The sequence below is a fragment of the Pelmatolapia mariae genome, linkage group LG10_11 (assembly GCF_036321145.2).
Source record: "Pelmatolapia mariae isolate MD_Pm_ZW linkage group LG10_11, Pm_UMD_F_2, whole genome shotgun sequence".
Taxonomy (NCBI): Eukaryota; Metazoa; Chordata; class Actinopteri; order Cichliformes; family Cichlidae; genus Pelmatolapia; species Pelmatolapia mariae.
The window spans coordinates 74,928,292-74,989,239 of record NC_086236.1 but is presented as its reverse complement, the minus strand read 5'-3'; the positions used below and the strand labels follow the sequence as shown (position 1 = coordinate 74,989,239).

Sequence of the window (60,948 nt, the reverse complement as noted above, 5' to 3'; positions counted from 1 at the left end):
GCATCAATGTGATGTAATCGGCCAACAAATGCGGCCTCAGGAGGATGCAGCCCATGAACTTGGACACTCCTAATGTCATAGTATTTCCAATACTGACACCTTTATGAACGCATCAGTGTGCCACTGTGATTTTTACTTTTCACAATAATGATTTAACACAACACCTTTGAGCTTTTATTTTGAAATTGTGCGTTTTGGAGAGCTGAACATAGAGCACTTGGAGACGAGCACAGGCTGTAAAAAACAGACGTGAGAGTGACCACGGAAGGGTTTGGACGTGTGAGAGAAAAGAAGTAAATCACAGTCACAGCAGGGCGCTCTGACACAGTTCAGTGGGCTGAACTCACATTGGTGTCGATACTGTCGATGTTTGGATCGAGCTGTTCCCTGCAGGCCATTCAGAAAGAAGAATACAGGTCACCTGACAGTCATTTCAGCCAGTAAGCACTCGCGTTTACACTGTGAGGAAAATGAATAATTCTGTGAACTCAAAACTAAAAAGAAAAACTAAATAATCGTCCTGTCCACAGCTGTCAACATTACCTCGTCACGCCTAAGAGCCCGCTGCTGACCCTGAAACAGCGGTGAGGCCGCAAACCATGAGGCAGCGTCACGCGTTTTCAGGTAGACGCGACCTCACGAAACAAACAGGATGCGTCAGGCTGTTTGATCCATGCTTTATTACAGGAAGTGAAACACTGTCAGCAACCAATCACCAACTTTCCGCAGTGAAGCTCCGCTCACGTGTTTCACCTGGACATGAAAACCAAAACAGATTCAATCACCTGGATTACAGAGCCCGATTAGCCCTACCCCCCACACGTCCATAGATCTGAGGCTCAGACAGAAACGTGACGGCGCGATGTGCCGGGTGTCTCGCTCTGACCGCCGTCTTAAATACGCCAATAAATAAACAGTAAGTTAGCATTTGTTCAAGTTTAGAGGAAAGAAGCAGCAGAGTTCCCGTTAGCATGTTCGTCCTCTCTGAGTCCGAACGCCACCAGCACACAGACATACAGCAGTCTGCTCATATGTACACGCCACAGGTCAAAGGTCAGCAGGCTTCCTGACCCTGCGGCCTCCTGGGTCCCTCCGGTGTGACGTGTGAGAGGGTCATCTGTTCAGCTTCTCATCAAACCTGCAGAGAGACAGGAAGTGGATTCATGAACCGCGCCAACATCAGCAGGCCTTAACCTCTCTGTGAGCGTCTTCATCTTCTCGTCCTCACGTCACAGATCACGTGACATTTCTGCAATCGTTTCACAATAAAAGCCTCAATGCAAACTGACGGAGGGCTTTTAATTTGGAAATGATACAGGAAGTATGACTCAGTAAAATAGGAGTTAGTCAAACAGAAGGAATAAGAAAAGGCTGTTATCACCAGCTGTTAAGGTGAATAGCGGTCAAAGGTCAGTATGGGTTAGGTCTAAAACATACAGAAGTAGCAGCTAACTCAGCTGCCACTGTTAGCCTTTTTGTTAGGTGTTATAAGCATTTTCTTGCATGTTGTATTTAATCTGTGTTCAATCGATCATCAAAGTTATATTAGAGCCAGATTAGAGTTACAATGGAGTCCGAGCAGGAGTGGAGTCAGAGTCAGAACGGAGTCAGACTGGAGTCAGAGCAGAGTCAGACTGGAGTCAGAGCGGAGTCAGACTGGAGTCAGAGCGGAGTCAGACTGGAGTCAGAGCGGAGTCAGACTGGAGTCGGAGTCAGACTGGAGTCAGACTGGAGTCAGAGCGGAGTCAGACTGGAGTCAGAGCGGAGTCAGACTGGAGTCAGAGCGGAGTCAGACTGGAGTCGGAGTCAGACTGGAGTCAGACTGGAGTCAGAGCGGAGTCAGAGCGGAGTCAGACTGGAGTCAGAGCGGAGTCAGACTGGAGTCAGAGCGGAGTCAGACTGGAGTCAGAGTCAGACTGGAGTCAGAGCGGAGTCAGACTGGAGTCAGAGCGGAGTCAGACTGGAGTCAGACTGGAGTCAGAGCGGAGTCAGACTGGAGTCAGAGCGGAGTCAGACTGGAGTGAGAGCGGAGTCAGAGCGGAGTCAGACTGGAGTCAGAGCGGAGTCAGACTGGAGTCAGAGCGGAGTCAGACTGGAGTCAGAGCGGAGTCAGAGCGGAGTCAGACTGGAGTCAGAGCGGAGTCAGACTGGAGTCAGAGCGGAGTCAGACTGGAGTCAGAGTCAGACTGGAGTCAGACTGGAGTCAGAGTGGAGTCAGACTGGAGTCAGAGCGGAGTCAGACTGGAGTCAGAGCGGAGTCAGACTGGAGTCAAACTGGAGTCAGAGCGGAGTCAGACTGGAGTCAGAGCGGAGTCAGACTGGAGTCAGACTGGAGTCAGAGCGGAGTCAGAGCGGAGTCAGAGCGGAGTCAGAGCGGAGTCAGACTGGAGTCAGAGCGGAGTCAGACTGGAGTCAGAGCGGAGTCAGACTGGAGTCAGAGCGGAGTCAGACTGGAGTCAGACTGGAGTCAGACTGGAGTCAGACTGGAGTCAGAGCGGAGTCAGACTGGAGTCAGACTGGAGTCAGACTGGAGTCAGAGTCAGACTGGAGTCAGAGCGGAGTCAGACTGGAGTCAGACTGGAGTCAGACTGGAGTCAGAGTCAGACTGGAGTCAGAGCGGAGTCAGAGCGGAGTCAGAGCGGAGTCAGACTGGAGTCAGAGTCAGACTGGAGTCAGAGCGGAGTCAGACTAGAGTCAGAGTCAGACTGGAGTCAGAGCGGAGTCAGAGCGGAGTCAGACTGGAGTCAGAGCGGAGTCAGACTGGAGTCAGAGCGGAGTCAGAGCGGAGTCAGACTGGAGTCAGACTGGAGCCAGAGCGGAGTCAGACTGGAGTCAGAGTCAGACTGGAGTCAGAGCAGAGTCAGACTGGAGTCAGAGCGGAGTCAGACTGGAGTCAGAGCGGAGTCAGACTGGAGTCAGAGCGGAGTCAGACTGGAGTCGGAGTCAGACTGGAGTCAGAGCGGAGTCAGACTGGAGTCAGAGCGGAGTCAGACTGGAGTCAGACTGGAGTCAGAGCGGAGTCAGACTGGAGTCAGAGTCAGACTGGAGTCAGAGCGGAGTCAGAGCGGAGTCAGACTGGAGTCAGAGCGGAGTCAGAGCGGAGTCAGACTGGAGTCAGAGCGGAGTCAGACTGGAGTCAGAGCGGAGTCAGAGCGGAGTCAGACTGGAGTCAGAGTCAGACTGGAGTCAGAGCGGAGTCAGAGTCAGACTGGAGTCAGAGTCAGACTGGAGTCAGAGCGGAGTCAGAGTCAGACTGGAGTCAGAGGGCCTTACTGGCGGATGGCGTCGGGGATCTGCAGCCGGTCTGTGGGGATGAGCTCGGACAGCTGCTGCAGACTCTGAATGAAGCGGATCTTCCTGCTGAACTTATCGCTGTGGAGAACAGGGTCAAAGGTGACAGGTGAGACAGACCAACTACATCAAGCTAACACAACACATCAGGACCTGGGATAGTTTAACCTGTAAGAGTTATCACTGAGATTTATCTGTGTAATGACCAGATCCACCACAGGAGGCCGCTCTAACCGAGGGGGAAGACTTGGGGTCCTGTTCTAAAGCTCAGGTCTGAGCTTTAGAAGAAGGTGTTTCTGCTGCAACATCCAACATCTGCATAACATCAAACACTCTTTAAGACACTGAGACGGCGCCTTGTGCTGACAGATGTTTCCATCAGGCGGTGCTAACAGTTCTGTGAGGTTCTGGTTTCACCAGCGTGCTCCACAGACTCTTGGAAGAATTCTTCAAGATTGAAAGAATTACGAAGATTAGCGATGCGCTAATCGTCGGTGCCAGACATGACAGCCGTTTAATCTAATGCCAGTAAATTATTGGGTCTTAAATGTTATGCAGACATCTGCCACCACATGGCGCATCGTCGTTGGGAAAACCTGCTCATCTCCGTCTATTATTACTTTATTATTACATTAATATAACAGGAGGTTCAGTAAAAACGTCCTTCAAGGAGCTGCTCTTTACTTTCTTACTCTGAGTAACTGTCAGAGCCTGTACGTTTTCACTTAAGTTTAAATCCATACTTGAACTTTTACTGCAGTATTTTTTAACACTAGTATATGTACTTCATATTGATGTGGTCAAAGAACACAGCATCGTGATCCGTAAAGCCCAACAGTGACTCTACTTCCTCCTCAAACTGAGGAGAGCGAGAGCAGAGAAAGGATCGTGGGTGCTTCTCTGCCTTCACTCCAGGACATCTACTGCACCCACCTCACCCAAAAAGCCCTCTGCATCACAAGTGACTCCACCCATCCGTCCATCAGGAAGGAGACTGAAGAGCCTCCGGGCCAGAAGACAGCTTCATCCATCAGGCTGTCAGGATGCTGAACTCTCTCCCTGCTCTGTCGACCCGCCCCAAATACAAAACTCTGAACCATCACCCTTCACTGACTCCCCCACTCCCACTTTCCCACAAACACTCAGACTGTGTTGGACACTGTTGTGTGTATAAGACTTTTATGTTGTTTAGTGTAACACTGACGACTGTGGGAGCCCTGCAGTTTCAAATTCCTGTGTATGATCTGTACATGTGGTTTTGACAATAACTCTGACTTTGACTTCTCTACTTAAACACTGAATGTCTGGACTTTTGCCACCTCTGATCATGAATGTGGTAAATAGTTTAAAATGCCTTTGTTCTTAGTTTTTGACATTTTCCATGACATTGAACTAAACTTCTGAACATTTCTTACTTTTAGACTAGTCTGTTAGTCTAATTTCTTTCCCCCATCCCAAGTAAAGACTCATTAGATTCTGCCCCGTGAACGTTCATACTGTGATTTATCCAGTGAGCTGCACTTTGACTCCATACAGAGGTTTACTGACAGAGGCCCTGCTAGATTTCAGCTTCTTGGTACTTCACTGCCACCTTCTGGTGGTAGGAATGCACTGCAGCCAACCAGGGTCCAGAAAAAACAAATGTACAGTGTGTGTGTGTGTGTGTGTGTGTGTGTGTGTGTGCGTGCGCTGACCTGATAAAAGGTTTGACCAGCGTGATGAGAGCTTTGATGTACCAGGCGGGATGGACGACCAGCAGCCCCTTCAGGTCCTTCTTCAGCCTGCAGAGACATGAGGACAGTGAACCCCCATGGCCCCATTCGCTAAACACACTTCAAAGGCCACCGTGACCGTCAGCTGGTCGCGGTGACACTGTTACATATGACAGACGAGTTAAAGAGCTGCACGGTGCTGCTGTGGTTGTAAGCGATGTCAGCGTGCACAGCTGTGATGAGGAGGAGGAAGAAGATGACCTCCAAAGAGCTGCAAACATGGCTGAATCCCCGACATCATCTCCCGCGTCGAAACTGGTCACAACGCAACAGCAAAGACAACGGATGATTACGTCATGACCACACAGAGCAGCGGTCCAATCAGAGCATCTCTTACACAGCGAGCGTGATCGATCAGATTAAAGACGTCATGACGGAGTCTGACCCGACGTCAGCACCATCACCTGCTGCCGTTGAGCCACAGCCAGCTATTAGCCTTTATTAGCAGAAGGTGACATGGCGAGAGGCGGGGGGTGTTGAACCACTACTGCTGCCATCTTGGATTGCAGAGTTGGTGGGTTGGTTGTTTCCAAACAGGAAGTCTGACTCAAGTGGATGCTCCAAATAGGATCTCGGCATTTCCAACTTCAGATGGAACGCATCATACAAAGCGACTAAATCGAAGCCGCGTCACGGAGCGTGTGAAAATCAGGTCGTGACCCTGACACTGCAAATGGATGAATAGAGGGGTCATTTTTGTTGTGGCTGTGATGGGGGCGGAGCTCTCCGTTGGCGCTCTTGCCTATGGTTAGCGTAACGTGCCTTGTTTTCACCTTAGCTCGTCTCACATTCAGAATATCCCGTCTTCCTCCTCTCACCCACACCGGTCGCGGCTGATGGCCGCCCCTGAGCCTGCTTCTGCTGGAGGTTACTTCCTGTCGCCAAAGTGCCTTCTCATAGGGGGTCACATGATTGTTAGGCTTTCTTTGTACAACATAAAGCGCCCCGAGGCGACTGTTCATGCTATATAAATAAAGCAAAATTGCACGTAGTTGAACTGAAAGATCATCTCGCCGTATGGTCCACAGGTCGGAGCAGACACCGTGAGCAGTTATGAGAAGCTCTACTCGTCTACGGGGTCACAGTTCCTGAAGGAACAGGAAGTAAAGAAGCTCCACCCCTCAGGGCGGTGCTGAGAGGGGATGCTGTACCTCCTGTCGATGGACGTGTAGCACTGGTGAAGCCATTTGATGGAGGGCAGCTTGTTTCTGGGAGCCATGGCGCACAGGTAGACTAGCAGGTAGTTCTCTGAGACCATCAGGTCCAGCGTCCCCACAATGTACCTGCAGGGGAAGACAGGTGATAAAGGAGGTGTGGCTCACACCTGCTAGCATCTGACCACAATTTCTGGGCCCAAACTCACCTGAACAGGTTTTCCATGACATACTCGTAGTTTTCCACTGTGTTCTCCGGCAAGTAACAGGAAGTGAAGAGGATGATGGCGTTCATCCCGTCTCCAAAGTAGCCTGTCAACCAACCACAGGCAGAGCTGTCACGGTGCAACTTCAAATACAACACAGTGTTAGCTCCATGGCACCTGCAGGTGTGTTACAGGTGAGTGTGTGTGGCGCTTGACGTCCTGCAGGTGTAATATCAGTGTATCATCTTATTTGTGTTACAGGTGTTTTTCAGGTGTGTGTATTACAGGTAGTTTGGTGGGTGTGTGACCTCTGACCTCCATGCGACAGGACCTGCAGGTACGGCTCCAGGACGCTCATGTTGACATGACATTCGTGTCCTGAGATGCAGAACCGCCTCCAGCGCCGCCCTCTGCTGTCCACCTGATCCAGCTCCATCAGACCTTCAGACTGCTCCACCGGACTTCTGGCAACACCCACAGCTCCACCTCTGCCCATCCGAGGAAGGTCGTCTGTGAGACAGAGGTCAGAGGTCAGCTGCTTTTCTCTCAGTTACATCTTTTCTCTCACTTCCCATCTGCGTGCACGTCTCACCGTCCCACTCGAGGTCGTGCATGCTGTCCGGCAGTGTTCCTGTCTCGCTGTCCGATGGCGTCTCCAGAGCTTCCAGGTTGATGTCAAGCGACGGTGTGTCATCTGGCGTCCCTGACAGCGCGGCTGCGGAGAAGCTGTTCCGATCGTTCGAGTCACGGCGGTTCAGAGTGAGACTCAGAGACGGTGCCACCAGACGCTTCTTAGCTCCGCCTCCACCCGATAGAGTAAGGCTGGTGACCGGAGCTAAAGAACAGAGGACAGAGTGAACACTGATTGATTTTTGGAAGATTGTTCTCATTGATTTGATGACTGAACGTGCTCCTGTGGCTAGGCAGCATGTCATGGTGTGGGTGGGAGGAATTATCCAACACTGTCTTTATCCTCTCCATCACAACCTTAAGAGAGTCCAGCTACATCCCCACAACATTGCTGGCCTTGCAGATCAGTTCATTGAGTCTGTTAGCATCAGCAACCCTCAATCTGCTCCCCCAGCATGCAACAGTGTAGAGGATAGCACTGGCCACAACAGACTCGTAGCTTTAACTTTAGCTTACAAAAATTGGTTTTCACCTGATTCTCCTGCTGGACTTTCTGTGTCATCCTCTGGAAGTGGTCTGAAGCAGCAAGTCCAGCAACGCCAGCCAGGTAAAACCAGGTAAACATGTGAAACAAAGAGGTGTTAGCAACATCGGCATTGCTCTGTGAGAAGATATTCCTCACACACATTAGCTTTAGTTTGCATTTATTCACAGCTATTAGCTTCTGTTGGCACATGTTAGCATTAGCCTTTATTAAGCTACATTCGCCTCTTACCATATGTTACTATTAGCCTCTGTTATCGTTTATTACTGTTAGGCTCTGTTAGCACAAATTAACATCCTCCATAAGGATCTATTCATCTTTATTAGCCTCTGTTAGCATCTCCTGTGTATCTGTGTGTCAGGTTACAGGTGACCTCTGACCTGGGGAAGCCATCATCCTGCCACTCCTCCCTCAGCTCCATGTCCTGGATGTTGGCGGGGCTTGAGGGCCCTGGAGCAGACCTGGAAGAGCAAAGAAAAACCGAAACTGGGACCCAATTCAGATTCTCTTCTCTGATTGGCTGATTGTTCTTCTGCAGGTATTTTGACATTTTTGGGGGTTTTTTGTGGTTCTGTTATTTAAAGTTAAATAAAGATCATTAAATAAGTTTGACATTCATGACTCACTCACTCACACACACACACACGTTTGTCTGACCACCTGTGACGTTCGTTTGGAGGTTTGTAAACTATTTATAGCTCCAGGGTTTCCGTCCAATCACAGATCTGACCTGTAGGCAGTTAAGCCTCCTGGTGATTAAAATCAGATCAAACCCGTCTGACTGCTCCGACAATCTCACACACACCTGAACAGGTGAACAAGGGAGGGGCTTCATTGTTCCTCTGTTTGCTGTGAAGCTGACACACCTGATCTCCAGCTACAGTAACTGAACAGGTGTGTGCAGTGGGTGGTCCTCTGCAGGTGAGGAGTGTTTTCACTGCGGTACCTTCAGGGTCAGCTCGGAAAAATATCAGAACTCTGATGAGTCTCCACAAAAACAAAGAGGAGAGATGAAGGAGTCTGTAAAGCTTTCTCGGAGTCACTCCTGGTGAGGAACAGCTGTGAATGGATTTGCCCTGAAAGTTCAGATGAAATCCTGGTAAAGATTAAAACTCTTCACAAAGGATCTCAGCCAATCAGAGAGCTCCTCAGGTGAGAACATGTGAGAAGGAGGAGGAGGAGTTTAAGAGGATGAAGACTGTGATGTTTGCAGATCGTATAATCTGCTCAATTATTCGTCTCCAGCCTTAAAGATTCGTAAAGTGTTGGCGGCTGCCCCCTGGTGGTGCGTGCAGATACTGCAGGTGAACTGCATGGGGTGGAGCCAATCATTATTACATCATCACCTTTGATTCTGAGCTCGTCCCAGCAGATGGCACTCTTGGCTCAGGCTGTTGATTTACAGCCAGATTTTCTAAAGAAAAAAGCCAAAATGGTGTGAGCGCAGTCCTCAGGTGTGTTGTTAAGGTGCAGTCCTCAGGTGTGTTATCAGACGCACCTCCGTGGGCAGTAAGGTTAGGCCAGGAACATAAGATGCTTTGTTTCGGCGCGCGTTAGTAAACTACGTGTTGTGAACGTTAAATATTCTCCTCGGCTCTGTGTGCGTTACAACGGCCTCACCTGCGTAAGTGAAGCTGCAGGTGCAGAGTGCGAGGCGTGAAGCTCAGTTCAGTCCGTTTCTTCGTCAGATCAAACACGGTTCAGATTACTGGCAGTTTATTTGGTGATGTTCACTCAGCACCTGCTCCACAGATCAGCTGTTTGCAGGAGCATGATGGGAAATCGCAAAAACTCAACGTGTGACACAAACTAGCGCATGACACGCAGGCGTGACCGGACGCCTCACCTGCAGAGCTTCACGGACTGAGTCAGGAGCTCAGAGAACAGCTGCGCCTGGTTTTCCGAGTGTTTTCAGGGATTCGGGAGGATCAGAGGCCTCCTCTGGTCTTTGACTCTGAACTCAGATCCAGGAAAAGGCGTCAGCTTCCTGTCCGAGGACCAGAACCCAATCAGGACCCGACCAGGAGCCAATCAGAAACTGCAGACTAATCAGTGAAGTCATCAGCAAGGAAGAGATCAGCGATGAAGCTCAGGACCTGGACCGGGAGACCCCATAGCAAGCAGGAAGTCAACTGACATCACTTCCTGCTGATCAAAACAGCCCAGATCATCAGGCAGTGAACATATCACAGAGACCCCTTCACTGACCGTCAGGAAGAATGAGCGTCAGCAGCAGAAGCAGTTTGAATTGAACTTCCTCTTTTTACTGAGCAGGAAATACACGCGCACACACGCACAAATACACACACTCTCACACAGCGTTTGAGCTGTAAATATTTACCTGTCCTCACCGTGTCCATCTGTGTGCTCAGTGGGGGAGCTCATGATGTCACTCTGATGTCACGGCGTGCTCTGACCAGTGTGTAGGACCCGCTGGATGTCTGAGTGTGGTGTCCTCTTTCCTCTCCTTTCCCTCGCTCAGAGGGAGTTCCCACTCTGACTCTATGGGGCTCGCTCGCTCTCTCTCTCTCTGCTTGACAGGTTTGTCTGCATTTCACCGCAGAGCCGCCACCTGATTGGCCACGCTCACCTGCTCCTTGCACACAGGTGAGGTGGCAGATCAGCTTCAGCCTGCTTCATTAAAAATCCACCAATCAGATGCTGAAGCTATTTAAAGCAGGAGGAAGTGCAGAGTGTTCGCAGGGTCCTAGTGCCTGTGAGAGCAGCTTAAATTCAGTTAAATGCTTTAAAATGACTTTTATTTTGGAAGTCAGGAAACATGAAGGACAAATTATAAATATTTAGGAATCAACATAAGAAATCCAGAGAAAGGGGAGAAAATTTTAAAACCATAATTAGAAATAACATTTCCACTTAAAACACCCAAGTTAATAAATCGACTCACTACAATAAATACATCGAGTCCAACGGCGGGAAGGTCTGAAGGAGGGCGAGTGTTTCAGAGAGGAAACCACAAGTCTGAGCAGATGTTCCAGATGTTTACAGAGTTATACCCCAAACTTTATCCTGATGACTTTTTATTTCAATAAAGTCTCACGATGACACATTGTAAATAAAAAACCCAAAAACCTTTCTTCTGCAAACTTCCTGTTGCTACAAGCTTCTTCCCTCTGTTTCACAATAAAAGCCTTTCCCTTCTCAGTGCAATTATTGTGAAACAGGATTTATTCACAGCTGGTTTCCTGACAGTCGGCTGCAGTTCATTTTCTCTTTTTAACACACCCAAAACCAACAATCAGCCTACGGAGGCCCAACAGTGCCAAATCTGTCAGAAATACACATCCTCAGAAATAAAACAAAAAACAAAACAAACAGATTCAAACAAGCATGAAGGTCCGTTATGACTGCACGCCTCACCTGGATGCAACATGTGATCACAACTTAAGTAAAGCTCAGGTACGAGCCAGTGCTGTGTCTGCACACACTGTCAGCAGCAAAGTCTGTGAGAAACAGATAACAGTCGGACATAAAACTGTAAGTTTGCACCAAAGAGCTGAAACGGCACAAGTGTGAGGCCTGAAAACTCTGCAGCAGGTCTGAGAGACAATCAGCCGATCGTCTGCTGCTCAGCCTCACAGGAGGAAACGCTGATGAAGGTCAGAGGAACAGGATGGAGCCACATCGTGGTCGGCGTGTGCGAGGAGCTCCAACACAGAGTCTGCAGCCCCCTGTGAGACACGGCGGAGGCTGTCACGGCTGCAGGTCAGTCTGTGATGTTGCAGATCTTTGATAAATGTTTGAATTCTGAACCATCACATGTGTTTGTATGTTTTAATAAACACACTCATAGAGAATATAAAGAAATGAGGGTGGCTCATGACTTTTGCACAGTGTGCTTTCATCCACGCAGGACTGCAGAGAACTTTATTGTGTCAGACCGAGCCAACAGCACCACCTGATGGCTGGAGGCCTCAGTCACAGCTGCGCCCCTGCAGTGTTTTCTGAGCGCGAGGCGTGCAGCGGGGGCAGACCTTCATGCCTGCTGTTGGCGGTTTTCCAGACTCGGATTCAGGGACTCTTTTGATCATTTTGGATTTTATTAGTGAAACAGGAACACGGATTCATGCTAAAAAAAAAAAAAACATCAAACGTCCTCATCACGGTGCTTCATCGCCGTCTTCTTCCAACAGGTCAGAGGTCAGTCCTGTTGACCATCTGGCTGAACTTCTCCTCCAGGGCCTGGGAGGTGATGCGAGGCAGACCGTTGTCCAGAGGGGAGCCCTCCACCAGGCTGTTCATCGGGGTGGGCGGGACCTGAGACAGCTCCTCCCTGTCTCCCGGGCAACCGTACCCATCCCACGTCGTCAGGAAGTCTTTCACGATGGGGAGGAGCTTCTTCCGAGACGCCAGTGAGTTTCCTGGAGACATAGGGTTATGAAGTCACCATCAGTTTTGAGGCCACGCCTCTGCTCGCACCCCCCCCCAGAGACACACTCTACAGAGCATAGCTAACGAGGCAGCAGAACATCAAGCATCACCTGTGCACACCTGCAAGATGTGTCTGATTACAGGAGTGTTACCTTGGTGATAGGCTGAGATGTGAGAGTGGGGGCTGCTGAGTGGACTCAGGTTGAGGGCGGGGCTTTGGGCTTGTTCCAGGTACTGGCTCACCTGAGGAGGGAGGACACCTGAGCCGTCACGCAGAAGTAACAGCAGACTAAAGAAGGGGGAGGAGAGTGTACCTGTTCCCTGCAGGTGGGGCTGTGGCTGAACACAGCAAGTTCTCTGATTGGCTCTTTGCTCTCAGTGAAGAAGATTGTCATCAGCAGCAGCAAATCATATCCATACTTCTGACAGAAACATGAAAGCTCCGCCTCCAAGTCCTCCCTCTGCAGGAACTCCTGACACACACACACACACACACACACACACACACACACACACAAAACTCAGCAGCTCGTCTCCTCGGGTGTAGTGCGGCTCTGATGCCACCTGGTGGCAGACTGGTGTCACTGCAGCTTATTAGTATGACTGTAGTACAGTGTGCAGTACTGACCTGCAGTGAGATGTAGAGAACAGAAACGGAGAGATTCAAAGTTCCTGAAACAGCTTTCATGTCCTTCAACAACATCTCCTCTGTGTTCAGACCTGCGGACAAAGTACTGCATCAAATACAAAATATTACACTAAATACAGTAAAACTGCAATACTAAAACAATGCTCCATTGAATTCTTTAATAAAAACTATAAAGGAAAAAGTACAAATCTGCGGTGCATCCACACCTGAGGAGTAACAAACACAGGCGAGTCCAGACTTTGTTCCACCTGTGCAGGTGTGTTCTCAGTTATGACTGAGTTCTCAGAAACTGACCTGAGACATCCAACTTGGCTCTGTGCAGCTCCTGGAAGAGAGCGCCCCTCTGTGGCAGAGCAGGGAATCGGTTCTCCAGCGCTGCAGCATACTGACTGTCTTTGGGAGTGACTTTACCTGCAGCAGGTGACATGTCCACGCAGTCCACCACAATGGCAGCTGCAGGCCAACACAGACAACCCACCAATCAGTCAACGGCACACTTCAGACACGAGATTCATTCAACTGAGGTTTATTTATACAGGCAGACCCTGCAATAATACATACAGAGAAAACTCAACAAGCAAGCACTTTGGCGACAGTTCGAAGGAAAAACTCCCTTTTAACAGGAAGAATCCTCCAGCAGAAGGAAGCTCTGCCTCCCATTCTACTTTTAAATACTCTAAGAACAACAAGTAAGCCTGCAGTGTGAGAGCGAAGTGCTCTAATAGGGTGATATGGTACTACAAGGTCATTAAGATAAGACGGGGCCTGATTATTTAAGACCTTGTATGTGAGGAGCAGGATTTTGAATTCTGGATTTAACAGGAAGCCAATGAAGGGAAGCCAATACAGGAGAAATCTGCTCTCTCTTTCTAGTCCCTGTCAGGACTCTTGCTGCAGCATTTTGGATTAACTGAAGGCTTTTCAGGGAGTTTTTAGGACATCCTGATAATAAAGAATTACAGTAGTCCAGCCTGGAAGTAATAAATGCATGAACTAGTTTTTCAGCATCACTCTGAGACAGGATATTTCTAACTTTAGAGATGTTGCACAAATGGAAGAAAGCAGTCTTACATATTTGTTTAATATGTGCGTTGAAGGACATGTCCTGGTCAAAAATGACTCCAAGGTTCCTCACAGCATTACTGGAGGCCAAGGTAATGCCATCCAGAGTAAGAATCTGGTTAGATACCATATTTCTAAGATTTTCAGGGCCGAGTACAATAACCTCAGTTTGATCTGAATTAAGAAGCAGAAAGTTAGCGGTCATCCAGGTCTTTATGTCTTTAAGACATTCCTGCAGTTTAACTCATTGGTGTGTGTTACCTGGCTTCATGGATAGATAGAGCTGCGTGTCATCAGCATAGCAGTGTAAATGTATGCTATGTCTTCTAATGATGCTGCCTAAGGGAAGCATGTATAATGTAAACAGAATTGGTCCTAGCACTGAACCCTGTGGAACTCCATAATTAACCTCAGTGTGTGAAGAGGACTCTCCATTTACATGCACAAATTGGAGTCTATTAGATAGATATGATACAAACCACTGCAGTGCAGTACCTGTAATACCTACAGCGTGCTCTAATCGCTCTAATAGGATATTATGGTCGACAGTATGGAACGCTGCACTGAGGTCTAGCAGGACAAGCACAGAGATGAGTCCACTGTCAGAGGCCATAAGAAGATCATTTGTAACCTTCACTAAAGCTGTTTCTGTGCTGTGATGAGCTCTGAAACCTGACTGAAACTCTTCAAATAAAACATTCATGTATTCAATAAACTTCAAACTCTCAGTAACGCCAGGTGTGTCTGGCAGGTGTATACCGTAAAGCAGGTGAGCAAGCTGCAGGTCCAGGATCTCTGGAGCTTTTTGAATGATGCGCTCTGTCACCAAGGTAGCACAGGATCCCACTGTTTCCACAGTAACAGGACAGGTGGGGGAGGGGTCCCTCTCTAGCTGGTGGTGGTCGATCACCTCTGCAACCGCCTCCTCTAGGTCGCTGTCTGAACTGCAGCAAAGACAGGATGTTAAGACAGGTGTGATCACCACTCAGGTGTGAAAGGTCATCTGTGAGGTGTTACCTGGGCAGCACGTTGTGGTCGACCAACGTGAGCCGCAGGCGGCCGGCCCGCTGCAGCGCTCGCAGGTCCAGCTGGTCCCTGAAGACGAGGAGGTCCAGAGACAGAGCGGCACGGCGCAGCAGGAAGACGCTGTCCGAGCGCAGCCGCAGCTCCGATTGACGGGTGTTCAGCAGCGGCAGAATGAGCATCTCGCCGGGTGCAGTCTGACAGCGAGAGAGACTTCAGGTAACCAAGTTCATTACCTGTACTGGCAGCTGATTGGACTGTGGCTTACCTTAGACAGGAAGTAGGCATAGGCCAGGGCAGATACCATGGAGTCAATGTCACAAGCTTCATTTCCTAGGACAACGTGGAACCCTGGGCCGACCTGGTCCGAGCTCAACTGGGGAACAAAGAACAGAGCTCCTAACATACCGATAAAACCCGGCACCACCAGAATCCCCTGAAAGCATCTGGTATAACCTGAAACCACCAAAAATCATTTGAAACCACCTGGGACTACTATCCCTAAACGCAGACATATTTAACGTCCACAGTCTTGTAACGTCTGCTCAGAGACTGCAGGACACCTGTGGGTTAATGCTGGCTTTAACATGGAGAGGCTTCTTGTTTCTGCTGTAGTAAAAACATTTACTGTTAAACTGCAGTAATGTGTTGAAATGGCCCCGCCCCTCCCTGTGCCTGGGTCTGCTGTAGGTTTCTTCCTGTTAAAAGGGTGTTTTTCCTCTCCTCTGTCGCCAAAGCGCTTGCTCATAGAGGGTCACATGATTGTTGAGGTTTCCTCCATTTTCTTTGTATTATTGTGGCGTCTTTACCTTACAGTACATCAGTGTATTAATAAAACTGCATTCAATTTGGACGAGAACAGGTGAGTTATAGAAACATGCCCCTCCTTACTGCTGCCTCTGCTGGACACCGGAAGAACTGCAGCAGTGGTGATCCTGACCTCAGGTGTGTCTCACCTGACCTCACGGCTGACTGTCTCACTCACACCCACAGCTGCGTTTCCGGTCGTTGACGTGTGCAGCTCCGCAGACTCGTGCAATCTATCTATTAGTGCTCGGACCTTGTCACATGATGTAAACAGTGCCAGTCATTCTGCAGCAGCGCGAGCTAACAGGCTAACCCGTGTGTGTGTGTGTGTGTGTGTGTGTGTTACCTTCACGGCCCGCTGGCAGCTCGTCAGAAACTCCTCCATCTGCTCCGTTAGCTGTTAGCTGCTAACAAACGGTCGGCTGTCTGTGACTCGCAGCTTTCAGCTGATAAATGTACGCGAGACAGAAACGTGCGGTGGGCGTGGCTCGTCAGGACCCGTGTACGGATCGCCTTTCAACCAAAACACTAAAACTTCGCGTCCCGTTTGCAGGGACCACGTGACCAGTTTCTTACTGATGATTACGTGAGCAGTCTCAGTGTGATGTAATCTGATTACTTTTGCCTTGTAATAGGCCTTTTTTCTTAACTAGGTGTGTCCAGAAATCATGGTAACAGTCTCAGTGACCCTCACCTGCAGCAGGTGTTTGTGACGTATTTGATGTATGAAGCTAGAATTTCACAGTAATCGTGATGAAGGTTCAAACTGTGGAGGCGTGGGGCAGAGCGTGCGCTGAAGCTCGTTGGTCCCTGTGCTGGGAAATCTACGGCCCGCGGCCCTGAAGCGGGCCAGGAAGCATCCGATGATGCTTCCTGTATTTCCACCTACAGCGATGAAACCAACGCATCATCGGCTGCCGTCCTTCATCTGCGTCTTTAACCAATCGCAGCATGATGGTTCATTCAGGAAGTGAAAGAGTGAACCCGAAGTGCGAGGTCTCCACAGAAAAGTGTTAGAAACCCCGATTATTTCAAACCTGTGTGACATCCACTTTACTCTGTCTTCTAATTATTCCGCTTCCTGTTTCTTCCACCACTCCATGCCTCCAGCAATGATGACGCGCTCTCCTGCCGGAGCCTCAGCCTCAGCATCGTCCTACGGACGCTTCATGAAACAAACACGTCCCCATAAAAGTCATCGATTGTGTTATTTACGTAAACAGAAATGGTAAAATGGTAAATGGCCTGTATTTGTATAGCGCTTTTACTAGTCCCTAAGGACCCTAAAGCGCTTTACACATTCAGTCATCCACCCATTCACACACTGGTGATGGCAAGCTACATTGTAGCCACAGCTGCCCTGGGGGCACTGACAGCTGTGATAATCCAGTCATGTGTTCTTGTTTATCTATTGTTTGTTTAGTTGTTGGTTTTTCATGGTCACTAAATATTTATTAACAAAACTAAAAAATAAACAAAAACACGTGACAACCGGAAACAAACTTCCTGTTTGAAACAGGCAGCTCTGCAGACACCTACGGCCGCCTCACGCACGCGCATAACCCTTCTGTAAACATGGGCGCGTGACGGTCGGTATGCCGAAAGGTTATGAGCCCTTCAATGACCTGATTAAAGCTGGGAAATATCATCTCGCGCTGCCTCAGCCTGCTGTGTTTGTATCCTGACAGGACAAACGACTCAAAGACGCGGTGAAACGGCGCCAACATGCCGGAAACAGCCGGACTCACGTTTCATTTTTCTCACTGCAGCCTTCAACGCCGGCCTGTCAAACTTAACTGTGAGCCACTGCTGCACAGCAAAAGTGTTAAATGTGTTGGTGTTAGTACTTTAATATGACTCACAGTCACAGTCTTTAGATGTAAGTCTGAGGTGTAAAATAATACTGTTAAAATCGAGTGTTTCTATATCAAATCTGGAGGCGTTACAATGAAAACATGAACTCTTGACCTCTGAACTCTGAACTCCTAAACGGGCTATGACACTAATAAAATAAATTCACAGATTTCGCCCCTCATTTAAAAAAAATTATTACTATTACTGTTGTTGTGATTTGGCGCTATATAAATAAAATTGAATTGAATTGTTTTTTTTTGAGTTGAGACAAAGCGGTGTGAAAGGCGCCTCGCTGATCGGTGAAATCTGTTGTTTGCAGGCAAACACTATAGCCTTGGAAAACAGCTTGTATCTGAATATTCAGTCAGGTTTTGACTCAAATACACCTAAAACAATGTTTAGATTGTTGACATAATGATGCTACTTGAAGCCTGAAAACCACCAAACCAACGTAGCAAACAGCAGAAGCGCTGACTGTGGGTCGACATCCCTGCAGAGTTTCGTGCACACGCTTTAGGTCAAAATGAAACAGACTGTTTTAAATTTAGTTCGGCATTAACTGTTGTCTGTGTTCTTCAGTTGTTTGAGAGAGCACCATTTTAACAAACGTGTTCTGATATTGGCTTTAAATATGGGCAACGGATTCGTATCTGGAACTGTCTTTTGGGAAAATACAAACCACATGTTACTCAAAAATGATTCTTTTTTTTTTTTACTGTGCTGCAATTAATTACCAGATTATTTGTGCAATTAATTAGTGCACAATTAATTTTTATTGACTCTGCACACAGGATATGCTTGGGAAGGTGGGATATGGGGGGAAGTTAGAGTTCCACAAAGTGATGAAGGGAGGACGTTCATATTGTACTGAAGAAAAGAGTAATGAGCGTGCTGTTTGCACTGAGCAGCTCACCTATGTCAGACCCTTATATTAAACAATATTCTAATGAAAGTCAGAACATGCACAGTTCAAAACAAAGGTTTTTCAGAAAAACATCGCCTCTTTTTAATAAACGTTTATTTCCAAAGGAATTTGTAAAATTTCAGAACAGTTTCACAATGAATTAGAAGATAACTCCAATGTAGTTAAAATAAAACACTCTGTGAGAGTTAATATATAAACTCTTAACACCTAGTTAGCATTAACAAGTGTTAAATTATCAGCTCCAGACAGATTTGGTTTTAAATCAGAGTTAACATACCGGCTCTCCAAAAACATTCAGCTCTGTGGTGTGGATCCACGTAGACACTTTGTGTTGAAATTGTTGTGGAGTTTTCTGTCAAAAAAAAAGTGGCCTGCAACACGGTCACTGTGATCAAGCTGTGTTGTTACTGCAGGCAGGCAGGAGAGCCAACACACATCAAACATCACAGTTCAGTCATGCCAGCTCTGAAACAGGAGTGGTGCTCCCACTCCTTTATGCATTTCAAGGAAGAGGGAGGAAGTTACAAACTGATCGTACCACACATCACGCGCTTCGCTATGAAAGGGAACAGTGGGCGCGCAGTTTTGTGCCTTTGGCATTATCAGCACCTGTAAAGGGAGTTGTCTTCTCCACCTGCTGAGGCTGAAATAAGTTCATCTAGTTTTAGAAACTTAACTGAACACTGAACAGTCTATCACAGCGTCACAGCTCAGCATAAGCACATAAATACTCTAAATGAGAATAATAGAAATTTTCTATTACAAAATCTGACTGTGTTAATCTGGGCACGCTGGATTTGTTGTGTGTCGTCTCATTGGAGGGCCACTTTAGTGTTCAAGTAGTGCAAAACAAACAAACAAACAATCACCAAAAATTTTTCCTAAAACATTTTGTTTTTTTAAAATTTCAAATATTTTATAACAAGACAAATGTTTGTTCTGCCCTCTTAACTAACTGAAGCCTTTCATTGATCTACCAAATAAACACACTGGTCCTGTCTGTCTGTGCACACATGTGGCAGCACTGCTGCTGTCACTGTGTTCGTATTTAATACATAAGTGTGCACATGAGTGTCTGACTCTGTCGCTGAGCTAACGCAGCTGATCCCTCAGCATGTTTGTAAGTAGGGGTGACGTGAGCCGCACGTGGCCCCCGGGCCCCGAGTTTGAGACCCCTGCTTTGACCTGAGGTCACAGCTGAGAGAATATATCCAGCATCACAGAAAAATGTGTTTTCATCATCAAACAAAACAAAAATGTCCTCTGCCAATCAACATCCCAAACACCTTTGAATTGGCGCAGATTCTCAGTGTTCACCGAGTCTGTGCATTCGTCACAAACAAGGCTCTCATCACTGTTCATTACACACCAACAAAGAAACTGTTAACAACCAACAAACAGCTGCTGGAACAGAGCTCACTGACAGATGTTCTTTGCTGTCGAGAAGCAAATATCGTCTGCTTTCATTTAAACAGAGATACTAGGCTTTACCACTAGGTGGCAGTAAAGGCATTAGTAGATCATTCAATCCACATGAACCTGTCTTCTCACAGCAGTCGATCGTTCCTTCTCTCCTTTAAATGTGTTTTTAATCTCCACACAGCCATTTCTGCAAGAGTGAACTGGCTGTTCGATCAGTCTGAGTGAATCAGCACCTTTAGCTCGCAGCGGTGTTGCTGCAGCAGGAGCATAACATTAAAAAGCTCATTAAAGAAACGTCCCCGACTCAGTCTGACAGCAGGTGAACCCTGATTTCTTTTAAGGAGGGGATGGTGGTTATTAGTAACCCATGCTTACACTGTGATGTATTATGAAGAAGAGGGATAACTGTATGTGTGAAGAAGTTCATGAAGTCATTACTAGTTAACGTTAAAGGGATGGTTGGCTCAACAGAGCTCTGACTGTTTGTCAGCCTGGCTACAGTGCTGAAGAGAAACCTGGGGTTGTTCTTATTTTCTTCAATCAGTGATGAATAGTAAGATGTTCTGGCTTTGCGGAGGGCTTTCTTATAAAGCAGCAAACTATTTCTCCAGGCTAAATGATGATCCTCTAAATTTGTGACACGCCATTTCCTCTCCAGCTTACGAGTTATCTGCTTTAGGCTACGTGTTTGAGAATTATACCACGAAGTCAGGTACTTCTGATTTGAGGCCTTAGTTTTCATCCTGTCTTCCTTCTCTCACCCCAACCAATCACAGCAGATGGCCCCGCCCCTCCCTGAGCCTGGTTCTGCCGGAGGTTTCTTCCTGTTAAAAGGGAGTTTTTCCTTCCCACTGTTGCCAAAGTGCTTGCTCATAGGGGGTCATATGATTGTTGGGTTTTTCTCTGTACCTATGAAGCGCCTTGAGGCGACTTTAGTTGTGATTTGGCGCTATATAAATAAAATTGAATTGAACCGGAGCTACAGTATCCAGAGTCGTACGTAGTGAGGAGGTAAAATTACTAACAAGATGATCGACCTCTGTTGGAGTAGCGTTCAGATAGCTGCTCTGCTCTGTGTTGGTACAGGGCATTGAAGATGATAACAGTGGGTGGATTATATTCTTAAACTTAGTTACAGTGCTTTCAGAGCAGCACCAACTGCAGGCCAACATGGTGGAGGTGGAAGAAGAAATTGATGATGATCACAGTAGGGGGGATTATATTCTTAAAGTAAAACTGTGATGAGATGTTCAGTTTCTATGTCAGAGTGAGATCAAAAACAGTGCAGCAGGTTAATCAGAATGAGCACAGGGTAATCTTCGAAAACATATTTGTACAATGAACACTGCTTTAGTTGCAAAACCAATTTTAAAAGTGTGTTTACCTCCACTCTGACATGACAGGAAGACAAAGTTGTGCAATTTGAGATTCACATAAATACCTGAAATGTTGCATTGAACCACTTTATGGTCACATTTAAAATTTAAAGTCATTTTTAATAAACATGCAAAACAGTAGCATTAACCTGCACAAGCTGCAAGATTTATTCATTTATTACAACTCATCCTACTGTGTGACGTTCCAGTCTCAGAGTTATTCTGAACAGAGACACTACAGGATGGATGAGCCAATCTTTTCCAACTGTACCTAAAACCAGCACAACCCACTTGGTCAAAAGGACTCTGGGTAATGTAGTGTCCTGCTGTTTTTGTGTGATTTAAAAAAAAAAAAAAAAAAACAATCGACAGATTTTTTTTAATGAATTAAAGTTTTACATTAAGAAAAAAAAAAATGATAAAAATCAGAAAAAGTAAAGAAAAAAGTTAAAATGAAAGAAAACAGGTGTTCCAGGTGTGCTGATCAGCTCAGGTAAGCTGCTGATTCAGGACAGGCTGCAGCTGAAACATTCATCCCGACAGAAACCACAGCTGAACATTCATCATCTACATCTGTTTATTTCAGGTAAAAATATTTCAGTTTTAATGATGAGACAAATAAAATACCTTTATTTGTATATCAAAGCTCCTGTGTGACGTTCAGGGTCTGTTCATCTGCTCTGTTAATGTCAAATACTGTACAGGGCTAAAAATCTGCCACTGTGTTCACTTTGTTTTATTTCAGGGCTGTAATAAACACTGCAGGCTGCAGGGGGCACTGGAGGGACATGAACAAACCTTGCTGTCCTCACTGACCGGCCTCATAAATACTACCTGGCTAAACTAGTTATTCACATTTTTGTACAACACTGGTTAACCATCAACTCTAAGCTGTAATGCAGCCTCCTGCCACTAGCAGGCGTTGCTGCCCTCCTCTCGCTCCATCTCTTGTAGACCAGAAAGGTGGATAATCTTTGAACTGGAATTTAAAAATCTAGCATATGCAGTCTGTCAGAATGAGGACACCAATAAACTGTCAGATATACGGGGCTCCACCTGAGATGATCAGAGACTGAAGTCACACGAGGACACTGTGAAAACGAAGCTTTGTGGGGACGTGTAACCTGTATACAGCGTTAACGGGACATCGGGAGTCCAGGAGTCAGTATGTTGGCACACCACACCCTGACCTTTCACCTCTGGGTACAGTGCAGCTGTTTGTTAGCACGCCATCTTCAGCAGTCAGCCTCCTTTTAGCTCTCAACCAATGTGTTGAAAGCTCCTATGACCTATGACCCCAGCTGCAGCAGCAGGTTGGTACCTCTGACCCCTGGAGTCGAGGTCTAGATCTTCTCCACATAGTTTCCAGGGAACATCCCCTCTCTGCCCCGCAAGCGACCAAACCACCAACCAGATGGATCTGTGGAAATGGAAAAACAATGCGTAGGACAAACATTCAGGTAAGCAAGGGAACCATGCGACGGCGCGCGGTCCTTGTGGGAACCGCAGGACCGTGCGCGGTCCTTGTGGGAACTACGATTCTGGATGAAAAAAAAAAAATCCCTCTTTGTACTACAGTGTAACTACATTTACTCTTGCTTAACAAGGTGTGTGATATCTAGTAACATCAATACGAGGTGGGGTGTGGGTACTACCTTCAGTGACTATCTCAATAACGTCCTCAGCATTGAAGCTAAGCTCATCGGTGTCCTGGGCATCGTAGGCGTACAGAGCTCTGCAGTGAGGAGTTCGGGGCTTCGGTTTGGGTCGACCCGCTCCAGGAGGAGGCTTCACCTCCTTTGAACGGCGCCGGTGTACCCTACAGGTGAGAAGCAGGGATTACTAGTCATTTACGGATGGTCCATTTACTGGTCATACTGGTGACCATAGTTATTTCATAACACTGGGTCACTCCAAGCGGTCTCACCCTGCGGCACCCTGATCGGGAACATCCATAAAGCCCATATCCTGGTTTTGATGGGGACGACTGTCATGGCGACGCTGGTTCTGGAGGCGGGGCAGGGTAGGTTGCTCCATGCTAGACTGCTGTCTCAGCAACGAGCCTCTGGAGTAGGCACTGCCCTCCTTCAGGGCTCCACCCCTTCTGGAGCGAGATGCTGATGAGAATAAGAAACGTCAAAAAAAGTCTTCTAAGAAGTCATGAAAACACCTGAAACTTGGTTTTTGCTGATACCCGAGTGTTGCTGGTTACTGGGTGGAGCACGGTTTCCCATGTAGCGGCTCTTGCGGTTGTCTTTCCGGGTGGGACCTAGACGGCAAACAGACAGGAAGTAATGCCGAGTGGACAAGAGGCTACATTGGTGACTAAGTCAAGTCGCAACTTACGGGAGTTTTTAGGCAGACCCGGTCCGATGGAGACCTGCAGGGCCTTTCCGCTGGGCTTCAGGACTGCCTCGTCACCCTGACCCACCTGGAACTGTATCTGTCTGGATCCCGAGGAGCTGAACGGACCCCAGCCACCTTTCTTCACCTTAAACTCCAGGCTGAATGGGGAGAGAAGGGTAGAGGTAGAGGGAGTGTTCGGTTAGTACCCGTCAGATCTGATGACTCGTTTTTAAACCCGGGTTTAAGTGTTGGTTTCTCAGTGCATTTCCTGTAATAGAAACTACGTTCATTGGTTGTGCAGTTTGACTCCTTGCTTGTCTCATCTAGTTTCAAAACACCAAAATGGCAACAGTGAAAATGCTCATCAGGAGACTTTAAACCAAGGGTGGCCAAAGGGTGAGGCCATGGCGGCTAGCTTCATTTTTAAATACAGTGCATGAGGTATGCTGGAGAACGACAGATCGTGTTTAAAACTTACAGGTTATTGAATTTTAGTGGCAACTTCCTCTGCGTTTTGTCCTCATAACGTTTGACCAGCAGACTCAGAAACTCAGTTTTAAAGACACTCTGAAGAACGCTGTCGTACTCCTCTTCGTGGATGATGAAGAAGTCATCCTGAAGAGTGCTAACAAACAGAAAGGTAGGTCAGAGAAAGGCAGCAATATTTTGAATGCTATACAACAGTTGCTATCTTCTAATAGCTTCATGTTTTAAGTTCTATTTCCAGTTCTACTTTTTTACCCAGTGGAAAGCACTAATCTGGCTCTGCTGCCATTTTCTTGGTTCTAATTGTAGTTTTTCCCAGTTCTGATGGTATACCTCAGAGAAACAGACTGGATTTTGTTGATCTCAATCTTCCTCTTGAGAACTTCCTGGATTTGACCTTTATCTGGACCATGTTTCACCTTCTCCCGACCAATCATGTAAAGGAACTTTGGTGTCAGGATAAGGTCTCTCTTCACGGACTGTGGAACAACAGAAAAGGGAACATTTCAGAGAGGAAAGAAATATTCAGGGACTCTCTATCAGACATGATGGTAAACACTCTCCAGCCGAGGACGTGTTCAAACAGGAGAACAGAACCATTAGATCTGCCGTAGGCCTGTGGTTTTGCTTTCAGGTTGGGTTCCTACCCTGAATCTACGGTCATATTTCCCCACGACGTCAGCAAAATCAATTCTCTCTCTGCGGCCGACAAACTGTCTGATCTCAGGATGGTTATCAGTCCCGATATAATCACCCACAAAGTTCCTATTGATGCTGTTTCTGCGGCGCTCTTTTTTGTTCAGCACAACATCAGAGGCTAGAGGAAACACAAATTAAAAGTTATTGAAAACAAACTCAAATTCAGAGTTTTTTTAACCCATCTATCAAAAACAATCTTACCTTCCTCCCTCATCTTGACGTATTTGCGAACAGCAATGTGTTTGCGCCACGCCTTCTGGATGACGCGAGCATACCCGTTATATTTCCTCTCCCTCATCTCCTCCAACAGAAAGAGCTGGAGAGAGGAAACGACACCATTATGACAACCTAAAGACGGAGCCAGGCCCTGACAGGCCAAGATGACCGTGGGTCACAGCGGACCACAGCGCCGACATCCTGTACCAGCTTCTACCTCAGGCGCGCTGAATCTCAGCATTCCCAGTTGCAGTTAAACCACTTGCTGAGCTTTTCTTACCGACTCTGGAGCTTTGATGAAGACTTTGGTCTTCCCCAGCTGGAACTGATCCTGGTCCATATTGACCGAGTTGAGGAGGTGCAGCACTCCCTGACGCTCGTCACCTCTCCACTGAGGCCAGGACTCCTTCGTCAGGATGGCGTACCTGCAGCACAGCAGTCTGAGTTAGAACCTTAACTCCGTCCCATTAGCTTAAACATCCTAACCATGTTTGACCTCCGACCTCTGCAGGAACTTATTGAAGACTCGTCTGTAAGCATATCCAGCTCGACGGACTCTGATGTTCTCTCGCAGGCCCAGGTACTCCACCTGGTGTCTGACCCGGTTCTCCTCCCAGTCCCGGGAGCGTTTGGTTTCATTGGGCTTGATGCAGCGGATGTAGTGGGGGGTGCACTTCATCAGGGTCTGCACTAGACTATTAGCTTGTTTCTAGAGGGCAGGGAACACACACCTGAGAACCACACCTGGCAAAGCTGCTTATTTTACTGTCATTTTAATTCTTAGTGGAGGTTTAACCTCCAGCTTTCTCACCTTGATCTTACTGCTAGCGGTGGTCGGTCGCCCTCGCTTCTCTGCCTCCAGGTTCTCAGGGAACAGAGCTCTGATGAACGGACTGCCCACAAACACACCACAGAGAAGGCATTGTGTCACACACACACACACACAAATTATTTTTTATCACTGATGAATAAAAAATGAAAAAAATAAAAATCAATCCTGAAATGGTCGACAGCAAAAACAATCAAATCCAAAACCGACTTTCACTTTGAGCACTCGCCATCAGCTGTAGACGACAGCACCAGCGACACCGGACGCTTCAGCTTTTAATGAAGTCACTAAGCATCTTGTTTCAGAGTAAAAACTGTCGTTAAGTAAATTAAAGACAAATGAACGGAACGCAGAATGTCAGGATTATAAAATCCCAGGATCACTGACAATCAGTGTTGGTAAAGTTACTTGAAAAAAGTAATTAGTTACTAATTACTTCTCCAAGAGGGTAATCCTGTTACTTTATTGATTAATTATTTTCAAAAGTAATTAGTTACTTTATTACTTTTCAAAAACATGAATACGTAATAAAACAATAGGCCTTTCAGCCCAATTCTATTTCTTCTGCATAATTTAATTGCATCATACAAAAATTAAATTATTTCAAGTCTCTGACTGGAAGAAATGTGTTTAACATTTAAACCCATGTTCTGCATGTTCCAGCATATAAAATAAAATCATGTTTTGTGTTTACACTCTTTCAAATCGATGCAAGTAAAACACAGCAGGAAATAAATAAAATCAAAGACTCAGCAGCTCTTAAATCTACTGTCAGCTGTTTAGCAGGAGTGGGGCGGGTGGAGGTTTGCCCACAGCGGTCATGTCAGTGGGCGGATCCGGGGGTTTGTCTGTGTGCTCGCTTCTCGCTCAGATTTAGAAAGAACTTTTCTTCCCGTGCAGAGTGCACAGCGGACGCTAATGTTTGTGTCACTTTTTACAGAATCAAACTCAAAGTAATGTGATTACTTCCACGCTTAAAACGCTGCATGGTTGTACTCTCTCCATCACTCCATGTTATCCATTGTTGATCTGCACACGTCTGTTACCATGGACGCCACACGCGCTTACGTCACTGTCATGAGACACTCTCACAAACAAAATCATGGTTTAGTAACGCAGTGACACAGCGTGCTAACGGGAAAGTAACAGTAATCTAATTACTTTTTTGCAATGTCAAACCCTTACTTCACTCGTTACTTAAAAAAAGTAATCAGATTACAGTAACACTGCCCATCTCTGCTGACAACAGGATTCCTGACAAAGATGACGCATTTATTCACCGCAGTTTTTCCTCAGAGAGGAACCGACACGCTCCTAAAACATCCCACATCCACGCACAGAGTACTTACAACTCGCTGCTCTGCATCAGCTCGATGATGTCATTGAACAACACATCTCTGTTCCTCTCACAGAACCCACTGACATCATACGACACCTGCCCACAGACACAGGTGCGGTCAGTAAACACAGACAGATGTGGTCATTAAAAACTCTGACAGGTATACAGGTGAGGTGAGGACCTTTCCAGCATAGTGGTGGACAATGAATCCTTTGTTCCAGCTGCTGAAGTGTTCGTGAGATCCAATCTGTCCCTGTAATTTCTGCAGCAGGGTCTGATCCGCCCCCTCACCTTTAGCGTGCATCGTGGCGCACACGTCGTCCAGGATGCTCATGATCCCAGGAGGATTCTGCAAAACAGAGAGTGTTCACTGAAAATACAGCTGTTTGAATTTGGTTTTATATAGTCTGACTTATAGTTTGTTCAAAACTGAGAGTTCAGCTCCTACAAGGAGCAGAAATCTCACCTGTACTCAAGTAATATCATAGCTGCATCAAGAGACCAAAAGAGCCAAACGAGCCATACACTGTTTCTAAGCTTGTAAAGTTCAGATGTCTTTATCTTTTAATTAAAACTCAACGCCCACGAATGCTCAATTAAAAACACCCGATTTTCACCATAAATACAAAAGTGAGAGTAATATTTGAGGACCAATTCTGTTTACATTATACATGCTTCCCTTAGGCAGCATCATTAGAAGACATAGCATACATTTACACTGCTATGCAGATGACACCCAGCTCTATCTATCCATGAAGCCAGGTAACACACACCAATTAGTTAAACTGCAGGAATGTCTTAAAGACATAAAGACCTGGATGGCCGCTAACTTTCTGCTTCTTAATTCAGATCAAACTGAGGTTATTGTACTCGGCCCTGAAAATCTTAGAAATATGGTATCTAACCAGATTCTTACTCTGGATGGCATTACCTTGGCCTCCAGTAACACTGTGAGGAACCTTGGAGTCATTTTGACCAGGACATGTCCTTCAACGCACATATTAAACAAATATGTAAGACTGCTTTCTTTCATTTGTGCAACATCTCTAAAATTAGAAATATCCTGTCTCAGAGTGATGCTGAAAAACTAGTTCATGCATTTATTACTTCCAGGCTGGACTACTGTAATTCATTATTATCAGGAAGTCCTAAAAACTCCCTGAAAAGCCTTCAGTTAATCCAAAATGCTGCAGCAAGAGTCCTGACAGGGACTAGAAAGAGAGAGCAGATTTCTCCTGTATTGGCTTCCCTTCATTGGCTTCCTGTTAAATCCAGAATTCAAAATCCTGCTCCTCACATACAAGGTCTTAAATAATCAGGCCCCATCTTATCTTAATGACCTTGCAGTACCATATCACCCTATTAGAGCACTTTGCTCTCACACTGCAGGCTTACTTGTTGTTCCTAGAGTATTTAAAAGTAGTTTTGGCTCACATTCATGAACAAATCTGAAGGGTCCCTGAGGCTAACAGACCGCACACTGTGATAAGAATCCTTTACATGAGTATAAATTGCAGGAGTATTATAAAATGAGCAGGCCACCCCTCTCCAGATTCCAGAAGATGGCTAATGACAAAAAACATTAACAACTTAAAGGGTAGGTGGGGTTAAAGTGGGAGGGGCTAAATCCTCTGTCAGACGGAATCAACTCGGGGGCCAACTGACCCTTAAGATGGAGCATAAATCCAGCTGCAGTTTTTACTGATGTAACAAATGATTAATGTCAAAGTAGAGGAGTACTCGTTAAATTTATCAGAGCTGTGTTCAGTGATTTGCGGACTCACCAGTTTGGACTCGATGAGGTCACAGACCACCTTGTTGTTAAAATATTCGATGGGAGTCCATTTGATTCCCTCCTGTACGTATTCCTCCTGCAGACATAACGGCAACATCTGGCTTCACATTTAGTCTGTTTATTTTAAGGAGGTCCCTGAAGTTTGTCCGACAATGTTATCAGTCAAAGTCAGCAGCGCTCCACCCGCACTTTACACAGAGCAGGTAGAGCACTGCTTTCCCCTCCTGAGGTTTTCGTTTTTTGTATACTTTATTAATCCCCTGTAGGGAAATGACTCTCTGCATTTAACCCATTCACTCAGTGAAGCAGTGTTGCCTGACGTCAGAGTCGCCTGACGGTTTGCCAGAATCTCTTTGAGGCAGTCTGAAAGTCTTTTTCCATGGACTCTCTGAACTCCTCCCACACCAGAGTTCTTGCTTCAGCCACTGCCCGAGCCACGTTTGGCTTGGCCTGTTAGTACCTATCAGCTGCTTCCAAAGTCCGACAGGCTAACCAAGCCCAATACGACTCCCTCTTCAGCCTGGTGGTTCCCTTCACCTCTGGTGTCCACTATTTGGTTTGAGGATTACCACCACGACAGGCACCGCAGCTCAGTGCAGCGGCTTCAGCAATGGAGGTGCTGAACATGGTCCATTCGGACTCAATGTCCTCAGTCTCCCTCAGAATGCTGTTGAAGCTCTGCCGGAGCTGTGAGTTGAAGATCTCTGGGCCTCTGCTAGGCGTTCCCAGCTCATCCGCCCAGCATCCTCTCCCGTCGCCTGATCCAACTCACCACCAGGTGGTGATCAGGTGACAGCTCAGCCCCTCTCTTTACCCGAGTGTCCACAACATATGGTCCAGGTCTGGTGATACGATTACAAAATCGATCATCGACCTGCGGCCTAGGGTGTCCTGGTGCCACGTGCACGTATGGACAAACTGTGGTTTGCACAGAAGTCCAATAACAAAACACCGCTCTGGTTCAGATCTGGGACGCCGTTCCTCCCAGTCACGCGCCTCCAGGTCTCGCTGTTATTGCCCACATGAGCACTGAAGTCTCCCAGTAGTATAGAGTCCCCAGGTGGAGCAGCTTCAAACACCCCACCCAGGGACTCCAAGAAGACCAGGTACTCTGAACCGTCATTCAGCGCAGACGACAGTAAGGAGCCCGTTCCCCAACCGGAAGGTGCAGGGAACAAACCCCCTCATTCACTGGGAGAAACCCCAACATACAGGCACCAAGCCGAGACGATACTGGGATACTGGGATGTGGTGTCTGGCTCACTTCTACGGGCCATTTGATCCTTACACAACCTTTGCAGGAGCAAAGAGAGCTGCCCTTTGTACCGATTCTGTTCGTAGCCAAGTGGTGGAAGGCTTTCACATCGGTGGTCTCAGAATCTCATCGGGAGAAGTTAGCGGGAGATCGACAGACGGATTGGTGCGGCGGCTGCAGTGATGCGGACGCTGCACCGGTCCGTTGTGGTGAAGAAAGAGCTGAGTGTAAAAGTGAAGCTCTCAATTTACCGGCCAATCTACGTCCCTACCCTCACCTATGGTCACGAGCTGTGGGAAGTGACCGAAAGAACGAGATTGCAGATACCAGCTGTGGAAATGAGGTTCCTCCGAGGGGTGGCTGACCTCTCCCTTAGAGATAGGGTGAGGAGTTTGGCCATCTGGGAGGGGCTCAGAGTAGAGCCGCTGCTCCTCCACATCGAAAGGAGCCAGCTGAGGTGGTGACAAGGATGCATCCTGGGCACCACCTGGGTGAGGTTTTCCAGGCATGTCCCACCAGGAGGAGGACCCAGGACACACTGGAGGGATTATATCTCTCGGCTGGCCTGGGAACACTTTGATGTTCCCCTCGACAAGCTGGAGGAGGTGGCTGGGGAGAGGGAGGTCTGGGCTTCTCTGCTTATGTTCCTGCCCCTTGACCCGGCCCCAGACAAGTGGAAGAAGATGGATGGATTTATTTTAGTCAGCGCTGGTCAAAAATCACTCGGGAGGAAGCTGGAAAATTATTATTTGGATTCCTCACACAAAAGTAACACCAACAAGACAAAGTTCATCATCTCAGAAAATAGTTGAATCAAGATTTGTCCAGTAAACACCTGTAATGTCATGTGATATTAACTGTTTTCCACTGATATTTTATGTAGTTTTACAGTCAGGCTGAATCACTTAAACTTAGTAACAACCACAAAATTAATCTAATCCCAAAGTTATTTTAAAGTGTTTCTTAAACCAGCATGTTTGACTTTTTAAAACATGTAACAGATTAATTGTATGTCATGTGTGCACCAAGCGTTCAATACAGTTTATTAAAAAACGAACAACGTCACCTGCTCAGCCTTCAGAGTGAGCTCAATAAAAATCTGCTGCAGCTTCTCGTTCACAAAGTTGATGCAAAACTGCTCGAAACCATTTTGCTAAAAAACAAAAAAGTTAAAAAGTTCATCAATAATCAGAGTAGTTGATCATCAAATCAGCAGGAACAATCTAACGGGACCAGTTTGTCAAAGCGGGGGTGTTTATTATTGTTTTGGAAGGTGTGGCTTAAGACAGGAAATGTGTTTGTACCTGGAAGATCTCGAAGCCGTAGATGTCGAGGACTCCGATGTTGAGCTCCTCCTGCTCCTTCTGCATGGCTTTATTAATACACTGACACAGAAACAGGAATGCGAATAAGCGGCAGTTAAAGAACAAAGAACAAAGTGTGAAGGCTGTGTGCAGGCACTGACATCGACGAGGAAGTCGAAGAGTCGGGCGTACAGCGCTTTGGACAGGGCGTCTCTGGAGAAACAGGCCTGCTCGGTGTTCAGGGTCACCGAGATGGACTCGGTCTTCCCGCCCCACTTACTGTCCATAATCCTGCTGGTCAGCTTATTGCAGAGACCGTCCTGAGAGATCCCCAGCAGGTAGGCCGGAAAGGCCAGGACTGCCGAGGAGACAAAAGATTTTATTGGTTTAAGTGGTAATAAAAAACAAAGAAAACACTGTTACATGAAGACAGTCATATAATAGTGTCATGCTGTCTCACAGTCCTGGCTCTCCACCACAGCGTAGTTGTTCTCCTCTCTGAAGCTGATGTTTCCCAGATGAAGAATTCCTGCAACGAGCTGAAGAACTGAATCCTGATCTTCCAGAGACAGACCGACCACTGACATGGCCTCCTGAGACACACACAGGTACACACACTTTAACACACATACTCACGCGCACACACATACGCACGCACGCACATACAGACCATCGTATCCGAGAACTCCTTCTTGTCGTTAACGTCCTCCACCGTGTAGGTTCCTGTTTGGTTGAGGTAGTTGTAGTAGTCAGGGGTCGTGACCCCGAGGTTCTCCCTCTGCTCTGCGGTAGCCCCTCCCAGCAGCTGACGTCAGAGGCCAGCATTAGCTTCCGTTAACAGTTTCAGTACACGTTGCAGCACATATTGCAGTACCTGGTAGTAGATGTGGAAGTTTCTCTCTCCTTGATTCTGAGAGACGACTCGACTTTTCTCCAGCAGGAAGTTGGAGATTTTGCCTCCATCAGGAGCTCCTCCTCGGCTGAACTGGATCTCGAAGTATTTGCCCTGTCGGGAGGAGGGCAGCTTGTCTGTGGGCGTCTATGAATCTGCGCGGCGGCGGCCAAAGTATCCGTGTGCGATCATACTCACGAATCTGCTAGAGTTGTTGTTGCGGACGGTTTTGGCGTTTCCGAAGGCCTCGAGCAGAGGGTTGGACTGCAGGATGATGTCTTTGACGTGCTGCAGGTGATAACACAGGGTGGCATCGCTAACATCATCTGTAACCATGGTGACTATCAGCTGACACAAACAATCAGCTGTTTTCTGATATAACTATGGAAGACCCGACGTGCCAAAATAAAAAAAGGTGAAGAAATAAATTAAAAATGAAATCTTAACATGTCCGATTTATTAAATTAAAATTAACACTTTGAATAAACGCTTACTTATTATTAGAATTGTTATTATAAAATGATCTGTCTCTCTTCCACAGCATGTCTTTATCCTGTCTTCCTTCTCTCACCCCAACCGGTTGCAGCAGATGGCCCCGCCCCTCCCTGAGCCTGGTTCTGCCGGAGGTTTCTTCCTGTTAAAAGGGAGTTTTTCCTTCCCACTGTCGCCAAAGTGCTTGCTCATAGGGGGTCATATGATTGTTGGGTTTTCTCTGAAAGTACTATTGTAGAGTCGACCTTACAATATAAAACGCCTTGAGGCGACTGTTGTTGTGATTTGGGGCTGTATAAATAAAACTGAATTGAATTGAGCATCACATGATAAACAATGTTTCAAACCAGCACAGCAGCAGCGATGAGTGTCGAGATAAACTACAAAGTGCAAAAACGATTTATACCACAAGGTGGAGCAGTGAGGCAGCGTAACCTTTATGTCAACCAATCAATGGCCTCCAATTCTGACCTGAACTTTGTCGCCTCCTCCGGACACTTTGGACACGTAGCTCATGATGTATTTGGCAGCAACAGTTTTTCCGGCGCCGCTCTCGCCGCTGACACGCAAAGACAAGCATCACGTTACACATTTGTGAAAAAAGTCTGTTTGAAGAGAGCTTTAAGCCCCGCCTACCTGATGATGACACACTGGTTCTCGCTGTCTATCATCATGTTTCTGTACATGTTGTCAGCCAGTGCGTAGATGTGGGGGGGGTTCTCGTACTGAGCCTGTCAGGGGCGGGGCATTCAATCAGCTATTTGTCTGTTTTTTGTTTGTATTTGTCTGTCGATTGGCCGCTCGGTCTTACCGCTCCCTGGTAAAGCTCCACTTCCCTCTCGGTGAAATACGGCAGCTGTTTGAACGGATTCACAGAGATCAGCACTGGACCAATGTAAGTCTGAAAGAAAAGGGTCAAGGAACACCACCAGAACCAGAACCAGAACTAGGACCTGGACCCAGCAGGACACATTTCCATCAGAGACAGACCATCCCTGTCCCAGATTTTCAGCACCAGCAGAACTAAGCATCTGGTCCCAAAGCTGGAACTGATGATGTCGCTACCTGTGGGAGGGGCTACCACAGAAACTCACTGGTGACTGGCTGATCCAGCTCACAGATCAGCCAACTGTCTGTGTGCCATGACTTTCTTCTCTTAATTTCCAACGGATACCTGATCCTACTTTAGTTGGAGGTCTCCTCCTGTTTAAAGGGAGTTTTTCCTCCCCACAGTTGCCTCGGGCTGCTCAGATGGAGTCATGTGATCATTGGGGTCTTCTCTCTTGTAGTCTTTGTCATTGAAATATTAAAAAAAAAATAAGAAGACGAAGACAAAACGAGCATGCTCCAGGTGCCTCCTCACCTGACTCACTCACAGGCTTTATTGATCCTGTTAATAAAGTTTCACAAACTGAAGCAGAAATTCACTCTGAGCTCACAGGTGAGACGCTCCCACCGAGCACGACGGGTTAAACACTGTGACAATAACTAAACAGCTGTGAGTTAACTGAAGGTGAGGTCATCAACCAATCAAATCGAGGGTGTGCGCTGAGGATACAAAGATGTAGTCGTCCATATATCTCTTCTTCAGGTTGTCTGTGATGGCGTCCTCGTTGATCTTGGACAGCAGCACCATGTCATCAACGCCGCTCACCTTCACATTCTGAGCCTGCCAATGGTAACGCTCCTTACTCCCCTGGGGATGGGGCAAAACAGACAGATTGAAATCAGTAAATCTTTGCGTGTAGCTGATTGGTTTACCTCATTATTCGCCATGTTATTCACTGGGTTCATCTGTGAGGCCACGCCCACTGCGGGACCTTTAAGGTGACACGGAGCTGCGTTTCATGGCGCCGTCTGGACCCACCTGAACGTGCACTCATGTTCAGTCAACAGGGGGCTGTTTACCTGGGTCCAGGTGTTTAGTTTGTGTCTCAGCTGTTTGAGTCTGTGCCACAGACTCCACCTCCACACTTCAGTCAGCCTGACCTTTGACCTGCGGATTCATATCTGCAGATCTTTCACACGTCTGTCTCTCTCACCTAAATTCCCAACATTCCTCAGTCCTGCAGGATCTTGCTGTGCGGAGGAGTGGCGAGCAGCGGCGCCTCAACACGCCGGGCTGCAGGACGCTACACGCAGCAGGGTGTGTGTGTGTGTGAGAGAGAGAGTTCCTGTGTAGCTATCCTTGTGAGGACCAAATCTGCATTCTACTATACTTGTGAGAACCAAAAGTCACTTGTGAGGACACACACACACACACACACGTGAAGGCCTTTTTGAGGCTCAAAATGTGATTTTAGTGTCAGGGTTATAATGAGGTTATGGTTGGTTTAGGGGCTAAGGAAAGCATTATGTCAATGAAGGTCCTCACTAAGACAGCTGAGAGAGAGAGAGAGAGAGAGAGAGAGAGAGAGAGAGAGAGAGAGAGAGAGAGAGAGAGAGAGAGAGAGAGAGTCTGCCGTCTGATTGGTCGGGACATGACGTCGGGAGAGTGAATAAACTTTATCGATCACATAAATGTGAGCCGAGCCGTTTCCATGGTAACCACACAGAGACATTTTAACGTTTTCTGTGTTTTTATTTTAGCGTTTAATTGCTTTGTAAGCACCTTTGTTTCTGTTCATTTTCACATTCATCTAATAATATTGATTTAAATGTTTTCCTGTCTTCTTCATGCTTCATTCTTTGAAATCATATTTCTGTGTTGATTTTTTTCCTCGAATGTTTTTCTTTTGTTTACAGAATTTTTTATTGATTGTTTTTGTTTATTTTGTTGTTTTGATTGAAGTTCAGGAAGTGTCTGTTTGTCGTTTCCTCCCAGCTGCACAGATTTGATCAGAACTTTCTCCCTCACTGTGAAACCTGCAGAACCAGAACCGGGACCACCGGGACCAGCCTAAGGTTTTGCGGGTTTTGTAGTGAAGTCTGTGAACTCACCATGTCTGCTGCTTCACTTCCTGCTTCAGAGAAAAGTTGAGAAACCTTCGGTGGGTCTCAGGTGGATCCAGGTGAGCTGGGCCCGGTCCTGGGTCAGGTGAGTCCGGGTCAGACCTGCTCGGTCCGGTTCACCTCGCTTCACTGCGGTTCTGCTGCTTTAATCAGCATTTTACTCTCGTCTCCTCTCTTTTTTCTTCCTTCAGTCTTCAGCGTCTCAACTCTCTGCAGGTGTGGGCAGGTAGGCTCCGCCTCTGGAATTCTGGGTAATGCAGTCTGAAGACAGAGCCGCGGAGCCTCGCTGCCCCCAGAGACCAGAGGGAGAACTGCACAGGGACCAGTGTTATTCATGTTTTGTGTTTTTTTTAATGTGACTTTAATGTGATCATGTGGGGCAGCGGTGAGCTCTATTGCCTCACAGCAGGAGGGTCTTGGGTTCAAACCTGCTTCAGGTCTCCAAACACTGAGGAAAGGAGCTTCAGCGTTTTCTTGAGCGGAGGAGACACTGGAGCATCCTTTACGAGAGGAGAAAACACGTCCCATAATTCATAGCGACCCACGAATAAATGGAATAAAAACTACTTCCTGTTGCTGCATGAAGAACGCTGTGTGAGCTCAAGATTATGATCTATATGATCCGATCAAAGGGTGTTTATGGCTCTGTGTAATCAGTCTCTACTCCAGGTCAGCTGGGATCAGCGAGGACGGAGGAATTTTACTGCACTCACAGAGATCCTCCTCACAGAGGGAAAGAAGCTGGATTCACTTTATAGGCAATAACTCGCCTTGTTTGTTTACTAAACAGGGCGAGTTATTGTGATGTTGTTGATCTAACCACGTGCTGTGGTTTATAAGAGACACGCAGCCACGTCACTTCAGTGAAAAGCAGCAGTCCCGAGGATGGAGCGCGAGAGTGTGAGCTCGGGTTCAGGTGTTCTCTCTGAAAGCAGCCGTCCCAGTTACTATGGTTACTGTGACACGTGCATCTCTGTGCCCATCAGCGGCTGGCTGTGCGCGCTGCTGACAGAGAGCAGTGACTCTGAACAGCGTTTCAGGACAGAGCCACAGTTTAACAGCCGATGACGCGCTCGTCCTGATAACACCTCGTCCTCAGTTTGTGTGTCGCAGACTTTTGTCATTCAAAGTGAATCGCTTATAAACGCATAAGGCACAAAGCCAAACGCACTCCTGTTCACAGCTGAAAACACTCCGAGCCTGTTCAGTGAACCTGCAGCTCTAAATGCTCCTCCTTTAAAACTGTCGTCATGACCTCGATCAAACAGCGGGGTTAGCGCACGCGGCGGCCATGTGAGACGTCTGTTTTGTAGTTCATTTTCTGCACATTGTAGTTTCATCATGGCGTCACATGGTTACACTAGAGACGAGCTTCAGGTCGTTCACGTCTCAGTGCAGGAGTCTCCTTCTTCCTTCAATCAAAACGTCATCGCGGTGTAGGAAAAGAGGAGGTACAAACTGGTGACCTGTCCAGGTGTTAGCCCCGCCCCTCGCCCTGTGCTTTGTGACGTCGTTTTTAAATTAAATGAATGCCTATTTAACCTATTTTAATGTTTTTGAGGAGGCTGTTTTTATACCGTCTGATGGAGCCGCTTTCAGAGCGTCCCGAACGAGCTTCGTTAACGCTGAAGGATAAACGTCGACTCCATGAAGCTGATTTGATTTTAAATCGACGTGACAGGACGGCGCGAATCTGTGATAGATTGATCAGGTCTGCTGTGTTGGACCGGATGAAGGTTCCTGTCACAGAAAAGCTGCGATCGGGTAGCAGCAACGATCGCTGATCCGACTGCGGCCCACGGTTCCTCCTGCAGTGATTGAAAGTGATGATGCCCTAAATGTAATCAGATTACAGATGGAGACTACCGATCTGAGCTGATAATCAATCACTGAGTCAGTCAGCTGGTTCAGGTGCAGCAGGAGGGGAGGAGTCAGAGAACACCTGGTAGCCAGCAGGAGTTCAGAATCTGTTACAGCAGCAACTCAGACTCAGAGTTGAAGTGGATCAAAAAGCCAGAGTTTAAATCCTGAGAGTGTGTGTGTGCAGTTTTCACAGCCCTGAGCTCTGACTGAACACTGCTGCACTTCCTGTGTGAATGTGGAACGCTACCAGACACTTTCAGAGTGACTTTACACTCAGAGTCCAAGTGTTCTCTCTCTCACACACACAGATTGATCACTAATCAATAATCAAGGATTTCTGCAGTTGCTCTTCAGTCAGAATAATCAATCACTGATTGTTACGGACTCTTAAAGACCGAAACTGAAGTTTAAATCAAGTCAGACCTCAGACCCATCAGGTCGACTCTGAGCTCGGGAACCTGCTGGGGGTGGATGAAGTTGTGTAGATTCCCACAGGAACACCAGCTGAGGTCACCCATCAAACCTGTGGATTCTGTTGAATAAACGTTCTCCACCTTTGTGTACGAGTCAGAAAAATAAAACACCTTCAAAGAAAATCTGAAACTTTTATTTCTAAAATCCAGACAACTTCCTGCTTTGATCTGAAAATCTCTCTCTGTAGCAGCTGATGTAGGAGGAAATGTGACGGGATGATGTCAGCTCGCTCTGTGCAGAAATAAACTAAAGGAAACCATGTGATCAGATCAGAGGAGGCGGAGCTAAAGGTGAACAGCGACTGGTTTTAATTGGCTCAAAGAACTCCTTCACAGGTAAAACAGGAAACGGCGCCACTCTGCTCACAGTTCACAACTAAAAGTGGGCTGCTCTCTCATTGGCTCAGAGTCTGGGGAGCAACCAATCAGTCCACATATGGAAAAAAAAAAAAGGAAAACCAAAGAGGACGAAGAGGAGAAACATAACGAGACGAAGAGGAAGCTGAACTCCTGGAGAAGACGAGACAACAAAAAGAAACTGGAATAAAATTAAGGAGGGGGGCGGAGTCGTAAGAGCTCCTCAGTCTGTGCAGCGGTCACATGATGCCGTTGGTGAGGTACTGGAAGCCATCGTAAAGTTTGGTGGTGAGCGACCTCATGGAGCCGTCCACCAGCTGGTCGATGAGCAGCTGCAGCTGCTCCTCCGTCAGGCTCATGTGGAAGCGCTCCTTCAGGCCGCGCATGGTGCTCGAGCCGTGGAAGCAGGGCAGCTGGGAGCCTGGGGGCACAGAGGGGGGAGTTAGTGCTGCGGGGCAGGGAACTGCCACCAGGAGGAGCTGTGGCGACTCACCTTGCTGCATGATCTCCACGATCTGCAGCACGCGCTCCATGTGCTTCCTGGCTGCGATCAGCCCCTGGAGCATCAGCATCTTGTAGTAGTTAAACATGTCGCCGTCAGGCCCGCCCATCACCTGACAGACGAGACTCGGGGTTAAAAACAACCTGACATATCACACCGAGGGCTCAAACCTCCCACTGAAGCCTCCCTCAGCCCTCCTCCTCTGACAGGAAGCCCCACCCCCTGGCTGTACTCACGTCCACAAACTCCGCAGTTAGCTTGAAGGCGGACGTCTCGAAGCCGAGGTTTCTGGGCGAGCTGGACAGGATGAAGCCGAAGTCGATGTGGATGATGTGGCCTTCGGCATCCAGCAGGATGTTCCCGTTGTGCCTGTGAGAAGGGAGGAGAACATTTAGCGCGGCGCTCGGACGGCGTGCACAGGCGCAAAGATGTCACGGACTCACCTGTCTTTGACCTGCAGCAGGTAGCAGATGAGGCTGTAGCCGGCGCAGCTCTGCACGAAGTTCCTCTGCGCCGTGAGAAAGGCCTCGGTGGTGGGCGTGCCGTGCTCCTGCAGGAAGTAGTCGAGCAGCGACAGCTGACTCTGCTTCTTCACCTGGTGCAGCGACACGGCGTTCACCACGGGCTCGATCATGCCGCTGTCCGCCGACAGCACCAGGATCTTGTACGGCTTGATCCACAGCGGCACGCGCTCCTGCTCCCAGATCGACTACACGCGTCGTCCGTGGCGCCGTCACATGACACAGAGAGGAGATGATGAGAAGAAGAAGGGCGGAGGGACAGGTGTGAGGTCGTGCGATGTCGTTACCTGCAGCTGCCGCAGCACCTGGAAGGCGAGCAGCTCCTGCCGCAGGTCGTCTCCACACTTTACAATGACAGACAGGAGCCTCCAGGTGGGCAGGTGTCCGTACGGAGAGCCCTCCCTGATCCTCCTGTAGGAGACGCACGGGGAGTCATCGTCACCAACGCCATCACCAGAGCACACTGCACGTGCTCAGTAAACCTTAGGACACACCCACCTGACTTTCTCCTCCCACGGCTCCTTCAACGCCACCGCCGACGGGTCCTCGGGGTCCCGTTTGAAGGTGGTGGGGGCCTGGGCGAGCTGCTCTGAGAGACGCCGCCTAAAACACACACACACCATCATTCCTGCAGCTGTACTAACTCGCTGCGTCTCACCTGTGTCAGGTAAACTGAGGGAACATATTTCTGTATACTGTACGTGTGAGTACCGCGTGTACTCTGACCTGATGTCTCCGGCGGCGATGAACACGGGCTCTTTGCTCTCCAGGCTGGTGATGCTGTCCACCGAGAACTGGCTGATGTTGTCACAGCTGTTGGTGTGAGTCTCCGGGAGCTGCAGGGGGAGGAGCATGAGGAGTGGGGGGGGGGGGGGGGGGGGGGGGGGGGGACAGAAGGAGGAGGAGTGGTCAGTGTCTCCACGAGGAAACGGCTCTGCAGACTCTGAGCTGCTAACCTTTGAGTACTGGGATCAATACTGCGGCTGAAGAAGACGAGGGCGAGAGCTTCAGCACGCCGCCCTAGAAAGGTGACGGCCATCTTTATTACCGTTGTGTGTGGCTAACGTGTGAGCGCCGTTCGTGTTTTTCACTGATCATTAATGAAGCTGTGACATGGCAGCGTCTGAGGTCAAAGGTCAAATAACAGGTAATGGTGCCATCGCACAGATCTCACCTCCGTCTGCGTCACACCATGTTCTGGAACCACCTGACTACCGGGCTATGACATCACATGCTCACCTCCACCTGCAGCTCTCCGATGTCGTCCACGGACCACGCCTCGTCGTCGTTGTCGTAGTTCGGAACGACCGAGAAGCTGCCGGCTCGCTGTTCCGGCGTCATGCCGCAGTCTGGCAGGTTCTCCACGGAGCGCGTGCTCCTGATCCGGTTCTCTGGGATCCGAATGGGAACGCTGGACGTCTCAAAGTTCTCACACTCCAGAACCTCCACATAGATCAGGTACGGCGCCTGAGGGGAGGATATAGGTCACATGACTGATGAGGTCACGGGTAACAGGACGTTATCTGACAGGCGTTTCACCTGGGCTGCAGGTGGCGCTGTGAACTCTCACCTTGTCTTTAGAGTTGAGCACCACGGCCTGAGTGTGCGGCACTCGCACCACGTGGTGGTCGAAGGCGGAGGTCGGCAGCCATACGCGGGCCGGCAGCTTGTGGTTGAGCAGCGACAGCTCGGAGATCAAACGCTGCGTCTTCTGCTCTTTGGTGGGCAGCGTGGCGAGACGCTTCCCGATGCCCATCAGAGACTTGATGAACTCCCTCTGAGGGGCCAGGCGCACCGGCTGCAGGCGAGACACACACAGTCAGAGGGCGAGGGGGAGGGGCTTATGGCTCTGCCTGTCACAGCAGGCCAACTCAGAGCGAGAGAGAGAGAGGGAGGGAGAGAGAGAGAGGTGAAGGTTTGTTGTTTGTGTGTCAGGTTCAGATCAAGCGAGCGAGCTCAAACATGAAGGCAGAGGTCACAATCACCTGACCCCGCCTCAAGTGTTCAGTCTGCTCGCTGAAGTGAACAGTCTCAGATTTTTAGGGCACTTTTATTTTAACGGAGACACAAAATTGACCAACAAAATCCAGAAAAACACACAAAAGTTACAAACTGATCCTTATAACCCGCCCGCCTCCCACAGATCACAGTCGGTCACATGATCGCAGCCTGAAGGGGACACGAGACCATCGGTGGGACGAGCCTGTCAATGATCTGAAGGCAGCTGGGACTGAAATCTTCTAAACCCAAAGAGCATGACCCAGTAAAGACCGACCCCACCGTCAGGCACGGAGGGGGAAACACTCTGAGCCGATGGACGGGACCACACACGGGAAAACTTCGGACCAGAGCACGGCTGAAGAAAGGTCCCAAAACAAAGCAGGGGCTAAGAAAGAAGCACATCAGGGTCACGCGGTGTCCGAGCTGCCGACCTCCGCCCTGCAGGAACTCTGTAGAGGGAGCTGAAGCTCCGACAAACCTGAAGGATCTACAGAGTTTCTGCAGAGAGGAGCCCAGAATCCTCCGGAGACATGAGCCAGCTGACCAAGTAGAAGAAACACGCTGAAGCGAGGCGTTCTCCACCGAGGACGCACGTGTGCTTTTACCTTCTGTCTCTCCGTTAACATCAAAGTTTCACAAAAATCTCAGACTGTTCACATCTGTGAGCAAACCTCTTCTGTATCCGAGTATCAGTGTATCCGAGTACTGGCAGTGAGTGGAGACAAACCTGACACACAAACGGTGGAATCACGAGGACGATCAGATCCTGATTGGAGTACAGCCCGAGTCCGCAGACGTGACGCTCACGTGTTTCATTGCTTGAGCACACGTCTGTGGACTGAACCAGAACCAGAATAGGAGCCCACACACTTCATTTCCCACAATGCACCTGGAGCTCAGAACAGGAAGCAGCTGAACTTACGGGACGTGAATCGAACTCCAGACTGTCGGAGCTGGAGCTGGAGTCCTGAGGGTCAGAGGACGGGAGGTCAGAGTCAGACAGGCTGAGAGTCATGTACAGGTGTGCTCGCTCTAAGCTCACCTGTCCTGGAGGTTTAACCTTCAGCGGCCTGATGCGTTATAGTCCCGCCTTCAGAAATCAGCGCTGCCTGGGCCCGTGACGAGCCTTTATTACTTTACACGCGCAAGCTACAACCTGAGCTCAGCTGGTGTTAAACGCCTGTGGCCGCCTCACCGTTACAGTAAAAGTGGGCGGAGACAGGTGTCTAACAGACCACACCCTGAGTCACCCTGGTACGTCACCTCATCACTTAAACTGAATGTTCGCCACGTGCAGATTTACCACCAAAACATTTGAGGCCCTCGTTTGATTTTCAGGTGTTAACGAGCGTGCTCTCTCAGCTGATTTATTTCTGTCTGCAGGTTTCCTGAGCTCACGCTGTGAGGACACGCCGGAGGCTGCCACGTTTCCACGGAGTAGCCTCCCTCATCATCCTCGTCACTACAAAACACTGCGAGGCGTCTGTGGTTGTGATCTGTTCTTATATAAATAAAGCTGGATTGAACTGATCGGATGTTTGTTTGTTTGGATGATTCCAGATGTTTCACATCGATTGGCTCCAGGTCCTCGGCCACATGGAGCCCTGGTTTCTAATCTGCTCATTGATTGGCCAATGATGGTGTGCTTCCTGTTTGTTGAAACCTCCTAGGACCTGGGTCCACATCTGTGGACATTTTGGGTTGTCTAGACCACGATGCTACATTTTGCTCTCAGAGGGTAAAATATCCTCTTCATCAGGTAAAAAGGTCATTCTTTGTTTCTACACTGGTCGGGTCCCAAATAGCAAAGAGGGATTAAAAATGCCCACCATGAAAGAGTTCGGGTCTTAGGAGGTTAAAAGCTGAAATTTGTTTGAACGAATGAACTCTGACCTGCAGACACCTCCCACAGGGCACGATCACCTGACTCGTTTCACTTCAAAACCTGATCAAAAACACGGTAAAAGCGGGTCGATGGATAAAGAACCGCCAGCTGCGGCGAGTGATCGGCAGCCAGCGGTGTTCTGGGAAAACGGGCTGTTACCTCGTCCTGGCTGGTTTCCACCTTCGGATTGCTCGCCGTCCTCTTCAGGTTGCTGCTCAGGCTGATGCTGACCGTGGCGTCCGACTTGGAGCGCTGATGCGTCCTCTTTGTTGGCGATAGGCTGTGATCTCCTCCCAGGGGCCCGGGGCTGATGGTGGGGGGCGCTGCGGGACAAAACGGCGTCAGGGCGAGGGGGTCCCTGCGGACCCGCGGCCCGGCGGGCTTCAGTTCGTCAGACAGGATGAGCTTCCTCAGCTTGGTTCCCCGGGAGTGGCGCTGCGTGGAAATGTGCATGTCGGACGAGTAGGCGCCGAGCAACCAGGCGCACTGCAGGCTGAAGGAGATGCTCTGCCTGCAGCGATGCACCTGCAGGACACAGGAAGCAGTCAGCTGATCGACCTTTGACCCCTGCTCTGACTGCGTGTTCAGACAAAACGGCAAGTTTCACCTCGGAGTTCAGATTTAAAGATTTACTTTTCTGGTCTGTCTGCCTAGAGCGAATCACACGGCAGCACTCGGCGCCACCTCCATTTCTGACTACAGGTGATCAGCTGTAACGACTAGGTGGCGCTTTAACCATTTCCTGCCTTCATGGACATGGTCCCGCCTCCATCCACGGGTGAAATGCCATGTTTGGTCTGAACACGCTGCGTGGTTTCCTCCATGCAGGAATACAGAATCTATCGACAGCATTGATAACGTGAGTGATCAGTAATCTGAGGTACAGGTGCCGTTCAGGTTCTGATCCACAGTCAGAGCGTCACCTGGCCATCGGCGCAGAGGCTGATCGCCTCCACGCTGTGGGGCGCCTCAGTCATGTCACATAACCCTAACGTACAGTAATCTAAAGCACAGTAATCTAAGGTACAGTAATCTAAAGTACAGTAATCTAAAGTACAGTAATCTAAGGTACAGTAATCTAAAGTACAGCGCTCGGTCTGTCCTGCAGTTCCGACGCTCACTGCACTCAGAGCACTGGCAGCTCTGAGTTTAGGAGAAGATTTGGTTAACGCCACACCCCACCTGACGGTCACCTGACTCAGCAGGAGACGCTCAGAGAACCTTAGAAACCAAACGACACCGTTACCATCCACCAACAAACGGCCCCATAACGCCTGGCCACACCCACCACATAGGGTTTGATGGCGTCGCCGACGTCCTCGTCCATGTGGATGTACATGTTGAGCAGCTGCGGCAGGTAGAAGTCGACCTCCTCGTGCGGGAAGCTGAACAGGCGGTTACCGATGTAGGCCTGCACGCCAGGCTCCTTAGAGTTGTGCAGGTAGGAGATCGCCATGGAGACGTCGAACAGCTTGGACTCGAACAGGCGCAGCAGCCACGACTGTTTGGAGGGGTTGTGTCTCTGCCGCCGCCGCGCGCTCTTCACCGAGCCCGGCGCCGGGCCCTCTGGGTCGGATGGCGGCGCATCTGGTCCCGCCTCGCTCTGCGGTAAGGTGCTGTCGGAATCCACCTGACGCAGCTTCACCTTCTGCAGCACTTCCTGACACGCCCGCTGGGCTACCTCGGCATCAATCACCAGGCTGAGTTCAGCCACTCCCTCATTGATCACGCCCAGGGGAGGGGTAGTGGCCTGTGGGGGGCCGCAGGAAGAGGACGGCGTGGAGGGAAGAGACAGCGAGGGCGAGGAGGAGATGGAGATGGAGGGCGAGGGGCTGTTCTGATCCGAGTGGGCGGGGGAAAGATCCAGCTCAGTGTCCTCCATCATGGCTGCCAGTTAGCTCCACCCTCTGGCACTGAAAGAGAGAGAGGTCAAAGGTCAGGCTGTGTGTTGTCTGATCAGCTGATTGGTCAACGAGTCAGCGGCGAGGGGGTGTTGCGTGGCGAGCTAGGGACCGGTCACAGGAATGACAGCATGTTCACAACCATCAGACAACATCATCATCAACGGATCAATCTGCTGATCGATCATGCATTACGAAACAGGAAGTGCTAATCTGCAGATCTTTGTTTTTCAGCATCAGAGTAAAACAGAAATGATTGATTTCTGGTATTGATCAGAGAAATCCCAATCGGGATCAATCAATCACCGCTCTGCTGCTCACCAAAGACATAAACCTTCCTCTGAGCAGGAGGAACTATTTTCAGTCTACGTCTACACTCGCCGACCACAGGAAGCGTGCAGCTTGCTCACGTCACAGCTGAGGAGAGAGACTGTCTGAAACAGTTACAGGTGAGAGCGCACCTGAGCAGGTCTCTGGGCTTCAGCCATATCAAATAATCAGTTATTGATCAGAGAGACTGCCCTCTATAAAACAAGCTCCGTCACACAGCAGGTGTGGCGCTTCAATCTGGATTAAATCTGGGGTGGGTGTGGTTCGTGTTCCTGATCCCTGGGAGGTCATCATCAATAAATTCGGCCAGGGATTCACATGAGGGGCGGAGTCTGCATGTGACCAATCATTAACAGGTGAACAGGTAATTTTACAGAGAAGAAATAATACAAAAGCAGAGTGAGTCACCAGGACAGGTGTGTGTGTGTGTGTGTGTGTGTGGTAAGGTTGACAACCCCTGTCCGGTCAGTTTGATAACCACGCCCCTGTGACTGATGACGTCAGGAGCCTGATAGGGGCAACCTGAGTGAGTTGAACTGGTTTCAAGTCAGGTGAGACACCGGAGACACCTTCAAAACCACACGTTTATCTTTGTATCTCCACCTCAGACCACTTCAGCTGTACAGGCGTGACCTCCTAGGGGTCAGAGGTCATCGGGACCAGAAATCAGCTGTTAGCCTGGCATTAAATTAACAGGCCATTTGACGGCTGACCGTCAGCTGTCCCAGTGACCCTATTCTAGCTCTGAGGTCGCTGTTCCCCATATTTGCTTTGGTCCTCTAGTCAGCTGACCGTCACCGGGCCGTTAGTCAGCTGACCGAGCGGCTCTATTAGCTGCAGCCTATTAGCCTAGCTTAGCTTAGCATTAGCAGGCCAACTGTTGCTGCCTGCGCGCAGTCCCTTTTAAAGCTCCGTGCTAAGCTAACATTAGCAGCGGTGCGGGGACAGGTGAGCCCAGCCGGTGTGCTAACATGTCCAGGTGTTTCCAGGTAAGCTATTCTTACCTGGTGATGGCTCAGTGCGCGTGAAATTATGTTTTAAGTCCAGCTCGGGTCCATTGATTGCGTCCGGCCATCGTCTCAGCCGCTGCTGCTCTTCTTCCTCTGCGCTCCTCGGTTCTGTGGAGATCACCGTGTCTGAGCAGCGCCCCCTGTGGCGGTGAACGGTCATTGCAGCACCTCAAACCATCACAGAAATCCCCCCCCCCCGTAGGGTCATTTCAACACGTCACTGACGTCAAAGACTCCGCCTCCTCCGCCCTGTTAAAAAATTTAAATCATTATTCAGATAGCTTCAAATGTTTTCATGGAGATCACACAGCAGCACAAAGCTGTTTCATCTCCGCTCAGATGAAAAGGTGTGAGCCTCGATGTTTCACGGTCCCGTCTCTTCTTCCTGGCCTCAGCTCCTCAGGCTCACCTGAAGATTCTCAGGTGAACTCGTTTTGCTCTCAGCCTTAATCCACTGCAGTGAATTTAAACCCTTACACTGCTGTATCTCTGTGTGTGTGTGTGTGCAAACGAGTGCTTAAAGGATACAGTGGTGCTGTGGTCCAGTTGGCCCTACCAGCGCCCCCCACTGGCTACAGGGTGTATGGTCAATCTATTTCACCGAGTTCTGGCGTCTCACAGGTGATCTCAGTGTCAGCTCTCATATTTATCAGCAGTTTATCACAGAGAGGAGAAACTAAAAGTTTACAGCAGCTGCTGGTGCTCAGATGAGACAATCAATCGACAGACAGATCATCTGCAAACAGCAAAGCAAAGCTGAGACAGAAAAACAATCCGCAGCATCTTTGTGATAAAGTTTTAATTTGAGCCGTCGTGTGTACATTAAAGAACATTTTACAAACTTCATTGTTTCAACAAGAAAAGCCTTTGATCTGATTTTTGTTTAGTGAGTTGAATTTTCTCTCAGACAGGAGAACAGGTGAGTTTAACCTGGTAGTGGAGCCTCTAGTGGCTGAAAGGAGCATTACAAAAACAAGCTGCTGTGATCCGGCTCCTCTTTAACACGCGATAATAATAATAATAATAATAATAATAATGTGTACTTTATTGATCCCCATGGGGAAATTCCTCTCTGCATTTAACCCATTCACACTGTGAAGCAGTGGGCAGCCACTGGGCGCCCGGGGAGCAGTGTGTAGGGACGGTACCTTGCTCAGGGGTACCTCAGAGCTATCCCTGCCCCACTGCTGGTGTTTGTGTGCATACCTCGACTGACACAGACTCGCGGTTCTGCTTCCTGTCTGATCGATCAATTGATTGAATCACTGATCTGATTCATGATGTAATTCAATTCAATTTTATTTATATAGCGCCAAATCACAACAAAGGTCACCTCAAGGCGCTTTATATTGTACAGTAGATAGCACAATATTAAATACAGAGAAAAACCCAACAATCATATCATATGACCCCCTATGAGCAAGCACTTTGGCGACAGTGGGAAGGAAAAACTCCCTTTTAACAGGAAGAAACCTCCGGCAGAACCAGGCTCAGGGAGGGGCGGGGCCAACTGCTGTGATTGGTTGGGGTGAAAGAAGGAAAACAGGATAAAGACATGCTGTGGAAGATAGACAGAGGTTAATAACAGATATGATTCGATGCAGAGAGGTCTATTAACACATAGTGAGTGAGAAGGTGACTGGAAAGGAAAAACTCGATGCATCATGGGAATCCCCGGCAGCCTACGTCTATTGCAGCATAACTAAGGGAGGATTCAGGGTCACCTGGTCCAGCCCTAACTATATGCTTTAACAAAAAGGAAAGTTTGAAGCCTAATCTTAAAAGTAGAGATAGTGTCTGTCTCCTGAATCCAAACTGGAAGCTGGTTCCACAGAAGAGGGGCCTGAAAACTGAAGGCTCTAGGAATAGGAATAGAAGCGAGCGGGGAAAAGTGGATGTTGTGAAGATGAAGTCTGTGAAAACTCCGGGAGTTCCCCTGAGCCGGAACGATTTAAAGGAGCATTCTGCATTTTCAATCCTGCTGGCTTGCAACAGCGTGAGCAGAGCGCTGTACCTGCAGGCAGGACCTGAGGGTGGCGCTTCACCTGAATTTGGAAGTTCAAAGTTGACCCGAAACATACATGGCAGTGTGGAATAAAGCGTAATGGCCCTTTAACCTGTTCTTCAGCTGTTCTGAGAGGCTGGATGGAGACTCAGTGAGGAAGCTTTGGAATAATGAACAAAACATGGACACATCTGCTGACGGTCAATTCCTCCTCGTGGATTCTGGTACAGAAACACAGATTATCACTGATTCTGTTATTGATTATCTTTATGTGTGTGCTGATCTCTGCTGCACTTTTTATGGTTTTTTTCCTGCGGCTGATGTGATGGACAACAAAGTTATTCTAATGCGTGACGGTGAAGCTACATGGAAATCAGACTCCTGCCTGAGCTGATCTCAAATGTGTTTGGACTCTCTGAGGCTCAGGATGATCACGGCTTCACAGCCAGATGTCGGAGGTGCAGTCTCCCCCGGGGTACCGCAGCTCGTGGGCCAGAACCGGACCGTCGGGCTCTTTACCAAAATCCACCAGGAAGTCCTCATTCAGGGTCAGACCGCCGTCCACAGTGTCCACATCGATCTGCATCATCACTGATCCCTCCCTGAGCACAGACACAGTAACAAGCATGTGCACACACGAGCACCACAGCAGCATCCTGTGAGTCATAGATGATGAAATGGGTCCAGGTGGACTGAGGTGGAACCCCTGCAGGGTCAAGGATCGCACCTGATCATGTCGGGGTAAAACTGTTTGTCCCAGCCGCTGTACAGAGACGTGGTCACGTAGAGGCGCCGCCCGTCCAGACTGAGCTGCAGCATCTGAGGACTTCCGGTGATACGCTTCCCCTGAGATGGACACAGGTGAGACAGAGAACAGCATGAGAAACATTTAAATCCATTTATGTCTCTGCAGGTACAGTCTACACCTGTACCCCCTCCTGGGGTTATCGTGTAACCATGGTTACTCTTATCAGGGGCTAAGAAGACACTGGTTCTTCTACAGAGAGACAGGTGTGCTGCTTCCTGCCTCTCTGCTTCCTGATACCTTTATGACGCAGGGGCGGGGCTGCTGCTGGTTCTCTGGGTCCTCCAGGACTCTGACAGGTCCGTCCCTGACAATACTTCCTCCCAAGAACACCTGGAAGAGACAGACAGGTGAGCGGTCTTGCGCTAACGATCCACATGTTTAGTGACATCACCCGACAGGTGTGATAAAACCACACCTGGCCGACGAGCCGTGGGTTTCTGCGGTCTGTGATGTCATATTGTCTGATGTCACCATGCAGCCAGTTACTGAAGTAGAGATAACGGTCATCCAGTGAGATCAGGATGTCTGTGATGAGACCTGCGCAGACAGACAGGTGAGGGGTCAGACAGGTGAAAGACTCCAATCAAAGGGAAATGACTGCACTCACCTGGCATCTCGGGCAACATCCATCCCTCCACCTTCTTACTAGGAATGCTGATGACCTTCTCTGCGGCCCAGTCCCCCTCCTGAGACACAGAAAGCACGTTAGCATCAGCATGCTAACACGCTAGCATGCTAACATCATCTGTCTGAGGTGGGTGGTTCCAGCAGCTGGTGCCGGAGCACAGGTCAGTCGCACCTGTCTAACCTTCAAACCTGCTGAATGTTCACCACAATTTGCTTTTCCAACTCGTCTTCCTCGCTTATCGCCTGCAGAGATCAGCTGATCATCTTTAACAGAACCACACACTCACGGCCGTTTTATAGAATCTGAAGACGGTTGAATTCAGAGCACAGCCCACGTAGCCCTCAGCGGCACTCGGCTCATGGAGGAACCGGACCTCCAGGGGAATGGCGCCCTCTTCTCCTAGATCAAGCCTCTGCAGCTTCTTGTGGGTGGTCCAGTCCCAGATATTCAGGGCGCTGCCATAGAGCCCTGCAACACAACAAGAACCCAAAGCGTCTCAGCTGATGGATACTCATATTGATAAGGATTACTGGGACCAGAGCCGGGTCCAGAACAGACGGACACGAAAGAAGCAAAGAGGGACACTGGGAGGAGGTTCAGACTCTTCCTCTGACTAGGGTTGCCAACCGTCCCTTAAAAAACGGAATCGTCCCGTATTTAGAAACAAAAGTACACGTCCCGTATTGAGCTAATAAGGGACGCACTTTGTCCCGTAATACAGTGGGAATCAAAAGTAGTCTATAAATGTTAATGGAATTAACGCTTTGTTTGAAAACATAATTCCCAGCCGCTCTCCTGCTTTGTGACCAATGAGCTGACAGCACACTTATGACAATTCGAGTATGACAATTCAGATTACCGCTTATCTAACTGGTCGTGGAAAGGTCGCTTACGGAGAAAATACCGGAAGACAACAGATGACCACAACAAGAAGCATGGCCAACAGGGAAACAAACGCCGACGCTGCGGTGCAAGTCTCGGACAACAGTACACCTAAAGCTGGGCAGACACTGTGCGATTTTCAAACTGCACGATTGACTCGCAGGGGTTATAAGTTCATAGGTCACGATGCAGGGTCTCACACTATACCGCCCGATGCTCTGATGCGACCTGAGTGCTCACACTGTGCGTCCATAACAGAAAATCTGTCGCTCGCTCTCCCTCTGTGTCTTTCACTCACACAGACACGCACACCACCACCATCAACTTTGCTAAATTGCTAATGAAAAACATTGATCAGGCAGCTGTGATTGAGCAGCAATGTAGATCCAACTATTTTCACGGTTGTTATGGTCGTGATAATTTTGTGAGGCCACATCGAAAAGGCTCAGATGAGCTTTCCAAAGTTCTACAAGTTGTGCCTCCATCACTTGTGTCCAGATCACACGCTGCACAGCCGTGCTGCTCCGTCTTTTTCACCGACGTTTACGTGTTTGCGTGTGAGCAGTGTGCGCGGCTGCGGTGACACCCTCACGAGCGATTGATGATCGGGAGCTGGTCGTGAGGTGTTAATCGCTTCTCGTTACCCCACGTATACTACACGATGCACGATGAAGGCCAAAATCGGGCCGATCACCAAATCGGTCGCACAACTCAAAAATCGGCTCAAAATGTGCCAAAAATCGCACAGTGTGAGCCCAGCATTAGACCAGCAATGTTTGTTCCCCTCAGAGAAAGAAAAAAAGGCTGCAAAGGTACAGGGAGGAACGGGAAAAGGAAAACACCTGGCTGGAAAAGTGCACGATAACACCTATAAAGCGCACTGCACTGTGTGCCGGCGCACTTTTTCCATAGGCATGCTTCTAATGGTGGGCACATGAAGAACATGAGGGGCGTGAAAGCTCGGGGAACCCTTAACCAATTTTTTGTCCACCAGGCCACGGCAGAAGCAGATATGGTATGTAAACACTGGTTTGTTTGTTTAAACCCTCTGGTTAAGGTTAATATGGGCATGTGCAGTGAATATCAGCGCTATGTGGCCAGAAGTGTGATAATATAATTTATTTTGTGTAGTAAACAACTGCAAGGATAGATGATTACAACAAATAGATGACTAATACATAAAAGTAATACATAGATGAATAATGATGATGAGTTATGATGCGTAATCATGGCAACAAGCGGGTTTACAAACGGCAGCAGCTGATTAGCATTAGAAAAGCTGAAATAATACCTCAACTGAAGCCAATTGTACTAAATGCACTAAATGTGCACCGTTACAAGAATGTTTTTCGTTCTATTGTTTTCTATTAATTTATATAATTTTAAGTTAAGCAGGACATCACTTTTAAAGAAAGATTTACTTATATTCTCAAAAGTTAAGCATGACAGGCTTCTGTTTAAGAAAGAGACCTGTTTTATTGTGTTAATGTTGTCATTTTGAGCTAAAAATAAATGGCTAAATGATCATTTGTTTCCCATATGGTCATATCACAAAGAATATGCATCTACTTAAATCAAATTCAAGTCAAATGGTTAAAAAAAATAATTTCACACAAAAAAAAAAAGAGCTACAAAATTCACCACACTGGGAAGGGTGAAGACAACTGGGTTGCCCGGCCCTGGCCACGAGGTGTCCCTTATTTATTTTTCAGGGAGTTGGCAACCCTACCTCTGACTCACCTTCTTGGACATGAGCTGGATTAAAACCGTTAACCAGAGCTTTGGGCGCTCCCCACTCGGTGCTGATCATCACATTGTGCCGAGGCTGGTACCAAAAGTCGTAGCCGAACGGCGCCGCCTCGCCTTGGTGCTCCCAGTTACCGATCACCTCGAACGTCTCACCATCCAGAAGAACAAAACCACCTGAGTGAAGATGAGCAGTTAAACTCAAAGACCGGCCTGACCCATGGGCTCCTGGAGTCCCATTAGCCTCTCAGCAAACAAAAGGGGAGGTGGCGTGCAGGGTTTACAATACGGTCGAACCTTTGCCGTTACCGGACGGGTCTCCCATGCAGCTGATCATAATCTGACCGCTGCCCAGGCAGTGGCTGGTGTGAGGGTTCGCCAGGCTGCACTTCCAATACAGCTCGATGGGCTCCACCATCTGAAATGTATTTAATATTCATTACACACACACACGCACGGACACACGCACACACACGGACACACGCACACACACACACACACGGACACACATGCACACACACACATACGCACGCGCACACACACGGACACACACACGGACACGCACGCACGGACACACGCACACGCACGCACGGACACTGAGAGGAGTAGAAATATTTTCCTGCTATTATTTGCTGCTATTTTTATAATCATCATTACCATTTTATGTTAATAGTGATGTTGTATTTAGATGCATTCAGATGTTCAAATATATTGGTATTATATTAGTCTTTATTACAGGTCCAGAAAAAACCACTTTAAACTGTTGAGTTGAATCTACAACCCGAAGTGCTTTTGAATTTATAATTTTAATGTTTATGCAGACTGCAGGGTGAAAGAGTAACTCTGTGCTAAAAGAAGACAGGAAGTTATATGTTTTTGAAGTTACATGCTTCTGCAGAAGCGAAACTGAAACCAGAGTCTAAGTGCAAGTTAAGAGCAGGTTATTTTTTATGCATTTATCGCTGATTAAGCTTTAAGTAGTTGTATTAGATTGGAACATTTGTTTTATACATTTTACATATAAGTCAAGATCGGCACACACATAGTTTCAGTTGTGCTGGCCTTCTGTCTAGTGGAAAGGTTAAGGTCTAGCTGGGGAGCTGAGAGGTGAAACAAAGTGCAAGCAGAGGCTGACACATACACACACACACATCGTAGATAGACTCAGTTATATAGGTAAAAGTTAATCTTATGTTTTGCTTGCAACTGCAAAAATTGTGCGTGCATATGTGACTGTTTGATGAAGAAGCAGGTGCAGGATGTTCTAGAGACAAGCGACAGCGAAGGCGAGCGTCCGGGGACAACAGGAAGGCACCTGGATGGAGACGAGACGATGTTCTTTTTAAACTATGTTAAAAGTCATTGTGGTTTTGAGTTGACGTATGCTTTGTTTGGTTTCTGCCTGGCAACAGAAGGGGGGCTGTACTATTTCCCCCTATAAAGCCTTTGACTTCTTGTTGTCAGAGAGTTCAACACTGAATCTGTACAGTGTTGGCTCCACGCTGCGTGTATTCATTAAAATGCCGTCTAATTGCACCCGGCCGGATCAGTGGTCATTATTTTGGTCTACCTCCTCAATTCCTGAACCCAACAACACACACACACACACATGCACACACACACACACACACACACACGCACACACACACACGGACACACATGCACACACACGGACACACACACACACGCACACACACACACACACGAGCCTAAAAATGAATAAATAAATGAAAGTGGTGGGAGGGGTAACCAGACTCTTGGTCTTTATCTTGACTTCTGAATCGCTCCCAGACCCGATCGGAGAGTCTCGGCCCAGAACAGTCACCCCAGACCCGGGGGAGGGTTAATTAACTTTATTTATATTTAATTTGTATATTTAAGTATTCATTTAAGCGTGGTCTATAACACCGCCCGGCCAAAAGCGCCTTTTCTCGTGGTTTTGTGTTAGAAACATTCAGCATTTAAAGACGTGTGAATGTGTTTAAATGTTGAATGTTTTTAAGAGCAGCTGTGCTTCATCGTCCAGCCTGAACTTTGGATGAACTCCTCCTCCTCCTCACTCTCTGACAGCAGACCCAAAGGAGTCATCTGTCCGAATTTAAGGAGAGCAGCTGCTCTTCCTGAAGCTACCACGTGCAGACTTCTCTGTGTGATCGCAGGTTTCTGTCACGAGCAGCTGAACGCCTGTGGAGGGCGCCGCTGCTGTTTGTGGGCGTCTCAGGCTGCGAGTAGTGTGGGCCCCACCCTCTCTGAAAGACCGGACGGGCCTCCTGACCTTACATTCCAGTCTTTAGTGCTGCCCGTTACGCAGCTTCACTTTAAGCGGTTTTCTCACGTCCCACCGCACTGACCCTCCACGGTCGACACGAGGCGAGGCCGACTGCCATCTTTAACCCCCAGCTCCCATCACAAGGTCTGAGTGAGGAAAGAGAGGAATATCCCAACACATCCAAGTTCAGGCCTGACAGACCCGCAGCAGCCTTCACTTTAACCCTCTGCTTCCTCCTAATTGCTGACCTTTGACCTGCTCTCAGGTCAGAGGTCAGCGCGTGGATGTAAACGTGCCCTCGGTCATGGTGCTGTGTGACCACGCGGCCGTCTCGGTGGGGGTCGGCATTTGTAAAAGTCGACTAGTGTTAGGAACGTGTCCATAATCAGTACCAGTGCGTGTGTGTCTGTGTGCAGTCAGCACCCCCCGGTGCCGTGGCGTGTGTACCTTGTGGATTTTGGGCGCTCTGGGATTCGTCCCCACGTCAACCACGTAAATTCGGGACGAGATGAGTGACGGCAGGATCAGGAAGTTTCTCTTCTTGGAGGCGTCGTCAAAGCAGCTGCTGCAGGCGTTCCAGCCGGAGTGATGCAGCTCATCACGAAGGTTCGGCATTGGCAGCCGGTGGATCACCTGTGAGGGCATGGGTCAAAGGTCACAATGCAGTACAGCACATTGGTTAGCCTGTTCTTAACGTTCATCTGTGACTGAGGAAGAGGAGGCAACCGACTCTGATGTTAGATATGATACTAAAGGAGGAGGAGGAAGTCCTTGGCCTCCAGCGGGGCTCAGTTCTACCTGGCAGTAGGTGGGGGATTTGGGGTCCACGTCCACAGTGGCCAGGTAGTCAGGTTTCAGGATGCCGGTGTTGCGGTAGATGCAGGGCAGGTAGATGATCTCCTCCCGAGGACCTTGAAACAGAAACAGGTGTGAGCTGTGAAGAGGACCTGCTCAAACCCCAACTTCTCCTAAACATGCAGGGACCGCAACCGCGCCACAATGCAGCGTCTAACCCGGATCTCAGCCAAACATCTGGATCTCCAGCCTGCAGGAAAGGTCCACAGCTGGGCTAAACCAGCGCAGAGCCGTCAGCAGACCTCCACCCAACCAGGCGCCAGGGCTCTGGTTCTGGATGGCTCAGAGTGATCTGCTGAGTGACCTCTGACCCCTGATATCCTGCTCAAGTTTAACAGGTCAGAGTGAATCGGGCTGCTGCGATTGGTCAGAATTCACCTGCGATGTCTTCAAAAATGCTACCTGTTACTTTTTCAGAAAGCTCATCACCGAGTGTCAGGGTGGGCGTGTCATTGTTGGCCCTTTAGGCCCGCCCACAATACAGCGTCAGCCCCGACTAGGTCTCACTTCAAAACAGAAACACATTAAAGTTTCAAAAGAAACAGAAAAAAGAAGCCTGTGACCTCAGCACAGGTCATGTGACACAAGCAGCAGGTTCCCCTGCTTTGTTTTACCTGCTGGCTAAAAGTCACACACAGCTGATGGGCTCACCCTTCATGGCGTCCAACGGGCTGCGGTATCCCGGTCCACATCCTGAGCAGCTTGCTGAAAAACACCAAAGGTCAAAGGTCGTTAAATCCTGTCGTGTGTGTTTCCAGGCAGCTGCACATGAAGAGGATCTCTCTGCTGACACAACATCGAGACCTTCAGTCTGCCCCATGAGCAGGGACCGACACCTCTGACCTGTCTGGGGTCAAAGGTTGTGTGGATCATTTTATTGCACTCACTGCTCATCTGTTTATGACTCTCAGCGTTTATCTGCGATGGTTACCGCGGGCGACGCGCTGCGTTCCTGCTGTTAATGTTTGACCCTCATGTTAGCGCGCTTTACGTGTTGCGTAAATAACGTTTGGCTCGTTCGTATGAAAGTGTGGTCTCCATAAAGTTGGATATTTTGTATTGTGTTGTCCTGACAACAGAGGCCCAGGTGTCACTTTAACTGTACGGAAACCAACCAGGACAAAAAGGAGGACCCACAAAAGACAAAGCAGCATTATCAACTACACACAGACACACACACAAGCACACAGACACAAACACACACACGCACACAAACAAAAACACACACAGACACAAATACACACATGCAGACACACACAGACACACCTGCGTGCGGTTTAAAGGAGCAGCTGCTGTTTTCTTGCTGGTAATCAATATTTAAAAATCAGGAGACTCTCTGAAGAAAGTGTGCTGCTGGATAATTAGTGTGTGTCTGACACAGCTGAGGAAACACACACACTTCCTGTGGACTTCCTCTTTGAGCTGCAGTGAAATCGAGTCTGGAGCGTTTAGGCGACCCGCTGACCTCGCGTTCGTGTCCTTCGTGTGCGTCCCTCCTCTGCAGTTAACATCAAGTCTGGCTGCTCGTTTATCAGCTGTTTGCATCAGCAGGTGCAGCCAAGCTGAGCCTGAGAAACACACACCTAACCCTAACCTGCTCCTTGGGGGGGGGGACTAGGAGAAGGAGAAAAGTGGACTCACCCATGTCTGAGCTCCAGTCTGATGTGATCCAGCAGCAGGTCTGGACTCCCTCAGACCAGACCCGCTGTAAAAACATAGGGAGGCGGAGTCTCCCTGCTTGAATGCCACAAAAGAGCCAGTCAGAGTGCAGCAGTGGGGGCCTCTAACACACATTAACCCTGAACAGCCCAGAAACACTCTGAGCTTCCAGCTGTTTCCCAGGCAACCACAGCGCCGTCCGAGCTGCATGCATCGCTGCATGCATCGCTGCAGCACTGTGCAAAAAGCCATCATTCTTATTGTTATTAGAATTATAATAAGACTTTCAGCTTCAATTCAAGGCTCTAAAGTTTTCTACGAGACGCTTGTGACAGATTTTTATAAACAGTCGCACATTACAGTTCTACATAAAGAAGGAAAAGACCCCATAAATTGTACAAGTTTCGACCAATAAGTCTCCTGTGTGTGGACTACAACATTTTAACTTCCATACTAGCCACTAGAATCCAAAATTATATAAAGAAATGAGTGAAACGTGATCAGACGGATCCATTAGCGGCCATCAAGGTACTAATAACATAAGGAAGGCTCTAAATCTACAATCAATAGCAGAAAGAGATAAAATGCCATCAATGTTCTTTAGTTTGGATGCGGAAAAGGCATCCGATCGAGTGGACTGGATATTCCTTGAACAAACATTGATGACGATGGGATTTGGAGAAACCTTTGTTGGATCAACATGCTATATAAAGAGCCTAGGTCAAAGGTCAGGGTTAACGGATGTTGTTCTGATCTATTCAAGATAGAAAAGGGTGTGAGACAGGGGGACTCACTGTCACCCATCCTCTTTGCGATTAGTATAGAGCCATTGGCTGAGGCCATACGTTGTGATACGCAAATCCAAGGAATGGAGGATGAAGGAGGAATAACTCATAAGACAGCTCTTTTTGCTGATGATTTTTTACTTTTTATTAAAAACCCACTTCTTTCTATTCCAGCACTTATGGAGTGCCTACACAGGTATGGGTCAGTCTCAAGATATAAGATTAATGAAAATAAATCAGAGGCAATGATGATATCTGGAGAATGGCCTATGCAATTAAATGAAAGGGTTTCCTTTCGCTGGCCTAGACAGGGATTCAGATACCTGGGAATTACACTTACAGCAAAACCTAAGCAATTATATGAAACTAATTATAACAAACTCCTTGGACAAATGAAGAAAGATATATCACGATGGGATATTCTACACCTCTCCTTATTTGGAAGGGTTGAAGTGGTGAGGATGAATCTCTTACCCCGACTTTTGTTTTTATTTCAATCATTGCCGGTAAGAGTTCTGACGTCTACCTTCAGTATGTTAAATAAACAAATTTCTACATTCATTTGGAAAAAAAAGAGACCCAGAATACAACTTAAAACTTTGCTAACCTCAAAAGAAAAGGGGGGACTTTGATATTTGGGCACGTTGGGACCTGATGAATGTAAAAACAAAGAATTTCCAGATTTTTTTTTTTTTTACCTGATTTTTGTTTCTGAGAGAAATGAGATCCACATAGGACAGGGGTGTCGAACTCCAGGCCTCGAGGGCCGGTGTCCTGCAGGCTTTAGATCTCACTCTGGGTCAACACACCTGAATCAAATGATTAGTTCATTACCAGGCCTCTGGAGAACTTCAAGACATGTTGAGGAGGTAATTTAGCCATTTAAATCAGCTGTGTTGGATCAAGGACACATCTAAAACCTGCAGGACACTGGCCCTCGAGGCCTGGAGTTCGACACCTCTGACATAGGAGGACATTCGTTTTAAATTTCAGTAGAACAGTGGCAGTATAATGTCCTCGTAACTGGATATCAGGCCCTTGTGGAGCAAAATGTATTACTTTGGTCTAGACATCCCAAAATGTGATGTCCACATATGTGGACGCCAGTTCCTAGGAGGTTAAATACTATTACTGGGCTGCACAGCTAAACGCAGTGGTGGCATGGAGAAGAAATGACCAGGAAACTGGATGGTTCAGATAGAACAAAGCACAGCTAAGAATGTACCCTTATTAACATTACCCTTCATTAATGCAAAATTGATCAAAAACATAAAAATAGAGAATGATTGGATAAAACATACTCTGAAGGTGTGGACAACGATAAGGAAAACATTGGGGGGCCCTTTGTCGACCTCGAGAGCCATGCCAGTGAGAGGCAATATAGAATTATTGCCTTCTGTGTGGGACAGTGGCTTTAGTAGATGGACCGATGCTGGCCTTTACACAATAAATCAGTTATTTAATGGAAGAGAGCTCAAATCATTTCACCAGCTCCAAGAACAATTCCAACTTCATCCTAAAGATTTATACAGATACCTTCAGATAAGACATTATATCCTAAACCATGAAGAAAGAGACCTGATCAATAAATTTCCTAACAGCATAGAAGAATATTTTATTAATATTATAGAAAAACATCTCCCAGCTAAGAAACATGTTTTTCATATTTACAAAAGGCTTATAAATGAGACGTGCCAAAATACAGAGCATATTAAAGAGAAACGGGAACTAGAACTAAATATTATTATCACTGATAATTGAAGGGAAGAGCTGTGTAAAACCTGTCACAAGGGAATAAGTAATCAATTATGGAGAGAGTTTGACTGGAAATTTAAAATTAGATTTTAGAATACACCTCTTGTTATCTCCTCATATTGTAAGGAACCTAATGCAGAACTATGCTGGAGAAAATGTGGGGGGATAGCAGACCATTCACATATCCTTTGGGACTGTCCAATAATTTAAGGTTTCTGGATAAGAATCAAAGAAGAAATAGAGAAAATTCTACAAGTAAATATTCCACTAAACCCAACCATATTTCTCTTGGGAGTTAAACCTAGAGAGAGGTATACCATAGATGAAAAGTATATTCTGCGGATACTCTTACTGATAGCTAAGAAAATGATAACTGTGACAAGCTCACCATCCACAACACAATGGAAACAGACTGAAAAGAGTTCCCACAGTGGAACGAATGACTTGCAACTAAAGATGGACATCTTCTACCAGAGATGCAACTGTGTGGCCAGATACTCGGGTGAATGAACAAGAACTCTGGAACATTGTAATATAAAGCTATAAATCTCCCCTACGACATGTTATTGTATTAATCTTGGTCTGTTTTTCTTTCCTTTTTTTTTCTTAAATGGTCTTATGTCTGAGAATGTTAATATGTTGCCTGTTTGTTTGGTTGTTTATTACCACAGAAATTACTAAATAAAAAGTTCTAAAAATAAAAGTCAGAAACGGCGTGGAGGACGATCGCCGCAAAGCTTTACGGCTGAGAGACGGCCTCATGGATGGAGATACGGAGTTTACAGCAAGGTGCAAACCTCTGGGTACACTCAGGAAACACATCTAAAGAGCTGCACGGGCCTGAAAAAGTCAGGACAACATCTGAAACTGGGGTGAAGCTGACCTGATCTCATGGCTGAGGTCCTGCTCAGGAACCTGAAGCTCCCAGGTGGCAGCAGCAGGCTCAAATCTGCTACTGCCCCCTTCCTGACCCATTTAAATTTAAACATGGACGCTCCTCAACG

General features: G+C 48.0%; 5 protein-coding genes across 6 annotated transcripts; all 5 read right to left on the bottom strand.

Moving 5' to 3' along the window:
* Positions 1–758: 758 nt before the first annotated feature.
* bnipl (BCL2 interacting protein like) lies at positions 759–10,214 on the bottom strand. The gene is made up of 10 exons (XM_063487869.1): positions 9,939–10,214; positions 7,978–8,058; positions 7,586–7,629; positions 7,016–7,258; positions 6,739–6,933; positions 6,427–6,529; positions 6,215–6,346; positions 4,986–5,072; positions 3,274–3,372; positions 759–1,138 (listed from the first exon to the last, which is right to left on the bottom strand). The coding sequence occupies exons 1-10, from the start codon at positions 9,980–9,982 to the stop codon at positions 1,114–1,116; spliced, it is 1,053 nt and encodes a 350-aa protein (XP_063343939.1). The 5' UTR covers positions 9,983–10,214; the 3' UTR covers positions 759–1,113.
* A 162-nt stretch (positions 10,215–10,376) lies between these two features.
* Positions 10,377–16,365, bottom strand: prune (prune exopolyphosphatase). The gene is made up of 9 exons (XM_063487868.1): positions 15,874–16,365; positions 14,989–15,096; positions 14,715–14,917; positions 14,457–14,641; positions 12,930–13,088; positions 12,615–12,706; positions 12,301–12,459; positions 12,139–12,229; positions 10,377–11,976 (listed from the first exon to the last, which is right to left on the bottom strand). Exons 1-9 carry the CDS (start codon positions 15,910–15,912, stop codon positions 11,750–11,752), a joined length of 1,263 nt encoding a protein of 420 aa, XP_063343938.1. The 5' UTR covers positions 15,913–16,365; the 3' UTR covers positions 10,377–11,749.
* A 5,280-nt stretch (positions 16,366–21,645) lies between these two features.
* Positions 21,646–36,742, bottom strand: myo1eb (myosin IEb). The gene is made up of 27 exons (XM_063485611.1): positions 35,698–36,742; positions 34,316–34,453; positions 33,569–33,658; positions 33,394–33,488; positions 33,229–33,316; positions 32,464–32,553; positions 32,248–32,379; positions 32,044–32,178; positions 31,834–31,966; positions 31,535–31,731; positions 31,374–31,454; positions 31,136–31,222; positions 28,804–28,890; positions 27,201–27,368; positions 27,030–27,115; positions 25,663–25,744; positions 25,355–25,560; positions 25,132–25,276; positions 24,837–24,951; positions 24,584–24,753; positions 24,270–24,415; positions 23,929–24,075; positions 23,451–23,608; positions 23,299–23,373; positions 23,032–23,221; positions 22,760–22,923; positions 21,646–22,524 (listed from the first exon to the last, which is right to left on the bottom strand). The coding sequence occupies exons 1-27, from the start codon at positions 35,698–35,700 to the stop codon at positions 22,448–22,450; spliced, it is 3,285 nt and encodes a 1,094-aa protein (XP_063341681.1). The 5' UTR covers positions 35,701–36,742; the 3' UTR covers positions 21,646–22,447.
* Positions 36,743–38,157: 1,415 nt separating this feature from the next.
* pi4kb (phosphatidylinositol 4-kinase, catalytic, beta) lies at positions 38,158–46,670 on the bottom strand. 2 transcript variants are annotated; one of them, XM_063488528.1, is made up of 12 exons: positions 46,547–46,670; positions 44,600–45,224; positions 43,471–43,836; positions 40,996–41,223; positions 40,665–40,892; positions 40,152–40,261; positions 39,924–40,028; positions 39,713–39,836; positions 39,348–39,613; positions 39,141–39,273; positions 38,896–39,016; positions 38,158–38,823 (listed from the first exon to the last, which is right to left on the bottom strand). In XM_063488528.1, exons 2-12 carry the CDS (start codon positions 45,194–45,196, stop codon positions 38,642–38,644), a joined length of 2,460 nt encoding a protein of 819 aa, XP_063344598.1. In that variant the 5' UTR covers positions 45,197–45,224; positions 46,547–46,670; the 3' UTR covers positions 38,158–38,641. The 2 variants fall into 2 exon arrangements, with proteins under 2 accessions (XP_063344598.1, XP_063344597.1); XM_063488527.1 differs by having other exon boundaries at positions 38,158–39,016.
* A 666-nt stretch (positions 46,671–47,336) lies between these two features.
* Positions 47,337–57,444, bottom strand: selenbp1 (selenium binding protein 1). The gene is made up of 12 exons (XM_063488529.1): positions 57,387–57,444; positions 56,397–56,450; positions 55,689–55,801; positions 55,338–55,523; positions 52,919–53,039; positions 52,616–52,798; positions 50,280–50,461; positions 49,973–50,051; positions 49,781–49,902; positions 49,603–49,695; positions 49,285–49,403; positions 47,337–49,159 (listed from the first exon to the last, which is right to left on the bottom strand). Exons 1-12 carry the CDS (start codon positions 57,388–57,390, stop codon positions 48,997–48,999), a joined length of 1,419 nt encoding a protein of 472 aa, XP_063344599.1. The 5' UTR covers positions 57,391–57,444; the 3' UTR covers positions 47,337–48,996.
* Positions 57,445–60,948: the final 3,504 nt, after the last annotated feature.

What these genes read in the sequence shown, in the direction of transcription:
- myo1eb (XM_063485611.1), bottom strand. An exon ending in ACAACAACTCTAGCAGATTC is followed by an intron (nt 32,380 to 32,463) that starts GTGAGTATGATC and finishes TCCTCCCGACAG; the next exon opens with GGCAAATACTTCGAGATCCA. An exon ending in TGTGGTGGAGAGCCAGGACT is followed by an intron (nt 31,732 to 31,833) that starts GTGAGACAGCAT and finishes TCTCCTCGGCAG; the next exon opens with TCCTGGCCTTTCCGGCCTAC.
- prune (XM_063487868.1), bottom strand. Translation starts at nt 15,912, where the DNA reads ATGGAGGAGTTTCTGACGAGCTGCCAGCGGGCCGTGAAG. An exon ending in GCTGCCAGCGGGCCGTGAAG is followed by an intron (nt 15,097 to 15,873) that starts GTAACACACACA and finishes TTTGTTCCCCAG; the next exon opens with TTGAGCTCGGACCAGGTCGG. An exon ending in ATGCCTACTTCCTGTCTAAG is followed by an intron (nt 14,918 to 14,988) that starts GTAAGCCACAGT and finishes TCTCGCTGTCAG; the next exon opens with ACTGCACCCGGCGAGATGCT.
- bnipl (XM_063487869.1), bottom strand. Translation starts at nt 9,982, where the DNA reads ATGAGCTCCCCCACTGAGCACACAGATGGACACGGTGAGGACAG. An exon ending in GCACGACCTCGAGTGGGACG is followed by an intron (nt 6,934 to 7,015) that starts GTGAGACGTGCA and finishes TCTGTCTCACAG; the next exon opens with ACGACCTTCCTCGGATGGGC. An exon ending in GTCATGGAAAACCTGTTCAG is followed by an intron (nt 6,347 to 6,426) that starts GTGAGTTTGGGC and finishes CTTCCCCTGCAG; the next exon opens with GTACATTGTGGGGACGCTGG.
- pi4kb (XM_063488527.1), bottom strand. Translation starts at nt 45,196, where the DNA reads ATGATGGAGGACACTGAGCTGGATCTTTCCCCCGCCCACTCGGATCAG. An exon ending in ATCGCCGCCGGAGACATCAG is followed by an intron (nt 40,029 to 40,151) that starts GTCAGAGTACAC and finishes TGTGTGTTTTAG; the next exon opens with GCGGCGTCTCTCAGAGCAGC. An exon ending in CTGCTGCAGGTCAAAGACAG is followed by an intron (nt 39,274 to 39,347) that starts GTGAGTCCGTGA and finishes CCCTTCTCACAG; the next exon opens with GCACAACGGGAACATCCTGC.
- selenbp1 (XM_063488529.1), bottom strand. An exon ending in GATGTTGCCCGAGATGCCAG is followed by an intron (nt 49,903 to 49,972) that starts GTGAGTGCAGTC and finishes CTGTCTGCGCAG; the next exon opens with GTCTCATCACAGACATCCTG. An exon ending in TTTTACCCCGACATGATCAG is followed by an intron (nt 49,160 to 49,284) that starts GTGCGATCCTTG and finishes GTCTGTGCTCAG; the next exon opens with GGAGGGATCAGTGATGATGC.